A 72,089-nucleotide genomic window follows, 5' to 3' on the forward strand; every position below is an offset into this window, starting at 1 on the left:
TTTCCCTCTCTCAACTACTTGTCTTTTCTTGGAGTTTTATCAAATACTGGTCTCAAGTCTTGTTGTCATCAAGTTTTTAGAGGTAGATCTGCAAAATAAGATATGTTGGGCTTTTACTTATGAAATGTATGATGGGGTACAACTTCATGGTTTGTTCTTTGAGATACTGTGATGCCTCTAATCGACAAGGGATATATATGACCTTTCAGGTGGATATAGCTTATGCTCCTTTTATTGAAAGATTTCAACCTTTCTTGTTGGATGTGAAGAATTATGATAGCAGGCAGGCCAAAACTGACAGCATGGATTGAGGTACAACTTAAATTTTTCCTTCTCCTTTGGCCTTATCTGTATCTAGAATTCCATTCAATTCATAATAGATCTATCTCAAGTAAGTATGTGGCTCTAGCTGATTAGAGAATAATGATGAATGACTAATCTAGTAACATTTATACGATAAAGTTCATGTAATGGATGAACATGTAATGGTTGAACTGTATAACAATTCATCTGTAATTTGATTCCACATTTTGGGAGAGACTAAAGATCAACCCAAAGTTAGATAAAATGTTTGTCGTGTAAATGGGGATTACGATGTAATCTAAGAAGTACACTTCTAAGAAAGTGGTCTGACACAACACGGCACTACCCATCCTTCTATTCTGTTAATTGAAGTCCCTATGTGACCATTCGGTACATTTTCTGAGAACATCTTGATCTAAAATTTCAATTGAGATGAATTTGTCCCATTTGCATGCTTTGTTACAAGTTCACAATCTCTTGTTTTGAGGGAGATTGTGGTGCAGTACAATGCTGATGTGGCTAATGGAATGCAATGGAAGTTTGTTCCTACTCAACGCGAGGTTATCTAGTTTATAATGTGTCATATATATGCATAACATATTATATATATGAGTAAATTACACTAACCTCACCTGAGGTTTGGAGAAAATACAAGTAGCTCGATAGTTTTGGTATAATTACATTAACCTCACTTTTAGTAAGATTAAAGGTATTGAAACTAGGGGTTATAACAACTCTGTTTGAAAAATGCCGTATTCTCTTCTATAATTGTGAGACTTATAACAACTCTGTTTAAAAAATGAACAAGGCTTGTTTCCGGGCAAGTACCAACTGAACTAGTGTCATGACACCTATGAAGCACATACACCCCCCTGAGGCATGCATACGAGTGTTGGAAATCGGGCGAGGTTTTGGAGTCATTGTTGGTGTGATGTTGACATGTTGGATGTGGCCACTTACCCCAATGTGGCTTGTGCAGCTTTGAATGGGAGGCTGCGTTGTATGATTATTTGAAGTGTGATGGTGGGTGTGTGTTTTAGGATATTGATTTACAAAGGGAGTTTGATGATTGGGATTTGGGGGATTTGAGGGATTTGTTGGAGTGAGTTCACTGGGGCAGTTGTATGCTTCTTAGCTTGGGGATGGAGCGGATCGAAGGTTCTTTCGGCTGCATTAGTGTAAATTTTTATTATGAGACCCTTGTGGGCTCTAGGGAGGTCTCTCTTCCCTTCGTGAGGGGTTTGGGATACAAAGATTCCATCTAAAGGGCCGCCTTTTGTTTGATGTGCAGTGCATGGTAAAATCCTCCTATTGACAATTTGATTAGAAGAAGGCAGGTGCATGTAAATTGGTGCTATATTTGCAAGCATGATGAGAAGAATGTGAGCCACCTTCTCATTCATTGTGATGTGGCTTGGGAGCTTTAGCCCTTCTTTTTATGTTTGGTGTTGATTGGGTGTTTCCCAAGGAGGTGGAGGAGTTGCTCTGGTACTAGGGAAGAATTTGAGGAGGTCAAGTTTTGGTGCTTCGCTTCTCGCCTATTATGTGGTGGACTTGAGGTGAGCTCAATAGGAGAACCTTTGACAGTGGGGAAGAGCCAATTTTAAAGATTGTCCTTTTGTATAGTTGGATGTGGGGACGGTTAATCCTTTCTTGACTCATTTTTTTTTGATTTTGTAGATACTTTTGACTATTTTTTATGTACAGTTGAGATAGCGTTTGTACATGGGTTGCATCCTCTTGGTGCCTCTAAATCATATACTTCATGTCAGAAAAAAACGAAAGAAGAGAGGTTAAGCTCTGAATAAAATTAATTAGAGTACAGGGATGGCCAGAACAGTGTTTCAAATGTAAAAAAGTGAGTACAATTGCTTTGATAACATTGTGTACTATTGTGGGGTGTAAGATTGAGAGCAATAACAGTCAGGTTGTAATGGGAAAAATACCAGGGAGTGTATTTGTCTCACCATATGTAATTTTTACTGTTATTGTATTGCCCTATCTCACCTGCTTATGTAGGCATTTGCAGAATCACATAAATTCTGTGTAAATTTTATTTTATTGCATCCATTGCTTGGGTGGTTTTTTTTCTCAACAAATCTGTGATGCAGAGGACAAACAATTGAAGTATTTGACATAATGTGTGTCTGTATGCTTTGAAGCAGTGTTTGGATTGAAAGTGAATACGTTAGTAAGAGTTCGCTTATTCCTGTTGGTACTTAAAGGAATCTATTTTATATATATATATATATATTATCTTATGGTTCTTCCTAATGTCTTTTTGTTTACAGTGGAGGAAACGAGAAATTACAAAAAAAAATTTATCGGAATGGTGAGACATTGTGCCCTTTCCCATAGATTCAATGATGTTTGATGTGTTGCTATTCGTTCTTTTGCAGAATGCATGATACTCATGTTAACCTACGAGGCATGGATACCTCTTTGGAAGTCACATACACATGTCGGACATGTTGGGGATATGTTGGGGGACCCTTTTCATTTATTTATTTTTTACTAGAATAACATACCAAGGTTGATGAATTTGACGAGAATAAATATTTTGACATAGAATAAATATATAACATTAAGAAAATATCACATAAAAATTATATAAAATTGTATGCTTTGCAGGTGACCCCGACGTGTTGTGTCTTATAATTTAAAAAATTTGCATGTCCGAGTGATTGTGCTTTTTAGGTGTTAACCATGAGAATGTCCCAAAGCAAGGTACTCTTTCTAGCAGGACCACTCATATAACTTGCCAGACTTCCCTAAATATACATTTTTTGTATTTATTGTTCACAATCAATTATTTCCCTGCAGCTTAGCTTCCCATAACATGCTTGCAAATTTGACATAGTTTACTCATGTTTCATTGTTAATTCCTAAGTTTCCAATCTCATCCACAATTATTTTCTAGGACAGCAGAGCATGCTTCAGATGCCATCAACAGATTTATTTATCAGTTCTGATCATGAAAGTAAAATGGACCTGTTTTTCATTATTATTATTATCATCTCAAATCAAGTTACTTTCAGTCTCCCTCGCTCCCTAGAATCACCTTCAGTGGGGATAATGTCACTCTTCCTAACTGGTACATTTATCAATCTTCTTCCTACATGCTCAAACTATCGGGTTCGTTGGATGCCCTCCGGGAGATCCCATACTCTACCATCGCATGAATTTATATTCCTAATCCTATATCCCCTAGTTTTTCCACACATCCATCCCAACATTCTCATCTCGGTTACATTCCTTCTACTACAATGTTTCTTGATTGTCCAGCATTATGAAACCATAAACTATAGTTGGTCTCATAGTCTGAGTCATCTTGTAAAATGTTTCTTTAGTCTCATGGGAATTCCTCCACTGTTGCACAATAAGATACAAGTTAACTGCATAAAAGTTCTATACTATATTTCAATCTAATCAAGCCCTTGATACAACTTTTCTTTTATATCTTGAGCTATTTTCATTTTTTGTTTTCCAAGTATGCAAAGGACAGGGGATTTCATTTTAGAGTTTCAGTTGAGTTTGGTTTTGTTTAAGTAGTTTCAGTTGAGTTTGGTTTTGTTTTAGAGTTTTTAACTGATTTGAGTATATACGGATGGCAGGAATTTCTGTTGTGTTACCTTATTATTATGGTGTGTTCCCGTTGAGAGGTAAATTGCTTAATGTGAGGGAAGCAAGCCATAAACAGATCATGGAGAATGCTGAAATTCAGAGCATCAAGCAGATTCTTGGACTTCAGCATGGAAAAATAGTATGACAGAGTGAAGACTTTGACATATGGTCATTTGAGGATCATGACTGATCAGGTTTAAAACATTTAACTTCTTGTTTTGTTTTTTCTTTTGGTTTTATCTCTATGTTGATTCATTACTGAGTGTGAATGCATTTTAGTTTGTTTGCTGATGACTTGGTTAAAAGTTTCAATTTTTATGCATTCACAGGACCATGATGGATCACATATTAAAGGGCTGTTGATTAATTTTATTCATTCATTTTGGCCATCGTTGCTAAAAATTCCTTCTTTCTTAGTTGAGTTCATTACACCTATTGTGAAGGTATGTACTCCCTGTCCAATCTTACTTTCATTACACCTTCTTTCATTACACCTATTGTGAAAATTGGCTTTGCATGTTTGTTGTCTGGGTTTGAAGCAATTGTGATTAGTGTGTTATGATAGAAAAAGAGGAGACTTTCACCTACCACCTCTGTGGTTTGGCAATTAGGCAAAAAACCCCTAAGGTTTGAGAAACCTACAATTACCATGATGGAAAGCTAATGGACCAATGGCAAAATGGTAAAAATATATGAAATAAAAAGAGAATAGAAAAAATATATGGTCTACGGTTGACAATTTCTAGTTTATGGTGGCTTGTGATGTTACGTAGTTGATGGTTGACAATTTTCTAGTCTTTGGTGCATGTATGTTTGGTATCATATGGTATATTTATAAGGTGGTAAGTGTCTTCCTTTTTTTTTTTTTATAAAAATTGTTCTGTAACATTGAATAAGCATGTATGTCAAATATTACATCACAAAAATAAGAACAGAATTAGGAGAAATGGGAAATTTATATATGGTTGGTTTTGCCTCACATTTACAACAAAAAATATTCTCACCATTGGCCTTATAGGCCAAGTGGTACCTGGGTGTTCTCCCAACCTTGATGTTTCGGGGCTCGGATGCTCAAGTTTCTTTCCTGTCTTGATTAGCCTAGAAAATGGGTAGGATCCTGTATTATTGATTATTTAGTTTATTAAAATTAGAAAAAAAATTATGATAAAAGGGGCCAGAAAAATGATGCATTTGGAAATATCTGATGCATCAGGGAGTGAAACGTTGGAAGTTTCGTGACATTAGTATTAGTAATTGAAATCCGTATTGATTCATTGCTATTGTGTAATTGGAATTACAGCGTCTTGCATTGCTGAGAGTCAAGACACTGGTTCATGTACAGCATCATCATCAAAACTAGCTCAAGATTTAAATGAGTATGTTACACACTTTTTCCTTCTTTTTTAATTTTTATTTTTAGCAAGTCTGAGACACATAAGCACTGAAGCCGAGCAGTACAGATTTAAACCAGCTCACTGTAATACCTGTATATAAACCTAAATTGACCTTTTGGTAACTAGTTTTGAGCTAAACAAAGCAGCACAGATATACTGTTGTCAATACGTGGTGATGACAAGTACCTGGAATGCTTCAATTTACAGTAGCTCTGTCCCCTGCCTTTGTAATTTTTATTTATTTATTTATTTTTTAATCTGGGCAAGATGTGTTTGAATTTCATGGCACATTGTTTTTCACATAATTTGATTAATCCATGGAAGCCTTGCCCCCCAAATCCCTTATTAGATCATGAAGAAAGCTGAAGTATTTTTATTTCTTTTCAAATTTGAGTATTGTGACATTGTTTGATTGAGCAAACCAAATAGGATGTGCTGTGAATTGAACATTTGGGTTCATGCCTTGTCTTTCAGGAGGTAATGATGCTTCTCACTCAGCTGAAGCTACAGCCCGCAGAAGATCAAGTAGTTTTGCTCGCCCTGACGTTGTATTGTGTTGTGTTGTTAATGAATGTGTTTGAATGTTAATGCTTCAATTTAGAGTTGTATTGTGTCGAATGTTAATGAATTATGTGTTGTGTCGAATGTTAATGATTCAGTTAATTTGAATGACACTTTAAAATTATAGGTTTATTATAGATTGAATGAATTATTAGGAATTACAGGTGTATTGTTTTCCTACTTTGGCGACCAATTTATTAGTCGCGACAAATAAATAATTTTTTTTTGCAAAAAATGACAATTGCCGACCAAGAGTTTTGGTCGCAAAAAATACATCTATTGCCGACCAAAACAGCTCTTAGTCGTGGAAACTCACTTTTGCCGACCAAAAGTTTTGGTCGCGAAAAGTAACAAATGGCGACCAAAACCTTTTTTGGTCGTGGAATGTCACAATTGGCGACCAAACTTTTTGGTCGCGAAATGTCACGATTGGCGACCAAACAAATTTGGTCGTGGAATGTCACGATTGGCGACCAAAATTTTTGGTCGCAGAATGTCACAATTGGCGACCAAAACTCTTTGGTCGTTGAATGTGATAATTGGCGACCAAACTTTTTGGTCGGGAAAATTTCACTTTTCGCGACCAAAGTGTTTTAGCGACTAAATGAATTAGTCGCGGTAATGATATATTTCGCGACCAAAAATTTGGTCGGCAAATCCGACTTTTCCCGACCAACCAAAATTTTGGTCGCGAATTACTTTTGCCGACCCTCAATTGGCGACCAAAGTAGCGACCAAAAAAATTGGTCGCGGATAACTTTTACCGTCCAAAAATGGGCTTTTAGCGACCAATGTTTTGGTCGGTAAAAGTGTTAATTCTTGTAGTGGTATAGTATCTCCTAAAAAACTAAAATAAAAATCAATTGTTGCAACACAACTCATCAACTCAAGCAAGCAGCTCTCTAGAACCTTTTGAGTACGTCATGCAACAGTTTAGTCTTTCGGGACAGTTGGGGTTGAGTTTTTGAAATTTATTTTAGAAAATTGAAATCAAATTGATAAAGATAAACATCTAAAAAGAAAAAAAAATATTCAATCCAACAGAAAGAAAATTATATGAAAATAATGAGCACCTTTTTTTATTTTTTTATTTTTGCACCGAATGAACTTTCGAAAATTTTTCAAAACTATGGAAATTCAACCAAACAGAGCAGTTAGGCAATTCTCTAATTTGGCTTCCGTATTTGTTCAAGATCAGTGAGACACTATGTTCGATCACTTTCTATACAGTTTGCACAAATTTAAATACTATTCGACATATTTTAAATCTAATTTTATTGTTTTAAATAATTAAGTTAAGATTTTCACGATTTTATTAATGGTTAAGGGGGCTATTTGGAAAGTTAATATTTTAGTAAAAAAAACTTAAAAATTATTAAAAAAATTTGTATAAAAAAGTTAAAAATTATTTTTATTCTCTCTAATTTTTTGCGGGTAAAAAAATAAAAAAAAATTGTTTTCAAACACACTTTCTATATTTTCACTTCATATTTTAATAGTAAAAAGGTCACTAAAAAAAACCCCTTTTCAAATGATCCAAATAGAAATTTCTGCCCTTTGTTTACGTTAACAAAAAAGCAATCAACGTGAAAACTGATGGAGGAGTAATGCACAAGGAGAAAAGACAACATTTACTTTGAAAATGATGATGTGTTCATTATTTATTGGTTAACCGTAAACTATAGTATTATGGGTAAGTTGAATGGAATTTAATCTCATGGGAATCTTTGCCTGTAAAAACCCAATCCCTGCCAATTTTAGTAAGTGTGCCCATAAATAGATTCACTCACTCCATGGCTTCTACTGACCATTTCCAATGCATTTTTTTGGCGTTTCTCTTTGTCTTGGGAGTTTTGTCCTCTCAAGCTTCCTCTCGCCTTCTCAGCGAACAAACCATGCTAGAAATGCACGAGCAATGGATGGCACGTCATGAATGCATTTACAAGGATGTTGAAGAGAAGAATACACGATTTCAAGTATTCAGGACGATGTTCAACATATAAACGTCTTTAATGAAGGTGTAGACCGAGCAGACAACCTTCGTGTAAATCAATTTGCAGACTTAACCGATGAGGAGTTTCGTGCTTCTCGTACTGGTTACAAGAAACAACCAACCAAAGTGACGTCTACCTGAAAACCAACATCTTTTAGGTATGCAAATGTTACGGATGTGCCAGCTACTATCGACTAGCGAGAGAAAGGCCAATGTGGTAAGCATTACATGATATATATGTATATCACTACAAAAATTTTTACTTTTTGCGACGGCAAAATGCCGTCGCAAATACTCATTATGCCATCTCAAAAAACTTTTAGCGACGACAAATGACTTTAGCGACGGCAAACGGAGGGTCACAATAGAGGGCATTGCAAAAACTTTTTAGCGATTTTTTTGCAACGGTATATGTTACTATTTGCAACGACATTTTACTATCACCAATAATGTGTAAAAATAGAGACATTTTTGCGACGACACTGTTTTACCGTTCGCCAAAAGTATTATTTGAGATGGTAGAGATTGATGTCGCAAATTGTTTTTTTTTTTTTTTGCGACGGCATTGATTTTGTGGCAAAAAAGGTTTTTGATTTTTTGCGACGGTGTGGTGCCGTCGGAAAAATTTTTCTATTTATTAAAAGTATAAAATACCTGTTTTTTGCGACGGTTTGGTGCCGTCGCCAAAAAAAAAAAAAAAAAACCTTCTGTAAATTAATTGAAAATATTAAAATTACCTATACTCAATGAAAAACAAATTTTTTAAAAAATCAATAAATGCATAATAATATAAAAATTCCTATATAGAAAAAATAATTTCTCCATAGTAAACATATTCTTGCATTCATAACTATACATCAACAAAATTAACCCAGTACATAATGCTCCATAATACATATATAATGTTTAAATACATAATGTTATTCATAATTCAAAACAACATAAATCAAAATTAAAAGTTTTCCTCAGCATTCTTCGTGGTACTAAAATAAAAATTAGTGGCATTCTTCACAGGCATGAAATCCACAAGAAGCAAACTCCTACTCCGGAAATATCTGGAAAAAAAAATTAATGACAATATAATTATGTGTTAATATATTAATTACAAAAAAAAAAATTGAAAATGTAACTACTATACAATTACAAAGATAATAAAGTAAATAATTGTGCCTAGACTGAAATCCGACTCTAACTCCCAAACCAGGAAACCGGTTTGAGTCTCGTCTTCTCCCACAAGTCTCTCGTGCCAAGGCGGTTGTGTGTGCCAAGTTTTGTGCTAATCCGACGCCATTTGGTAATTTTGGGGCGTTAACACCTTAAATTCTAGTTTTTTAAAGAACTAGTTTACCTAAAGTGAAATCCGGCTCTAACTCCCAAATCGGGAACCCGATTCGAGTCCCGTCTTCTCCCACAAGTCTCACGTGTCGAAGCGGTCGTGTGTGCCAAGTTTCATGCTAAACTGACGCCGTTTGATGATTTTGGGGTCTCAACACCTCAAATTCTAAGTTTTTTAAAGAACTAGGTTGCCTAGAGTGAAATCCGGCTCTAACTCCCAAATCGGAAACCCGATTCGAGTCCCTTCTTCTCCCACACGTGCCAAAGCAGTCGTGTGTGCCAAGTTTCGTGCTACTCCGACGCCGTTTGGTGATTTTGGGGCATTAAAACCTCAAATTCTAAGTTTCTTAAGAACCTAGTTTGTTTCTTAAGAGTAAAATCCGACTCTAACTTCCAAACCAGGAACCCGATTCGAGTCTCGTCTTCTCGCACAAGTCTCGTGTGCCAAGGTGGTCGTGTGTGCCAAGTTTCGTGCTACTCCGACGCCGTTAGGTGATTTTGGGGCATTAACAGCTCAAATTCTAAGTTTCTTAAGAAGCTAGTTTGTTTTTTAAGAGTGAAATCCGACTCTAACTTCCAAACCGGGAACCTGATTCGAGTCTCGTCTTCCTGCACAAATCTCTCGTGCCAAGGTGGTCATGTGTGCCAAGTTTCGTTCTAATCCGATGCCATTTGGTGATTTTGGGGCGTTAACACCTCGAACTCTAAGATTTTTAAAGAACTAGTTTACCTAAAGTAAAATCCGACTCTAACTCCCAAATCGGAAACCCGATGCAAGTCCCGTCTTCACCCACAAGTCTCTCATGCCAAGGCGGTCTTGTGTACCACGTTTCGTGCTAATCTGATGCCGTTTGGTGATTTTAGGGCATTAGCACCTCGAATTCTAAGTTTTTTAAAGAACTAGTTTGCCTACAGTGAAATCTCCGGCTCTAACTCCTAAACCGGAAACTCGATTCGAGTCCCGTCTTCTTCCACAAGTCTCTCGTGCCCAGGCGGTCGTGTGTGCCAAGTTTCGTGCCAATCCGACCCCATTTGGTGATTTTGGGGCATTAACACCTCGAATTCTAAGTTTTTTAAAGAACTAATTTGCTTATAATGAAATCTGGCTCTAACTCCCTAATAAGAAATCCGATTCGAGTCTCGTCTTCTCTTACAAGTCTCTTGTGCCTAGGAGGTTGTGTGTGCCATGTTTCGTGCTACTCTGACGCCGTTTGGTGATTTTGGGGCGTTAACACCTCGAATTCAAAGTTTCTTAAGAAATTAGTTTGTCTAAAGTGAAATCAGGCTCTAACTCCCAAACCGGGAACCCGATTTGAGTTTTGTCTTCTCCCACAACTATCTCATGCCTAGGCGGTCGTGTGTACCAAGTTTCGTGCTACTCTGACACCGTTTGCTGATTTTGGGGTGTCAGCAGCTCGAATTCTAAGTTTTTGTTGAAACTAGTTTGTCTAGATGAAATCTGGCTCTAACTCCCAAACCGGGAATCCGATTTGAGTCACGTCTTCTCCCACAAGTCTATCGTGCCTAGGCAGTCGTGTGTGCCAAATTTCGTGCTACTCTGAAGCTGTTTGGTGATTTTAGACTGTTAACACCTCGAATTCTAACCTTCTCAAAAAACTAGTTTGTCTAGAGTGAAATCCGGCTCTAACTCCCAAACCGGGAACCCAATTCGAGTCTCGTCTTCTCCCACAAGTCTCTCGTGCCTAGGCAATCGTGTGTGTCAATTTTCATGCTACTCCGACGCAGTTTGGTGATTTTGGGGCGTCAACACCTCAAATTCTAGGTTTCAACTAGTTTGTTTAGAGTGAAAGCGGGCTCTAAATCCCAAACCGGGAACCCAATTCGAGTCTTGTTTTCTTCCACAAGTCTCTCGTGCTTAGGCGGTGCTAGGTTTCGTGTTACTCTGACGTTGTTTGGTGATTTTGGGGCGTCAAAACACGAATTTTAAGTTTCTTAAAGAACTAGTTTACCTAGCGTGAAATCTGACTCTAACTCTCAAACCAAGAACCCGATTCAAGTCTCGTCTTCTCCCACAAATCTCTCGTGCCTAGGCGGTCGTGTGTGCCTGTAGCAGCGCCCGCGTGGGCCTCGTGCTACAGTTCGGACTCGATTTGTAGTCACGGTTCTAAATCTGAACCAAAGAGTCCAAATCTGGCAAATCGTTTGACAAAACAGATTTTATTGAAAAAGTAGTGCCAAACATGGACTGCTTTGCCAGATATAGAGTCGCCACCTAAATATTTTAAAATGGGAGAATTTAGGAAACCCTGACTCGGTGCCGAAGGCCACATGTCCGTCATCACCGGAGTTGTCTCGGCTCGGGAGCTTGGGTACGATCGGGGAAGGTCAGCTATGAGCACCCCCTTTCGCCCGGTCCGAAGACCGGCCTCTACTAACCGTGATATCCGTTTTTGAAAACTTTACGTGTTCTTATTCCATTTATTACCCTAGAATTACTATGTTATGCGCACAGCAAACAAGTATAGACTAGATTGCCTAATTTGGAAATAAGCATTGCATATCCGTTTGGTTTGAAAATGCTTTGGAATTTGCTACTCGCAAGTAGGCTAAAATACGGATTTCAACGAGTTTTTCCAACTCAAACAACCCAACCTTCACCCACAGGCATTCAAAACAGTTTAACACATAAGCATCTAGCCACATGTTAAGCATGTTGTTATGGCAACATTCACACTCATGCGATATGCTAAAGCAGAAATACTTACATAGTACTCCGTGCCAAAACAAAGAACTTGTTAGCAAATATGCATGATCCAAGTCCATGTGAAGTGCCTAATGCATCGCATACAAAATGTTGCTAGAATATGCTCGGCTATCCTAAACATGTCATGTGAAAATGCACAATTATCACGTATTCAGTTTGAAAATTGGAGTATTGATGCAATTAGCGTGATGTACCGAGCCTAATGCATGTAATACAAATGCATGGATGCACACATGCATAGCATGAGGTATGCTGAATTAAACATGCCCTAATCTACCATCATAAGCAGGTAAATAAAAGGGAAGAAAGAAGTGAGGTTGGAAGACATACACACACCCACGCACACTTATTACAGATTTGCCCTCGCTCGGAGGGACCAAATAAATATTACAAATTAACTAACTACGCAAGCTAATTAATATTACAAATTAACTAATTTAATTAACAAATTAAATTAAATTAATTAAAGCAGGAAAGCGTCTCGGGAAACGCGCCACCATGCACAAGCTGCCTCTGTTTTCCTTCCTTTCCTCCTCTGGAGGCTGTCAAAGCCTCAGGACTGCATCCTTGGACAGAGGGGATCATCACCGGCTGAATGAAACTTCCGCCGGCAGTGTAGTATGGCTATCGGCACAAAATAGGGTCTGTCGGCAGAGAAAATTGTGCCGGTCGGCACATTAAACTGCCGGTCGGCAGAGTATTCCTGCAGAACCTGCAACTCACAGCAACAAAGGGCAAAACAAGGCATGGCAGCATATTTCAAGGTATGTATGCATCAACCATGTCTCTTATCATTGTGATGACTCAAAGGGACATGTGCCTCGGTTCTCGGACCACCAATCACGCATTTCCATGCATGATGGCCCAGAGAACCAAGTATGCAACTTTGGTTTCAAATGCAATGCACACCAATCAAACAAATTAGGCCCAATTCCTATCACCAATTCAAGGAACAAGGCATGCATGCAAGATGCAATGCAACCTAGGCATACAAGCTAAGGATGCAACATGGCATGGCAAAACACTTATGCAAGCATACAAGCATGCATATGGCGATACAAATGAGTGCAAAGATGGACTTAAACATGAATTAGGCGACTCTAAAAAGGCCTAAAACAGTAGCCATAAGTGCTAAAGAGTGAGGGCTAAATGGCATGCACACACACATGCTCATAAGGACCAACACTTAAGCATGAATCAAACAACATTCAAGCACACTTGAAAGGAGGGAACATGGACTAATTAGCATGCAACATGAGCCCTAAAATTATGTTATAAAATGATGCCAAATCAAGTTATAAATCAAGTCAAGCATGCAACAAAAAGTCCAAGTGTTCAAGGCAAGTCGATAAGGCATTGAACTACACTTATCATGACCAAACATGGCATGCATTAAACAACTAAAAACAGATTTTTAGCATGTTAAAACAAGGCCAAAGGACTCCTTAGATGGCATCTAAGTGGCCCAAATACAAAGGCATGCACCATGGCCAAAACATGGAGCATTGCAACACATGCTTTCAAAGCATTAAAGAGACATGCAAGGCAATCCAACGAGCATGGAAATGGGACTGAAATAGCATGTAGGATGATCCCAAATCACCAAAACAATGCAAAGATGGCATGCTACACATGCACATACTCAAGGCCAACAAGCCCAAATACAAAGGAGCTATATAATGCATGCAAAGATCAACCCAAACGACTATGGACAGAGCTAAAACATGGCAAAATAAGCACATAAACTTCACAAATGCAAGCCTAAAACATGCTCCAACAAAGGCTAACAACCTAGAACATGTTAAGGCACAAATAAGGCATTACATGGCAACTATGCTAAACATGCATAAGGTTCCAAAACCAACTTTAAATCATGTTATAACATGGATATATAAGCATGAAAAACAAACCAAACATGCTCAACACACACTCAAGCATAGGCTTCTTTAAGAGGCCAAAATGTGCCCTTTTCAAGGACAACAAGGAGAGGGGGTGGCCCTCTCCTTCTTGGGACTTCAAAGCATCATCTTCACCACTGAAATCCCTCAAGATTTCAGTGGTGAAGAGACCTCAACACCAAAATCCCGGAGCTAGCACAAAATGGCTCAAAATGAGGCCTTTTGAGGCCTAAGGGTGGTCAACACCCCTCAAACAACAAAACACTCTTAATAAACAATAAAGAGGGCTTAAAAATAGAACTTTTTTATGTTATACAATAATCACAAAAACAGCTCTAAGACTAGTAGGAAATTGATGCAAAAAAGGGAAAAAAAGGACTAGTTTCTCACCCTTGATGCCTTCTTCAACAAAGATGCTCCAATGGCCTCCTTGAGCTTGAATCCAAGACAAAAACTCCAAAACACACTCTTTAGAACCTCAGCTCCTAGAGGAAGGTGAAACACTAGGTGTTTGTGTGCAATAGTAAGGCACAAAACACCTAGTGAACAAAATGAGAGGGAAAGAGAGATAGATGAGTGTATCTAATCCTAACCCTAGAAAAACCAGAGCTCTCCTCTGTCTTCTCTCTCTCAAAAATGTCTAAGCCTCTTCTTCTTGCCTTAGAGGGAGCTCTCTCTATAAGCCTCTTGTAAAGCTTACAAGACAAGCTTTGCAAGAGGGAGATCCCTCCATACACGTGTATGGAGGGGAGCAAAAGTTATACAGCTGTCCAAAAATATCTGCAAAAGCAGATGAACAGCAATCGGCCGGCAAAAAATGCCATCTTGGCCAAACAAAGTGCCGACCGGCACAAAAAAGTGCTGACCGGCAACAAATAGTGCCGACCGGCAAACTAAATTGCCGGTGGCAGGAAAAACCAGCCGGTGGCATCTAGCCACTGCCGGTGAAGGGTGGGGATGGTCTACAAGCCCCACTCTGCCTCTCAAAGGCAAGATGCAAGTGTTTGGTGCAAAACCAGACACTAAACGGTCGAGTTCGGGGATCCTGAGGCGGGGCGCGCGAGCCGAGACCTCCGGGAACTCCAAACGAACACAAACATGGATAATCACCGAGTGTTCAAACGGTGACGTCCAAGTCTTGAGGACGGTCAAAAATGGGGTGTCTACAGTTGCCCCTCTTTGACAGAACTCGAAAGTCATAACAATGACGGGAGTGAATGTCAAAGCCCAGAGACGACCCATTTTTGACAAGGCCGAAGACTCAGACAATCATGCAATACAAATAAGATATGCGCCCGGAGGCAGGGGCAAAATGCAAGACAATGCACGGAGCCGAGCATAACTTATGATCATGCAAAGAAAGCTGTAATGAAGCAAACATGCAACAGTTTTAAGCTAGCATACCAAACTACACTACAATGCAGAAAGGATGTAAGAGAATTATGGAATTCTCAAAAAGTCTCACTCGGGAGATACAATACCTGTCCGGTTCGTCTGGTTGCATCAGCTTCAAATGAACCGTACATACAATATCGTGCCTGAAAAAGAAAACAAACTTAACAGGTACAATATTGTTAGCAACATGCATGACAATGCAAATGTGGATGCAAAACGAAATGCAATATATACAAAACAATGTATAAACAATGCAAATAAACATGCAATGTAATTGAAACAATGCAAGCTACATGCAAAGCAATTGAATCGTGATCCAATCACGAGCGGTTCAAAACCACACCTATGTCAAATAGATTGATGGAGGCAACAAGTCTGTCTACCATAGAACGGTCAACTGAACTATGAGTATTGTAGACAGACGCAAGAACAAGTATTGGGTGGAATGACACAAGTGGGGAAACAACCCGCTGGAGAAAGGACTACGATCCTAATGCCGGATGCAAAAATTACACTACAATGTAATAGATGGATATGGCACGCAGGCCAAACCAAATCTTGCCTAGGAAAGGCATGCATACATACAAGCCATGTGTAACACAGAAAAGGTGCCGCAACCCTCAACCAACATATCAACGTGGAATCGGCGCGATACACATACAGAACTGTGTTCTAACATGAAAAGTAAGGGCACATACCGGACCAAGCTCAACCTGGAAAGGCGCAAGCCATAGGCGAAAGGTGATGCAATGAATGCATGCAAACTACAATGCAATATCTACAAATATGCAATGGAATGGATATGGATACAATGGATATGGCACGCAAGCCAAACCAAATCTTGCCTAGGAAAGGCATGCACACGTACGAGCCATGTGTAACACAGAAAAGGTGCCGCAACCCTCAACCAACATATCAACGTGGAATCGGCGCGATACACATACAGAACTGTGTTTTAACATGAAATGTAAGGGCACATACCAGACCAAGCTCAACCTGGAAAGGCGCAAGCCATAGGCGGAAGGCGATGCAATGAATGCATGCAAACTACAATGCAAATGCATGACAATGCACTATGATGCAATGACTATGATTGCAACTTTCCCTATCTTACCAACATGGTGATATACTAGGTTGGTTCAGTATCCAGAACTGAGGCGTAGACATGCCGCCTCAACCTATGGGGCTTCCATACAGATTTCAAGCCGAGGGTAAACCTCTGGGTATTTAAACCAGACTTTAGTCTCGGAACTCCCGAACCTTTGCGTTCTAGGCATAAGCCGTTCGAACTCTAGTTTCCACCGTCCCCGTTGGTCTTCTAGGAACTCATCGCAAGCACAGACGGATGGCTTTACCAGACCATCGAAAGTCGTTCGGGCACGACAAACACCGAAGGAATTGCACCTTCAGAGGATTTAAGGTCTCCTAGACCGGAATGCAAAATGTATGCATGACAATGCATGTTTTTTGTTTGTTGTTTTTGTTTTTGAGATGCAAATGATGTATGAAATGCATGTTGCATGAAATGCGCGACAACACGCGGCTTTCGAAGTGTACGACAATGCGAACACTAAAGGTCTTACACCTTCCAAGGATTTAAGGTCTCCTAGACCGTACGTGTTTAAGGTCTCGCCAGACCATGCGTGTTTAAGGTCTCGCCAGACCATGCGTGTTTAAGGTCTCGCCAGACCATGCGTGTTTAAGGTCTCGCCAGACCATGCGGTATGATGCGCAAAATAGCGCAATGCGTTAGGCAACGCGAGTGCACAGGACAGTGCGATGGAATGCATGCAAAATGCAATGAGATGCGCAAAACAGCGCGAAATTGAAATGCACAAAACAGTGCAATGCGCAGAACAGCGCGAGGTTTGAAATGCACAAAACAGTGCGATTGTTTGAGATGCACAAAACAGTGCGATAGTTTGAAATGCACAAAACAGTGCGATGCGCAGAACAGCGCGAGCAATTTTGAAATGCACAAAACAGTGCAATGCGCAGAACAGCGCGAACAATACAATGCACAAAACAGTGCGATGCGCAAAACAGCGCGAGGTTTGAAATGCACAAAACAGTGCGATGTAATACACAGAAGTAGTGTGATGAACTTGTGCAACACACATGGGGCAACTTTTGAATTCAAAAGGATACAAAAAGGATACACCTTGCATGAATTCGAGTGCCACGCACTAGAGACACGGCCCGAAGTCAAAACGGAGGCCGGTTGAACATCGGAGATGCACTTTCTTGTACTTTCTTGAGCTATGAAGACCACAAACTTCTCATATGGCCTAACCAAGGCTGTGGGAACCCCACCGGCAGTAAGGGGAGGCCACCGGCTGGCCATCGGCACAAAAACAATTCCATCGGCACAAAAAAGTGCCGGCCGGCACAAAACATTGCCGACCGGCAAACAGTTGCTGGTGCGGGGCAGTTTTGTCTTTCCACCTCGAGTGTTATAAAATAGGGCTTCATGCCCTATTTCCTCATTTCCTACCGCCGAAAACCTTTCCTTTCTCTCTCTAGAGTGCTTCTCTCTTATTTTTCGCCCGTTTCTTCGCGTTCTACGCCCGTTTCGTCGTCGGATTCGCGATCCTCTTCGCGTTTCGGACATTTTCCACCGATCACATTCTCGTTTCGGTGCCTCGTTCGGCGTTCTCGCCTTTTCGGGGTTTGTTCCCCTCATTTTCCTCTTCATTTCCGTGCCTTTTCACTTTCCGGCCTTCCCGGCCATTTCCGACCCTCTCAAGAGTTGACTTTTCGGTTGACTCTTCGCATTCCGGCTCGGTTTTCCTTTTCCGACCATTTTCACACCACTCTCTACATGGCGGATGACATTCCACGTGGTGGGACTCCCCCGGACCACGAGATGGACCCCGGGGTCGAGCTCTTACCACTGAGCGAGCGCCCGTTCGACCCGGCGACCTACCGGCCGGCGATTCACGTTCTGCCCCCAGACGGCCTGCGTCAGTTCCGGAGCTTTGAGAGGTACGCGGCCCCTGAGCTACTGCTGCGTGAGCCTACCTCCCACCTTTCATTCGGCACTCCCGAGGTAACTCTTCATCTTCTGCTTTACTTTCTGCAATGTAGGATACAAAACTGCCATAGTTAGCTGTATTCTTTAATTGCTGAAATCTGATATGCCGTAGACCGTAGTTGACTGTAAACATACATACAACTGATATCTGCTTGAGACTGACACATGCACACACACTGCACTAGCCCTGAATCACTCAAACACACGGCACACACTGCATTCTACTGCACACACACTGGTACCCAGTATCTGCCTGAATCTGACAAACTTGCATACATGCCATATCTGTCTTTTCAAAATTGCATTTTGAATGTTGTCTTGCCATTGTCGTTTTCTGTTTGCAGGAGGGTTCCCATACCATTCACGGGTATGGGAATACCGGTGCACGGGAGTGGTATGACGAGCTCCCTGATGCGGTCCAGCGCATCGTGGATCGGGTGGGCTTCGGCACCTTCTGCCGAGGGCTCTCTAGGTTGTCCACCTGCAGACCTCTTCTTGCCGCTCTGGCGGAGAGGTGGTGGGACACCACCGATTCTTTCCACTTTTCTGCCGCAGGGGATATGACGATGACCCCTTATGACTTCTCGATGCTCACAGGCATCGGGGTAGGGGGTGATCCGATCCCCTTCGACACCGACATGGATGAGTGGACCGCCGCTCAGGTCCATCTACTGGGGGAGGCCCCACCGCTAGCTCGTCCAGGCTTCGTTCGATACTCCTGGTTCGAGGCACAGTTCAGGGTCCAGCCCATTTAGGAGGAGGTGCAGATGACTCCGGAGGATGAGGAGAGGTGTGCGCGCGGCTTCCTCATGTTCCTGTTCGGGACTACTATCTTCGCCGACCGGGCGAACACCGTGCCTCTCTGCCTTCTCAGTGCACTGGTGGACGTCCGAGACATCTTGCACTACGACTGGGGCGGCGCTGCTCTGGCCACCCTCTATGGGTACATGAGCTCGGCTTCTCGCGGCAGCGGCCAGCTGCTCGGAGGTTATTGGCGGGCTTGGGAGGTATACTTCTTCTCCGCTTTTTCATTTTTGTCCGATATTCTCTGTACTCTGTACACTGCACACACTGTAGTCTGCCTTACATTTGCTGTATACTGTACACACGGCACACACATACATTCTGTTTTACACTGACTGTACACTGCTCACACTGTACACTGCACACAATACACTGCACAAAACACGGCTCTGCCATTTCTGCTTTATTCTGTATATCCTGCTTTATCTGATGGTCATACTGACATCTGTTTTGCAGTTGTGGGTTTACGCCTACTTTCCTAGGCTTGCACCCGTGCCAGTCGCGGAGCCTCCTCCGGCTGTCCCGTTCTCGAGTCGCTTCGACGGGAGATGCACCCGGCGACCACGGGAGACATTCGGCTTCTTCCGCCGATATTTCGACACCATCACCCCGGCCGAGGTATGTTTTACTTTCAGTTCGTTTAGCTTCGCTTTCCCACTGCATGTTTCAATAACAGTAGATAACAAACTGTCTGTTACTTTCAGATCACATGGCGGCCATGGGCTTCCTTGCCGTCGGCGATGCGGGGTCAGTTCCCTGGTGCTGAGGAGACCTCGCGTTTCCGGATCTTGCTTGAGGGCCCGGTCTGTCGGGCTTGGTACCTGGGGGAGCGTTTTCTACGCCAGACCCGCGGGTTACCTGAGCAGATAGTCCCGGCCCACCCTCCTGCAGAGATGAGGGAGACCGAGGGGCTGACCCCTGAGCAGCTGGATGATTACTCCATCGGCTGGGAGGAGGCCGGCTTCCGAGGCACCGGCGACTATCAGGAGTACGTACGGACGTACCTGATGCGCCCCTTGAGCGGCCGTCGAGCAGAGGGGGCCAGGCCTGTGGCATCGGCGGCTGGGGCCGGAGCAGGAGCAGGGGCTGGATCTTCGAGGAGGGCCCGGGTCCGTGGCAGGGGCGGAGTGCGGGGAGGACGAGGAGCTGGCTGGCCTGCCCTGCCTGCTGTACTGACTTTCCAGGGGCAGGGTGGGGCGACCTATCAGATCCCCTTTGCCCCTCCACCGGCTGGGCATGAGTTCACTGACATCCCCAACCTTCCGCCGGTATGTATCACTGCACTTCGTACAGTTATTTCATTCAGTTTACTTGATATTCCACAGAATACTAATGCATCTGATACCTTTGCAGGCTTCTTCTGAGTACACCCGTCAGTCGTTGGCGATGAATGCCTCGATGATGGGGATGCTCCAGCGGACATTTAACCTCTTGGCCGTCTACAGCATACCGGTATGTCCTTCTGACACTGGCCTCAAACCATTCATACACTGATTCACATAATCTGATGCACGGCACAACACCCGACATACTGATCTCGCAGCATCTGATACACTGCATACTGCATTCTGCACTGTACTCTGTACTGATAAACTGCTCACGGCATTCATACACTATATTCACACACTGCATTCTGCACTGATAAACTGCCCACGGCATTCATACACTGTATTCAACATTGCATTCTGCACTGATAAACTGTCTACAGTATACTGATGCATTTCCTTTTCGTGTACTTTTCAGCCTCCTTTCTAGATTCCCATGGCAGGAGGTGCTCCAACTAGACCTTCTGTCCCTGCTCGGGGGAGAGATGAGGAGGGCAGGATATTTCCCCGCACTAGGGGTGGGCGTACTCACGTCGGGAGCAGTTCGCGAGCTCCAGCCCCGGACGATGATGACGACGAGGAGTCAGAGGCGGAGGCAGGGTCATCGGAGGAGGAGACCGGAGACGGCTCTAGCTCGGGCTCTGACGACGACGCTGATGATGCTCCTGGACCCTCGTCCAGGAAGAGGACCAGGACGGACTGACAGCCCTTGGAGTCGCTGGACATAGATGCAGATTTTTGCTATCTTTTCTTTCTTTCCTTGTACTTTTCTTTTTGGTTGGTAGATAGATTACCTTGTACTGCCGCAGGCAGGTTTTGTTTCCAAAGCTTGTACATTTGAAAAGATAGTGAAATGAAACAGACTTTTTATCTGAAAAAGTGTTTACATTCACACATTTCATGCATTGCATCGCATCTCATCATGTTACACCTCAATGTAAATGGAACTGATTGGTTGTCTGAAAATTGAACACTTGCACTGTAATAATCAGATAACTTAAACAGCCAACAGCAAAATAACCCAAGCAACCCACTGCCTGATTCTTGACACACGGCCCTTACTCTGTTGGGGATTGATCTGCACACAGCCCATAACACAGCATTCGATTCATTCTGCACACGGCGAATTCTCAAACAAACAGCCCAGTCTAACAGGACGGACCTCAAAGATGGAACCGGTTGGAGTCGAAATGCGTTCAAATGTAGAGAATGGCACAGCATTCTGAGCATAAGCGATTTTTGAAATCGAATGAGGGTTTTTCAAACCGGGATGTCGAGCCTACAACCGAACACAGCGGGGAGGACTCAAATATAAAGGTACACGACCTAAACACAACGAGACACGCACGGGAGAGACTCAAAACAAAAGACGAGACCGTCAGATGAAAGAGACACGACACACAGACGCGTAAACGAAGATGGGGGACCTCGGACCACGAGGAGCCAGTTCAATCTGGGTATTGTTTCCCACCCTTTCTCATTTGTGATCCTCACATCACTCGACTCTCAAGCTCGGATTTTCTCTCAAAACCCTTTTCCTCTCTTTTCTCTCAACTTACACCTCTCTATTCTTCAATCTCTCATTTTTCATCCCTCCCCGGGGTGATTTGATGGATAAATGGAAAGGTGCGGGTTCATGCTCAACACCGTTAGCTCACGGCTATTTCTTCTGGCGGGCAGAGCGCTCTTCTGGTAAGTACGTCGATGACGGGGGAAAGACAGAACGCCTGGCTCAACTGTGCCCCTAGTTCATCATTTTAACCATTCTTTCGTTTTTGCTTTCTACTAAAACGGTTTTGATCAAAATGAGAGTCAGATTAACGTACTTGTTCGACTTTTGATTTGAAAAGCATGCAAGTCAGGCAGCAAGCACTGAAAATTTTCCTTTTGGGTCCAAGACAATGGTCCGGTTTCGGAAAATGAAATAGTTTTCGAGAAAATAGTCAACCTCAGTAAAAATTTTCAAAAACTATTTTTCAAACAGCTGATGCTCAACAAGCATGGAACTTACTCTTCGAGATGCGCAACCTCGGATCGGAGGCAATGGAAAATTGCCCTTGGTTTGAAGGGGGGTGGGAGGCAACGGAAAGTTGCCCCTAGTTTGAATGGCGGCTCACGGCGGCTCGCGGCAACGGAAAGTTGCCCCTTGTTTGGATGGTGCCGCAGCAGTCCGCAGACAGTCTTCATTGGCGGTGGTCGAACTCTCAGACATAGAGATGACGAAGACGGTCACAACACATATATGGACACAGTCGCCTTGGGAGCGTTGGCCACTGGACTTTGGGATGAAATCGAAATCATTGCATGGACTGAGACGCTTATGAAAGCGTTGGGGGCTGGACTTCATGATGAAGTTGCCTACATATCCCAAACATGGGAATCAAGCCTTACGTAGTTCCGGTTAAGGTCCACTCGGGTATTTTAACCTTCACTTTGTTTGGCTCTTATTTTTGCCAAGGCGCCCAATGCAGGTTTTCGACCTTGCGAGCTTCTTTTCATTTTCTATTTCTTTTTCATTTCTTTTTCTTTTCTATTTTTTCTTTTCTTCTTTTTCAATCTTTCTTTTTGTATTTTTCTCTTTTTTGTTGTATTTTTCTCTTGCTCTAACTTTTGCCTGGGCCGCCCTTCCGGGTTTTCGGCCCAGCGAGCCTCTCAAAGGGTAAAAGTGTAGCAAGTCCATGCCAAATGTTTTTTTTTTGAAGCCTCTCTGTATCTAGGAGAACGGCTGTTGCACTGATTCGCGGAGAATCCATCTCGGTTGCTCTACGAGCTTCTTCCGACGAGATCTACTCCTTCTGATTCGGCTTTGGTGCCTCCTGCTCGAGGGCTGTTTCGAAACTGGCCACACGGGCCTCCATGGCGTTTGTCCGTTGAACTTTCTGAACATTCTGAACGGGTTCAAACTCGGAAAACAAATAGGTTGAATCTTGAGACTGAGAGCGATCCTAGGCTGCGCAATCTCAAGAGTGATTCCACACAAGTCTTCGCAGGGCCGCGTAAAACATTTGCTTTTGAAAGTTTTTAAGAAGGTGACGAATCGCTCGTGCCGAAGATAGTGTGGAACCAATCTGGATCAGGCCAGGGTCCTTCTCAGTACTCACGCCGACAAGCATGATTTCATTCATAAAATGGCTTAGCACGCCTCTCTTTCTCTCAAAATGATCAAAATTTTGCAAAACCCGAGGAATTCCTTCCTCTTCGTTTTCATCACCGCAGTGTTCAAAAGTTTGTTTTTTTTTTGAAAAATTTAGGTTAATGCAATGAGTTTGGGCACACAGGAGAGCAGGCGAGATGTACTGTCAGCCTATTCAAATTCTCTGGTCCTTATGCTGAAAGCAAGCATGAAGGTTGAGATAGCAACAGCTGTTTCGATCGGCTTTGTTGGTGCAACTGGCCCCTCGGTAGAGACAGACTCAAAACAAAAACAGATAATTACAAAACAAAACGGTGTTCGAGGCAACAACCCCAGAATCACCTGGTATTACATACAACGGGGACTGACTCGATACAACAAGACAGACCCTTAAGCAAAAAAAAACTGACTCAAGACAAAGAGACAGACTCAAAACAAAAGACTGACTCGGCATCCAAGCCGGGATTTACAAAACTCGGTCTCACCGATGCTCAAAAATGCGTGCCAGACGCTTCATCCAAAAATGTACCAAATGTTGCCCGCAGGCGGTTTACTTTACATACTCGCAGTATCTGAGCCCTCGAAATCCAGCAACTGAGTGGTGACGGGCTTGCCCGAGGTGGGTGGTAGGATAACCTTGTTATCAATCAAATCCTGCACTTCATGACGAAGGCGGGAACATCCATCGGTACTGTGACCGGACTGCTGATGGTACGCGCAGTACAAGGTAGCATCATGAGTGGCGGGGAGATTCTTCGGGAGTGGCCGGGACTCCAAAGGCTTAAGATGCCCATTCTTCGCCAATATCAGCAATGCCCTAGACAAAGGCATGTGGAGGTCGTGAAAGACCCTGCGCCCTCGGGGCAGGTACTTTGCAGTTTGAGGATTCTTGCCAGATGCGCTGGCGAAAGGATCAGCTGGCGCTGCCTTGGCTTTTTGAACCTTCCCCGGTGCAGGGGTGGGAGCTACTGGAATTGTCTGGGCATGACGGGGCCCATCCCGGTTTTCTGTCTGGCTTGAACTGCCTTTGATCGGAGCGGGGAAAGCATCATCCACAGCTTTGATCACGATCGTAGATGTTTGTTGCTTGTTCATCCCTCTGGCCTTCAGAGCCTCGACTGCCCACAGCAGTTGCTCAATGGGGTCGGCGTCTACCTTTGCCTTGTCCTTTCCTTTGGCCTCGGCCTGATCGAGGGCCTGGGTTGGTGCTGACATATCGTGGCTATAGCCGGAAGCCACCTCTGGCTGACTGAGCTCTATCACAATCCGCCCCAGTAGCGGGGGCTCCTGTGGTACAAAATTCCCGGCGTACGGCGTCGCTGGCGGTGAAGCCGACATTCCATAGGCGAGGTCTGCCACAGACCTTTGGAGATCGCCTATCATCCCCATCAATTCGAAGGTGGTGGGCTCACGAGCCTGGTATAACTGGGGAGCCCAAACCGGGTGCACAACGGGCGACCTGGGCGGGTATGACATACTGATATTGGCCTCACTCTGCGGAGCGGTCCCCTGCTCCGATACAGCTGCCATAACCACAATTTCTTCTGAACTTTGTGCCGCCATAAATCTTGCCTCAGCAAAGGGGGACACTGGCTATTCTGTTTCAACTCTGCGACTCTCTGAACTGAAAGGAAAAACAGATAGCATTTCAGCCCAAACTGATCAAGCACGGGTGTAGCTACACAACTGTTCCCTTCTACTGATCACTATTCCCAGAAATTACTGTTCCCGAAAACTGAACCGATACCCGCGGATAACTGATTCTCACAACTGATACTGATACTGGTGTTCCCAGGTTAGATACTCTGACTTGCAAACTGACATGTGCGTTCCTGTAGAGCAACACTCTAAAAGCACATAGCAAGTAAAGAGAACAAAACACCCCTATGTTGGGGTAGGGTTTCCCTGTCCTATTTTGTCAGGAACTAGGGTTTCACTACGCACACAGCGGTTTTCAAACAACCTAACATCGGGTAAACAACCTGTCCTAACTTGGAATGGTCACTATGGATTCCGAATATGCACTAGGTCGAATGGTCAAAAGGGTGCCCCGGTAAAACCGGGGTTTGTGTTCCCATGCTGTCAGAGCCCATAGCCGGTCAGCCTTATGGACATGCCTTGACAAGACAAGCCTCCGGCAAACCGTTCAGGAATGGCAGATGGCAAACACTGTGTTCCTAGGCGCATCAATGCACATGCAATGCAAAGAGACACATAAATGGAATCAAAACAGGATATCATGCGTTCGAGTCAAGCTCTCTAAATTCCCCAGCAGAGTCGCCAGAAACTGTAGCAGCGCCCGCGTGGGCCTCGTGCTACAGTTCGTACTCGATTTGTAGTCACGGTTCTAAATCTGAACCAAAGAGTCCAAATCTGGCAAATCGTTTGAGAAAACAGATTTTATTGAAAAAGTAGTGCCAAACATGGACTGCTTTGCCAGATACAGAGTCGCCACCTAAATATTTTAAAATGGGAGAATTTAGGAAACCCTGACTCGGTGCCGAAGGCCACATGTCCGTCATCACCGGAGTTGTCTCGGCTCGGGAGCTTGGGTACGATCGGGGAAGGTCAGCTATGAGCACCCCCTTTCGCCCAGTCCGAAGACCGGCCTCTACTAACCGTGATATCCGTTTTTGAAAACTTTACGTGTTCTTATTCCATTTATTACCCTAGAATTACTATGTTATGCGCACAGCAAACAAGTATAGACTAGATTGCCTAATTTGGAAATAAGCATTGCATATCCGTTTGGTTTGAAAATGCTTTGGAATTTGCTACTCGCAAGTAGGCTAAAAGACGGATTTCAACGAGTTTTTCCAACTCAAACAACCCAACCTTCACCCACAGGCATTCAAAACAGTTTAACACATAAGCATCTAGCCACATGTTAAGCATGCTGTTATGGCAACATTCACACTCATGCGATATGCTAAAGCAGAAATACTTACATAGTACTCCGTGCCAAAACAAAGAACTTGTTAGCAAATATGCATGATCCAAGTCCATGTGAAGTGCCTAATGCATCGCATACAAAATGTTGCTAGAATATGCTCGGCTATCCTAAACATGTCATGTGAAAATGCACAATTATCACGTATTCAGTTTGAAAATTGGAGTATTGATGCAATTAGCGTGATGTACCGAGCCTAATGCATGTAATACAAATGCATGGATGCACACATGCATAGCATGAGGTATGCTGAATTAAACATGCCCTAATCTACCATCATAAGCAGGTAAATAAAAGGGAAGAAAGAAGTGAGGTTGGAAGACATACACACACCCACGCACACTTATTACAGATTTGCCCTCGCTCGGAGGGACCAAATAAATATTACAAATTAACTAACTACGCAAGCTAATTAATATTACAAATTAACTAATTTAATTAACAAATTAAATTAAATTAATTAAAGCAGGAAAGCGTCTCGGGAAACGCGCCACCATGCACAAGCTGCCTCTGTTTTCCTTCCTTTCCTCCTCTGGAGGCTGTCAAAGCCTCAGGACTGCATCCTTGGACAGAGGGGATCATCACCGGCTGAATGAAACTTCCGCCGGCAGTGTAGTATGGCTATCGGCACAAAATAGGGTCTGTCGGCAGAGAAAATTGTGCCGGTCGGCACATTAAACTGCCGGTCGGCAGAGTATTCCTGCAGAACCTGCAACTCACAGCAACAAAGGGCAAAACATGGCATGGCAGCATATTTCAAGGTATGTATGCATCAACCATGTCTCTTATCATTGTGATGACTCAAAGGGACATGTGCCTCGGTTCTCGGACCACCAATCACGCATTTCCATGCATGATGGCCCAAAGAACCAAGTATGCAACTTTGGTTTCAAATGCAATGCACACCAATCAAACAAATTAGGCCCAATTCCTATCACCAATTCAAGGAACAAGGCATGCATGCAAGATGCAATGCAACCTAGGCATACAAGCTAAGGATGCAACATGGCATGGCAAAACACTTATGCAAGCATACATATGGCGATACAAATGAGTGCAAAGATGGACTTAAACATGAATTAGGCGACTCTAAAAAGGCCTAAAACAGTAGCCATAAGTGCTAAAGAGTGAGGGCTAAATGGCATGCACACACACATGCTCATAAGGACCAACACTTAAGCATGAATCAAACAACATTCAAGCACACTTGAAAGGAGGGAACATGGACTAATTAGCATGCAACATGAGCCCTAAAATTATGTTATAAAATGATGCCAAATCAAGTTATAAATCAAGTCAAGCATGCAACAAAAAGTCCAAGTGTTCAAGGCAAGTCGATAAGGCATTGAACTACACTTATCATGACCAAACATGGCATGCATTAAACAACTAAAAACAGATTTTTAGCATGTTAAAACAAGGCCAAAGGACTCCTTAGATGGCATCTAAGTGGCCCAAATACAAAGGCATGCACCATGGCCAAAACATGGAGCATTGCAACACATGCTTTCAAAGCATTAAAGAGACATGCAAGGCAATCCAACGAGCATGGAAATGGGACTGAAATAGCATGTAGGATGATCCCAAATCACCAAAACAATGCAAAGATGGCATGCTACACATGCACATACTCAAGGCCAACAAGCCCAAATACAAAGGAGCTATATAATGCATGCAAAGATCAACCCAAACGACTATGGACAGAGCTAAAACATGGCAAAATAAGCACATAAACTTCACAAATGCAAGCCTAAAACATGCTCCAACAAAGGCTAACAACCTAGAACATGTTAAGGCACAAATAAGGCATTACATGGCAACTATGCTAAACATGCATAAGGTTCCAAAACCAACTTTAAATCATGTTATAACATGGATATATAAGCATGAAAAACAAACCAAACATGCTCAACACACACTCAAGCATAGGCTTCTTTAAGAGGCCAAAATGTGCCCTTTTCAAGGACAACAAGGAGAGGGGGTGGCCCTCTCCTTCTTGGGACTTCAAAGCATCATCTTCACCACTGAAATCCCTCAAGATTTCAGTGGTGAAGAGACCTCAACACCAAAATCCCGGAGCTAGCACAAAATGGCTCAAAATGAGGCCTTTTGAGGCCTAAGGGTGGTCAACACCCCTCAAACAACAAAACACTCTTAATAAACAATAAAGAGGGCTTAAAAATAGAACTTTTTTATGTTATACAATAATCACAAAAACAGCTCTAAGACTAGTAGGAAATTGATGCAAAAAAGGGGAAAAAAAGGACTAGTTTCTCACCCTTGATGCCTTCTTCAACAAAGATGCTCCAATGGCCTCCTTGAGCTTGAATCCAAGACAAAAACTCCAAAACACACTCTTTAGAACCTCAGCTCCTAGAGGAAGGTGAAACACTAGGTGTTTGTGTGCAATAGTAAGGCACAAAACACCTAGTGAACAAAATGAGAGGGAAAGAGAGATAGATGAGTGTATCTAATCCTAACCCTAGAAAAACCAGAGCTCTTCTCTGTCTTCTCTCTCTCAAAAATGTCTAAGCCTCTTCTTCTTGCCTTAGAGGGAGCTCTCTCTATAAGCCTCTTGTAAAGCTTACAAGACAAGCTTTGCAAGAGGGAGATCCCTCCATACACGTGTATGGAGGGGAGCAAAAGTTATACAGCTGTCCAAAAATATCTGCAAAAGCAGATGAACAGCAATCGGCTGGCAAAAAATGCCATCTTGGCCAAACAAAGTGCCGACCGGCACAAAAAAGTGCTGACCGGCAACAAATAGTGCCGACCGGCAAACTAAATTGCCGGTGGCAGGAAAAACCAGCCGGTGGCATCTAGCCACTGCCGGTGAAGGGTGGGGATGGTCTACAAGCCCCACTCTGCCTCTCAAAGGCAAGATGCAAGTGTTTGGTGCAAAACCAGACACTAAACGGTCGAGTTCGGGGATCCTGAGGCGGGGCGCGCAAGCCGAGACCTCCGGGAACTCCAAACGAACACAAACATGGATAATCACCGAGTGTTCAAACGGTGACGTCCAAGTCTTGAGGACGGTCAAAAATGGGGTGTCTACAGTGCCAAGTTTCGTGCTACTCTGACTCAATTTGGTGATTTTGGGGCATCAACACCTCGAATTCGAAGTTTCTTAAGAGACTAATTTGTGTATAATGAAATCCGGCTCTAACTCCCAAACCGAGAATCTGATTTGAGTCTCGTCTTCTCCCACAAGTCTCTCATGCCTAGGCGGTCGTGTGTGCCAAGTTTCATGCTACTCCGACACCGTTTGGGGATTTTGAGGCGTCAACATCTCAAATTCTAAGTTGCCAATTGGTTATCAACAAATATCTAAATAGAACTTTTGAATTGTTATAGGGGGACTCAATTTACTTAACACATTATTATAAATAAATTTATAAATTAAATATGTAAGTTTCTAGCATTATCACAATGATATCATGGCATACTTTAAGCACCTCAATGGGTCATCATGATTAACTTCAAAGAACTTGTACACATTTCCTAACACCATAATAATAAAACTTTATGGCAAATGCTAGAAGTGATTCTTATATATTTTTTAACATTAAAAATTATATAAAAATGTCTTTAAAATATTTAAAAATATTATTTTTAATAAAAGTGTATTAAATTTACTAAAAATGTTTTGTGATTTTTAATTTTTTTTTATCTTTTACTTATTCACTAAGAGCACTTATTAATTTTTTTCTAATTTTTTTTCCCTTTCTTCTTACATCTTGAGAGAACCTTCAATAGAAAAGCTAAGAGTGCGCTAGTGTTAGGTGTTACAGTGGAATTGTGCAGTTTGAAACACTCCTAAATAGGCAATTGCGGCAAAGCCCTTGACAAGAGAGAGAAGGAAAGGGATTGACATAATTGGATCTTATTTTCATACTTAACACACATTTTAACTACATCATTTGAACATCCAATAACTTTCTCAATTAACAAATATTTTTAGAAACAAAATTAAATCATACTTTTATGATTTTTTGTCAATTAACAAACACTTCAATACCCAATTTTATCCATACCACCATAACATTTCTTAACCGAATCCTATATTAATATTATATATATATATATATATATGTATATGCGCATGTAACCTTGACAAGAATATTCTCCATATGGCAAACCTTAAAAAGAAAAATAATAAACTAATGCACAAGAGGGACCTGTTGCCTACCAAAAGTAGTAAAACATTGATGCTCAAAACAAACAAAAAAAGTAGCAAAACACCCACTAAAAGAGATGCTTCCATCCACTTTCCATGACGCTCTATTAGAGTCAATTGAATGGTTCCCACTTCCCAGCAAAACCTTAAAGATGTCTTTTATTATTATTATTATTATTATTTATTTCTAGTGTCATCAACACTTCACAACCATTTCCATAATTTTGTTGTTTTCAATAAACCTAAAATGATTTCAAAATTTCAGAGCAATTTAATCATGGTTGGTTTTCACCAGAGAGCATCCACCTAACTTTCTAATAATTCTAATGTGAGCATTTATGTCAACCTTTTGTCATGTTTTAGAATTGATTCAATCCATTCCACTCCACCGATGTTCTGACCCCCAAACTCTCTCTTGATTTGATTCTCATGCTTTGAACCGTCACCTAGGTGGAAAAATTATTAGAAACCAAAGTACTTGATTGTATGAAAACACTGCAAGAATCTAATGTTTTCTTATTTTTTTGTTTGTCTTCTGGTAGAATGTTAACAAGTTAGTATGTTAAATTAGTACTCAACCCCCAGTTTCTCCATAAAAACCTAAGAGTATAACCACTTGAACTAAGCAAATTCAATTTAAAATTCACATGACCTAATGTTCTTCAAGAGACGCTACTGTGAAATATTTGAAAATAATTAGATTCCAAGTAGCAAGTGGAATTCACTAAGGGTCTGTTAAGCTTTTGAATTTAGAGAGGCATTTACGGAATGAAGAGAAAATGAATGAGAAATATGAAAAGAAAAAATAATAATTTAGTACAAAGATGCCCACAAATACTCACTCTTCAGAACCTTCAACAACCTCACAGCAATAATAGCAATAATACAAATCTATATGATCTAGTTTCATCTCATCTCATAGTAATTCACTATAAAACTACTTAACTATTCACAAAACAAAAATTTAAGACCAGACTCCTATCATTACAAGATTCTTAACTCTAGGAATGGCATCAAATAATAAAATAGGAACCGAACCGAACCGAACCTATTGGTTGTTTCTAAGGAAATCAAGGGGACCAAGTCCACCACTACCATCACCACCAGAAATTGTTTCCTGATATTTCAGTTTAAACAATATAAGAAAGATATAGAAGGAAAAGAAATGCAGGTTAAACTCAATTATAAGAATGTTGGACCTGAGGAAACAAACTCAACGGAGATGAATTAGGTGCTCCAGAGATGGGTGTAGCTGCTGCTACATGTGTTTCAGCCCCCTCAGAAGTTGCCTGATTCGCAGGCAAATGAGCCACTGGCACTGCAACTTCTGCTGCTTCTAGAATACCTTGAAAAATAGACCAAAATTTGTGGGCAGTGGCCAAATGTCACTAAAGAATGTCATTGAAAAATTTAAGAACCTACCAGATTTTAACAAAATTAATGGAAAGTGTCGAAATGCCAGAATAGAATGCCATTGAAAATTTTAAGGACATACTGAATACAAGTAATTCACACTCCGGGGACACATCAAGACCTACAACTCACCAGTTTTTTAATCCCCAAAATCAAAGTAAACCCCAAATGCACCATCAAGAATGCACAAATCACTACTAAACAAACTAGCAATTATAAATTTATATATACTAACCAAGACAAACATGGCAAGTAGGCAATTCAACGAATGCAGACAGAGGTGAACAGGCTTCTTCTATCAACTCATCACTCTCCGCTGATTGAGCAAAATATATATGACAGACCTCAGCCTAACAAATCAAGCATAAAAATCTCATATTAAAAATACTAGTAAAAGATAGCATTAAACCTTTTATATCTAACTAATATATATACTACTATATAATGCGCACAACTCATAAGGGTTTGAAGGTTTGTAACTTATTTTTTCCCCTAAAAAATGCTCAATATTGTTAACTGCTTCAAAAAATAACTGCTACGATTGGTAGTGTATATATACACATAGACAGAGAGAGAGAGAGAGAGAGAGAGAGATGACTAGGGCTCGTGAGAGATGTGGTGGAGAAGGGGGATTGGCTGCGGAAGAGGTGGTTGTTGGGTTTTGCGACGGAGCTGGTGGTGGTGGCAGAGGAGGACAAGGGGCGGCGCGTGTCGATGTAGTGGATTTGGAGGATGAACATTCTTAGGGTTACGATTAATGGCCTGCATGTAGAGATTGACATTCGTAGGGTGAATCGATCAATGAACCCTTACTGCGAAGGATCTAGAAATATAATAAAATGAATCAAATAGAGGTGAATCGATGATGAGCACTTACTGCAAAGGATTGATCGATGATATCATCGAAAGAGTTACATGGAGGAAGAGAGAGAGAGAGAGAGAGAGAGAGAGAGAGAGAGAGAGATAGGAAGGATTGATCGATGATATCGCTCGACGCCGTCGTCTGCCTTGCTCACAGTCGATCGAGAGAGAGAGAGAGAGAGAGAGAGAGAGAGAGAAAGCTGGGGATTTTTGGTTGAGGGGGAAAAATGAGCACCAATCAGATTTTGAGTGTTTTTTTTTTTTTTGCAACATCAAGTATAACCGTCACAAACGAAAATTTAAGGTAGCATTTGGTAATGTTTACGTTTTTACTTATGTTTACAAAAATTTTATAAATTGATTTTTGTTTATTTTTAGAAAAACAAAAATTACAAATGTGTTTGGTTTGAACAAAATGTTTAAAAAAATTTAAAAACATAAACTAAAAAACATGTTTGTCTAGGCCTAAAATATTTATATTTATTTTTTTATTATTTATGACGATGAGATCATACACATTATAATTAGAAAAAAAATTAATTGAAAAAATAATAATTAAAACATTAATTAAAAGAATATTTGAAAAATATATATTTGAAAAGAGATGAGAGAGATAGAGAAGAGAGATGAATGAGAGATAGAGAAGAGAGATGAGTGAAAGAGAGGGAGAGAAGAGAAATGGGTGAGAGACACAAAGTGAAAGAGAGAGAGAGAGAGACCCATTTCATTTTTTGACTTTTTTTCTCTTCAACAATAATGGGCTCAAAGAAAGAGATGAGTGTGATTGAGAGAAATGAACGATTGAGAGAGAAGAGGGATGAGTGAAAGAGAGAGAGAGAGAGACATAGAGAAAGAAAAAAAGAGAGAGAGAAACAAGATGAGCGAAAGATAGACAGAGAGAGAGAGAGAGAGAGAAAGACAGCAAAAAGAGATGAACAAGAGATATAGAGAGAGTGATAGGGAAAGAAAGATAAGCAAGAGAGATAGAGAGAGATGAGTGATAAGTGTGTGTGTGTGAGAGAGAGAGAGAGAAAGAGAGAGACAGACAGAGAGAGAGAAATAGGAGAAAAAAAAAAAGAAAAACAAGATGAGCGAGAGATAGACAGAAAGAGAGAGAAAAAGAGAAAGACAACAAAAAAAAGATGAACAAGAGATAGAGAGAGAGAAAGATATAAAAAGAGAGAGAGAGAGAAGAAAGATGAGTAATAGAAATATAGAGCAAAGAGAGATGAGAGAGCCAGAGAGAAAAGTGATGAGTGAGAGAAAGAGAAAGAGAGAAGAGAGATGAGCGAGAAACAGAGAGAGAGAGAGAGAGGCCCATTTCATTTTGTTGACTTTTTTCTCTTTCGTCAAGTGATTAAGAGAAATGAGAGATAAGCGATTGAAAGAAGAGAGAGAGAGAGAGAGAGAGAGAGAGAGAGAGAGAGAGAGAGAGAGTGAGTGAGAGAGAGAGAGAGAGAAAAAGAGATCGATAAATCAAGAGGGAGATCGTTAAATTGAGAAGAGATGAGAGAGATAGTGAGCAATGCGAGCACAGTGTGGGGGAGGGAGAGGAGAGAGAGAGAGAGAAAAAAACATAAACAGAAAGACAAAGAGTGATGAGTAAGAGAGAAAGGGAAAGAGAAGAGAGATTAGCAAAAGAGAAAGAAGAGAGAGAGAGACATGAAGATGAAAAAATGGGTGAAATTGGGACTTTACTCTAGTTGATTTTATTTTATTTGTTGTGTTACCAAATTTAATTTTTATTAGCTGATGGTGGTAGTGGTAGTGATGGTGAAGGAGATTAGTGGTGAAATTGTGGTAGCGGTAGAGGAGATGGAGTGGCGGTGATGGAGAAGTGGTGATAGTAGTAGTAGTGGCAGTAGTAATGGTGATGGTAGTAGAGTGGTGGCGATGGTGGTAGTAATAGTAGTTGTAGAGGTGGAGTGGCAACAGTGGGAGCAGTGGTGGTAGTGGAATGACATTTGCAGTAGTGGTGAAGGTGGTAGAGAAGATGGGTGGTGAGAGAGAGAGATGAGTAAGAGATAGATAGAAAAGAGAGATAAAGAGACAAAGTGATGAACGAAAGAGAGACAAAGTGGTCGCTAAAAGTGCATTTTCTTGCAGTGGATCGATAAATCGAGAGGAAGCTCGGTAAATAAAGAAGAGGGGGAGAAAGTGAGCAATGCGAACATAGTGGGGGAGAGAGACAGATAGACAGAGAGAGAAAGAGAGATAGAAGAGTCATGAATGTATGAGAGAGAGAGAGATGAGCGAGAGAGATAAAGAGAAGAGAGATAAGCGAGACAGAGAGAGAGAGAAGAGAGATAGAGAGTAGAGAGATGAGTGAGAGACACAGAGGGAAAGAGAGAGAGACGACAGATAGAGAGATAGAGAGTGATGAGTGAGAGAGAGACAGAGACAGACAGATAGAGAAGAGTGATGAGTAAGAGACAAAAAGAGAAGAGAGAGAGAGACAAAAAGATGAAAAAATTGGTGAAAAGAAAAATGTTATATAAAAAGAGTAAAACGACACCGTTGCATTTATTTAAACCATTTTGTGACTATATATATATGAAGCTGTCTCAAAGCCACAAAAAAAATTTTTTAACCTTTTTTTTTTTTTTTTTGCAACGGTACCTATTACAATAGCAAAAAGCTCTTTTTTTTTTTTTTTGCGACTGCAGCCCGTCGCAAATACTCTCTTTTTTTTTTTTGCCACAGTAATTTCTGTCGTAGCAAATAATCTCCTTTTTCACGACAGCATTTTCTGCCGTCGCAATTACTCTATTTTTCGCGACAGCAAGTTGTATCGCCGCAAAAACTCACATTTTTCGCGACGGCAAGTCGTGTCGTCGCAAAAAATTCCATCTTTTAAGCCCACTTTTCTTGTAGTGTACCTATATTTATATCAATCAAGAATTTGAAATAGTGTCATAGATGATTACAGTGTAGTGGTATCAGGAGTATCGATTGCTATATATAAAGAATCGGGCCATGTGGTCGTAAATATTTTAAAATGATTAGCTGCCAAAAAAATAAAAAAGAAGAGAGCCTTGTAACAGTCGAAGCACCTATGCTGACTATAATCGGGTCATGAATTGGCTCTAAATCGATATGTAACATGAACCTGTTAATACATCATGTCCTTTTGTAAAATAATCATAACCCACTTGATTGTAATTCCATTTCTATAACCTTTTATTTTTTTATTTGTTTTTTGTGTGTACGTATGTGTGTGCGTGGTGCTTATCGTATATATAGGACGTTGTTGGGCATTTTCAGCAGTGGCAGCCATGGAAGGTATTAATCAACTTAAAAATGGTAACCTAATATCACTGTCTGAGTAAGAGCTTGTTGATTGTAATGTTGATAACAATGGTTGTGGAGGTGGCTCTATGGATACAACCTTTCAATTCATCAAACAAAACAATGGCCTCACAACAGAAGATAATTACCTTTATGTTGGACAAGATGGCACTTATGATAGCACCCGAGCAACAGCCTCTGTAGCCATGATAATTGGATATGAAGATGTGTCATCTAATAATGAGCAGGCTCTTCTGCAAGCTGTGGCCAACCAACCGATTTCTGTTGCCATTGAAGGTAATGGATCTGACTTCAAGTTTTACTCGAGTGGCACCTTCACTGGGAACTGTGGCACCAATCTTGACCATGTTGTCACTATAATTGGATATGGAGCTACTAGTGATGGGACTAAGTATTGGTTGGTTAAGAATTCAAGGGGCTCTAGATGCGGTAAGAATGGATATATGAAGATCAAAAGAGATGTTGTTGCAAATGAAGGCTTGTGTGGCATTCCCATGCAAGATTCTTACCTAATTGTGTGAAATAATGAAGATACTTACGTTGCTTTAAGCTTTTATGTGCAAACCTCATGCACAAACTGACTAGCTAATAATGGTTTTCTCTATGAGGGTCTTTCCCTTTTTCTTCTACTCGTGTTTGTATTAATTTTTACAAATGTTTGAAGACGCAATGTGTTTTTTACCGTAGAAATATAATCGCTTAATATTTTATGTTATATTATGTTTCTTAAAATTAGGTTACTAAATAACAACTCATCTAAAAACTTAAATTGTTAGAGATAGGATAACATTATTATTTCTTGTATTCCCAAGACACATCATCACATGTGGTCAACCTTTTTTTCATAGCGGTCGAAACACATACCGTTATGACCTGAACTCGCCTCTATGGGTTAAGGACATAACCAACCAGTAATCACGAGATTACATACAGCCACAAATCGAACAAAACATAACTCATCAGAGTAAAGGGGCCAAACAGAAGCAAAATCAAAACTTTTGTCCATAGAGCTGTGCTTACAAGGCACATAATAACAATCCATGCATATACATGCTAATAAATCACATCAGAATATGTAATAACACAAGGTTCTGTACATACAGGATCATTCAAGTCTAAGTCAGCCAATCTAAATGATATACAACCATAATCCAAAGTTCTCGCCAACATGACAAAATATAGTAAAATAGCAAAATGGCGAAAACAAGTCTCGTGCGTGAGACGTATGGGCTGACTCTTCAAATCCTTGACTGTTTCTCACAAACTTCACTGAGGCTGGGTTTGGACCTCCCTTGGCTCACCTACAGACACATGAATGAGCATGAGCGAAAGCCCAGTGAATAATATCAAATAAAGAAGATACACGAACAGTACTTAGAACGACATGCACCAAACGGCCTTGGGCCCAATTCATATTTCTATCTAGTATATATATATATAGGTCAAGTAACTGCGGTTCCAAACACATCAGACGGCCTCAGGCCCAACCCATTAATGTCAAACGGCCCTTGGCCCATTTTTCTTTCATTAATGTCAAACGGCCTTCGGCCCATCCCTTCTTTCATTCATGTCGGACTGGCCTTTGGCCCATTCATTCTTTCATTCATATCAGACTGGCCTCTAGCCCAACCATTCTTTCATTTAGGTCAGACTGTCCTTTGGCCCAACCATTCTTTCATTCACGTCAGAGTGGCCTTTGGCCCAACCATTCTTTCATTCATGTCAGACTGGCCTCTGGCCCAACCATTCTTTCATTCATGTCAGGCTGGCCTTTGGCCCAGCCATTCTTTCATTGCAAACATTCCTCTACCATTCAAATTAACGAACTTATAAGACTTACATAGAAGTAAGCAATTGGACAAATAACATACTTCAGATATCTTTATTAAGATATTACTCACAGTGTTCTGCCGGTGGACTCACCCTTGAGCTCGACCCTACACATTACATAACATATATGGGTCACAAACGATTCAATCTGTTCATAATTCATACATCCCTCTTAGGCTTCTTTCTTATTCTTTTAATTCATTCATAATGCTCAATGCATGCCTAAGAGTACTTAGAAGTGAAAAAGAACGGAAAATGAAACACAGAACACATTTACAAAATTTCAGAAACAGGGGTCCCCGCTCGAGCAGACCCATTAGGTTTGCAAAAGTACTGGTTGCCTCATTTTTACGCTCGAGTGTGAAGTCGGGCGCTCGAGCTGAAAGTCTCACTACGTGGCTCCTCGCTCAAGCGTGAATTTCCCTACTCAAGCGTGAATCTCCCCGCTCGAGTGGACACCCATGTCTGCAAAACTTCTGGGAGCTCGTATTTCCCACTCGAGCGTTGACTTCCCCGCTCAAGCGGACATGCCAAATTCTAGAAAATCTAGAATTGTTCTTCAAGTTCAAACTCGACTTCCAAAGGTTCAAAACTCATAATTTTGGTTCCAAGGATGCAAATACATTATATATCATCAATATACAAGCAAGATGAGGTCAATTGCTGAAAATCATGGTCACATTCTCAAATTATTCAACACTTCTTTTGTATAATCAAACTCATGCCTTCAAATCTCATGTAAGCTCCATATTCCCAATAACAAAACGTGCATGTAAATTTTTGACTTCAATTCCCTTTCAAATAAAACCAATGATGCTCATAATCATGAAAATCAACAAAACTATACTTGCATGTATGCTTCAATGCTCATATTCCCATATTCAACTTAATACATGCTTGATTATGCCAAATCATGGTAATTCTATACATGCATGTACACATTAGCTTCAATTTCATCACTTATTACACAATTCTTGTTCTTGATCATCAACCAACTTTGAATTCACAAGGTTACAAACTAAAATTCATGAATTTACTCACCTAGGAGCTTCAAACACCCAAATTCTAGCCAATTCTTCAGTTAATCTTCCCATTTCCAAGCCTCTTGCTCAAATCTCCAATTGTTTCCCTCTCTCTCTCTTTCTAGCCGACCCTCACTCTCTTTCCTTAGAGTAATTTTCAGCTTTGAGCTCAAATAAAATGCATATAAGTATAATAGGGCTCCTTTTTTATAGTCTCTCACTAATCACATTTGATTAGAGTTAAATAATAAAGCTTAATTAATCGTTCTGAATCTAATTATTTTGATCCGAATCAGTTTTCAATTAAATTTCACTGTATGCTCTAAAAATTACGCTAATCACAATGGCGTAATCAATTTCGGGTTTTGGGGCCGATAAGGCCTTCAATTTTCAGTTTATAACAGTAAGTTGAACAGATATTCCTACGACGAACAGATTGAAATTCAAAACCACATATATTCACATAAATGACACACAAAATCATATCAAACGCATAATCACATTCTTAATTATGGTTAATTAGCATAATACGGACCAGGGTTATCACAGTCTTCCTCCCTTTAGGAAGTTTGGTCCTCCAAACTTATTTTACCTTCGTCGGGAAACAAATGTGGATAGCGTAGTCGCATTTCATCCTCTTTTTCCCATGTGGCATCCATCCCATAGCGTTCTTTCCATTCCATTTTCACCATTGGGATGGACTTGCTTCTCAATTGTTTCACTTGCCGGTCAATGATCTATTTCGGCCATTCGGCGTACTCCATATTTTCATCAAGAGCTACCCGGTGATAATCAATCACATGAAATGGATCTCGAAGATAACCCCTCAACATTGATACATGAAACACATTATGGATTTGTTCAAATCCCGGTGGCAAAGCGACTCGGTAAGCAACTGGACCAAGCCTTTCCAGAATTTGAAACGGCCCAATGTAACGAGGAGACAACTTGTCCTTCTTCCCAAACCTGACTTGGCCTTTCATTGGGTCACACGGATAAATACATGGTCACCCACCTCATACTCAAGAGGCCTTCTTCGAACATCTGCATAATTCTTTTGTCGGTCCTGAGCTGTTTTGAGCCTTTGCTAAATAGTTTTGATCTTCTCAGAAATGTCTTGCTCAATTTCGGGCCCAAGTAAGGCTCTATCCCCGACTTCTGTCCAACAAATTGGTGATCTAAACTTTTTACCATACAAAGCCTCGTATGGTGCCATACCGATGCTGGTGTGGAAGTTGTTATTATATGCAAACTCTGCTAGTGGCAAGTAGTCTTCCCAACTGCCCTGAAAATCTAAGGCACACATCCTCAGCATGTCTTATAATGTCTGTATGGTCCGTTTTGATTGCCCATTTGTCTGGGATGGAATGCAGTACTAAATCTTAGTTCTGTCCCCATAGCTTTCTGCAAACTCTTCCACAATCTGGATACAAATTTTGGATCTCTACCCGACACAATAGATACCGGAACTCCGTGTAAATGGACAATCTCATCAACATATATTATAGCCAATCTATAAACATTAAATGTAGTTCTAACAGGTAGAAAATGTGCAGATTTAGTTAGTCTATCAACTACAACCCAAAAAGAATCCATACCTTGAGGAGTCCGAGGTAGATCAACAACAAAATCCATACTCACATTGTCATGACCCGGAACCGCCCCTATGGGTTAAGGCCATAACCGGCTAGTAATCACGAGATTACCTACAGCCTCAAACCAAATAAGACAAAACTCATCAGAGTAAAAGGGCCAAACGGAAGCAAATTAAAAACTTTGTCCATAGAGCCGTGCTTATATGCACATCATAACATTCCAGACATACATATGTTAATAACTAACAACAGAAAGTACAGCAACATAAAATTCTGTACAAACAGGATCATTCAAAATTGAGTCAACCAAACAAAACTATGTACAGATGTACTCAAAAACTTCGCCGACATGACAACATAGAACAAAATGACATAAAGGCGAAGGCAAGTCTCGTGCGTGAGACGCAAGGGCTGACTCTCCAAAACCTTTGTTGTTCCGCACAGATTTCACTGAGGCTGGGGTTGGACTTCTCTCGGCTCACCTACAAACACATGAATGAGCGTGAGTGATAGTCGAGTGAATAATATAAAATAAAGAATATACATTGGAACAACATACATCAAACGACCTTGGGCCCAATTTGTATTTCTAACTAATACATACATACATAGACATATGTAAGTTAAGTAACTAAGGTTCCAAACACATCATACGGCCTCGGGTCCAATTCATTTGTGTCCATCGGCCTTTGGCCCAATCGTTTGTGTTAATCGGCCTTCAGCCCACATTTATATCAAACGCCCTTCGGCCCACATTTTATCAAACGGCCTTCGGCCCACATTTTATCAAACGACCTTTGGCCCACATTTTATCAAACGGCCTTCGGCCCACATTTTATCAAACGACCTTGGGCCCATATTTTATCAAAAGGCCTTCGGCCCACATTTTATCAAACGGCCTTTGGCCCATATTTTATCAAACGTTCATATCAAACTGGTCTTTCGGCCTTTCAAACTTTCGTTTCGAACTGGCATTTAAGCCTTTCGAACTTGTCATATCTAACTGGCATTTAAGCCTTTTAAACTTTCATTTCAAACTGGCATTTAAGCCTTTCAGACTTGTCATATCAGATTGGCATTTAAGCCTTTCAAACTTGTCATATCAGACTGGCATTTAAGCCTTTCAAACTTGTCATATCAGACTGGCATTTAAGCCTATCAAACTTTCATTTCAAACTTTCGTCCATACTTCAAATTAACAGAATTATAAGAAGATTAGCAATTGGACAATTAGCACATTTCAGATATCATTATTAAGATACTACTCACAGTGATCGGTTTGTGGATTTGCCCTGGAGCTTGACCCTACACATCACATAACATATATGGGTCATAATTAACTCAATCCGTTCTGTAATTCACACATTCCTCTTTAGGCTTCATTCTTATCTCTTTAATTCAATTACAATGCTTAAAGTATGCCTAAGAGTGCTTACAAGTGAAAGAGAACGGAAAACGAAATACAGAACGCATGAACAAAATTTCAAGAAACAGGGTTCCCGCTCAAGCGTGGACTTATCCACTTGAGCGGACCCAATAGGTCTGCAAAAGTACTGGTTGCATCCAAATTACGCTCAAGCGTGAAATCGGGCACTCGAGCGGAAGGTCTATCTACATAGCTTCCCGCTCGAGCGTGAATTCCCCCGCTCGAGCGGACACCTTGTCTGGAAAAAGTGCTAGGAGTACGTATTTCCTGCTCGAGCGGCCGTTCTCCCGCTCGAGCAGACATCAAAATTCTGGGTTTTTCAGAATGAGTTATTGAGCTCCAAATGACCTGCAAAGGTTCCAAACTCAAAATCTTGGTTCCCCAAACATGCAAACACATTACATACCATGAGTACACAAGTATTATGAGGCTAATTACTCAAAATCATGGTCACATTTCTTCAAAATAAACCAACATTCTTGTAAACTCATGATTCAAGCTTTCAAATCTCATATAAGTTCATTAATCAAACATGCATCCATTCTTTTAGCTCCAATTCCATTTCAAAAGATGCAAATAGTGCCTATTCTCATAAAGCTCAATAAAACCAAGCTTGCATGCATGATCAAACTTCAAATCTTGCTTAATTGGCATGTTACATGCTAGATTATGCAAACTTATGGCAATTTAAAAGCAATTCTATGCATGTATGGCCAAATCTCACCCAACCAATTTAAATCATGCTCTTGATCACAAATAAACTTTGAGCTTACAAGATTACAAGTTCAATTCATGAATTCAAGAGTCAATGGCTTACCTAGAAGCCTAATCCCTTCAATCTATGGTCTAATTTAGAGTTAGACTTCAAATTTCCAAGCCTTCAAGATCAAAAATAGATTTTTCTCCCTTCCCTCTCTCTAATAGCCGACCCTCTCCTCTCCTTAGAGTGTCTATTAGCCAAGTGAAGCAAAAAGGGAGTAATTGATTAGGTAGTGCACATATTAAAAGCCCCTCTCTTGTAGTATTACTATAATATCAAAGAATAGAGCACTAACTCGCTAATTTAATCAATTTAATCTGACCCGAATCAATTTCCAATTAAATTTCACCATAGGCTCTAAAAATTATGCCAACCACAATGGCGCAATCAATTTCGGGTTCTGTGGCCGATAAGGCCTTCAATTTAATTTCCAAAGCAGAAAAATCAAACAGATATTCCTACGGTGAATAGATAGAAATTCAAAACCACATATTTACACATAATCGTACACCAAATCATATTAAACACATCATCATACTCATATTAAGGACCAATTAGCATTCGACAGAACAGGGGTATCACAGTCTTCCCCCTTTTAGAAAGTTTGGTCCCTCAAACTTATTTCACCTTCAATTGAACACAATTCGGAACACTTTTCATTCAACGGTTCCAATCCTTTTTGCTAGCCATTTACTTACTCTCAAAATCAAGCAACACTCTGTTCTCAATTAGTCAGAGACGTACCCCTTCCGCCATACAAGGCTTGTACGATATCACACTGAAACTAGAGTGTAGGCTGTTGTCGTAAGCAAAGTCTGTCAGCGATGGATAGTTTTTTTTTTTTTTTTCCAATTCCTCGAAAATCTAAAGCATACATTTGGAGCATTTCTCCCAAAATCTAAAAAGTTCTTTCTGACTATACATCAATTTGCGGATGGAAAGTAACGCCGGATCACAATTCAGTTCCCATTGCCTCTTGAGGCTTGCCAGAATTCAAACACATTTTAGGATCCCTGTCCAAAATAATAGATACTAGGATTCCATGCAAACAAGCAGACTTAGCAATTCCATATATAATAACCCAACGAGACTTATACCTTGGGTGCTCAAGGTGGCTCCACAATGAAATTCGTAGCCACACATTCCCATTTTCATTCCAAAACAGGGGGGTTGAAGTAGTTCCGCCACTATCTGATATTCGATCCCAACCTGCTGGCACCGAAAAATATTTAAACACAGTTCAACAATTTCCTTCTTCACAATAGGCTGCCAGCACATTTATTTCAAATGCCAACTAACTTTCCCATGGAAGTTCGGTTTATTCCCTTGTCACAAAAGTTTAACTCATTCTCCAATAACTTCGCAATTCACAATTTGATTCGATATTTAGTTCAGTGGGTCGTCACAGTTATCCAAGGTCAATCAAAAGTCTTCAGGAACACAAGGTGGATCTAGTCACTGATTCTCGAGTCAACAAAGGTAACAACAAGGCAATTGACCACACAATATACACAATTCCCATATCCCCATAGCATTAATTGTAAAGTGCAATAACACTGATGCAGTCCATTTCTAACATAATACATGTTCCCTCAATCATCCTACGGTTATAATTTAGTTCAATATTCAATTCCTTGCTCCATCGAGTCTCCCCACATTATCTGATAGTTGTCAAAAGCATAAGACAATTCATGTATTAATCCCCATGACATCAAAGGTAATATCAAAATAATCAATTACATGTTAACCACAATTTACACATCTTCGGAGCCCCAATTACCGAATATAATGGCATTGAGTAGTTATTTACACAAGGCGTACTGAGTTCACACGCTTACGGATAATCAAGGTTTCTTGGATGTAAACAACATCTACATATTACCAAAGGATGACATTCCAGACAAAACAAAGGAATAATCGTCTCGGGATCAAGGCACACCCGTTCACGACCGTCGGTGGCCGACTCGAGATCGATTAGTCAAACCCACCCGTACAAAACTGTAGGTGGCAAAAGATATCTCAATCAAAGGTGCTACATAGGCTTAACGTCCCCTAGCACGAAAGGACGCCTCAAGAATGTCATCAAAACAAACATAATACCATTCACTATGACCTGATTTCCCAAAATCTGATAACATTGAAGCAACTACTCTTCCTTACAAAACATATTTTGATCAGTCAAAGACAAATGTTCAGTACTGCTTATAATCAAATCAATATGCCGTCATCGGTTCCCATAGCGTCAAACAAACAAGGATGGGACAATACTCAAGCATTATTCCCTAAGACACCCAATCACGGGATTTGTACAATTCGGCTCATTTTCAACACACATGTCCTCGATAGTTCGGGTTGGTTCTCAACGGTGTTTATGGTTAGATCAATCTGTTGATAGCCCACAAAAGGTCATTCAAATGGGTCAAGTACTCTAAGAAGATTCAAGTTTTGGGTCTATGAGTTTTTTTCTGCCAAGAATAATCTGGCTATTGATTTACAGGCAATCCTCAATCCCTTTTTACAAAATTAAATCAGATAGAGGGTCTTATCAGACCAATCCCAACACAGGTCTTGCCAAATCAAATCAAACAAAGGTTCCATCAAGACAATGTCAGGCCAAGGTTCTATTGGATTGAATCAGATAAAAGTTTTCTCAGCTGCCCTAAGTTCATTATTTAGGGTACTCAACTCGGTCACACGATCACAGAGTCATAATCCCGGTGGTTTAGTCATTGAAGATAGTAATGTATCAAATCACCTTAAGCATGGGTTCAGATGTACATGTGCATGTGCAGAGTTAATCGATATCCCAATACATATTTCACAAATTTCCCCATGGAGCACATACATTCAATGAACACAGTCTCGATCTTGTGGGACTAACCAATCTAGATACACATGCAGCAGATACGAAAGGATATGCCGATTCGAAGCAAATAATATCCCAAGCAAAGATGCACTAATTCAGAATAAATCAACACATAAGCATTCATTTGCAAACAATATAGATACCTGGGATAACGGTCATAATATTCTGAGTGCTTTCTGGGATGAGTGTAATTACTCTATCCTGAGTAGCAATTCCTACCATTGGTACGAATCTAACTGAGGCAGAACATTTATTCACATTTGCTCAGTTCGGGAACAATTCCTTACCATATGGTCCATTTACCACACCTACAACAAGCCCCCAAAATCCGACAACTACTCCTCGGCGTTTCTTACACTGGTGGTGGCAAAAGTTCCTGCCATAGCAGCAACTGACATTGTTGTCTTAAGATCTCTACCATTTCTTGTACCATTATTTCCAGTCTATCAGGTCGGGCTGTAAAAGAGTCTGCCAACTCGTATGCCCTTACTTTAACCACGTTCTACACGAACTCTTATTAAATCATGCCAAATATGGGGATGTCCAATACAAAAATAAACACATAGTCACACATAGGCACGTTTTTATATTCTCATTTCAGATATCGTACGTAATTAATCACATACGTAATAGATAATTGCATACTTATCAGATATCGCATGTTGAACATTTACCAAGTAATTATATACTCAAATCATGTTCATATTTCACATAGACACTAGGCAGAATTGAATGCACATAAACAACTTTTCATGGTTCATATATTCATGTATGTGCATTATAACAAAACAGACTTGTTGTAAACATTAGTGTAACAATTCATATCTCATATTCAAATCATGTGTGGTACTTCCTTTAGTATAGCATATCATGTTGGTCAAGCATATCAAGTTCCATAATGGAACCTCTGGTACCGGGTAACATATCTCATACATAGGCCACGATATTGTTTCCCCCGGGCGAGGGCCTGTGCCACGGTATTATTTCTTCCGGGCTAGGGCCTCATGACCATAAGCCACAATATTATGTCCCCTGGGTGAGGGCCTCCGCTAAGGATACCACAATTACGTTCAAGGAGAATTTTGAACAATTATTCATTCATACAAAACAATAACTTTACAGAGTTATTACTCACCATCTGATTGAACTTGCATTATACTATATACAAAAGAGTCACAAGTATGCATATACCAAAGAGCATACGTATCCAAATAATTTGTAATGCAAGCGAATCACAAACTTATAATACATAATCGTTCGCATTAAACATTTAAGCGTATTCTTGATGCTATCAGATTCATATTTATCACATGAATGCATCCTATATCTTTTCTAGACGCTCTCTTGGACAAGTGTGTGAGTTATTAACTCGTGCTCTGATATCACTCTGTCATGACCCGAACCTGCCCCTATGGGTTAAGGCCATAACCGGCCAGTAATCACGAGATTACCTACGACCTCAAACCAAATAAGACAAAACTCATTAGAGTAAACGGGCCAAACGGAAGCAAATTAAAAACTTTGTCCATAGAGCCGTGCTTATATGCACATCATAACATTCCAGACACACATATGTTAATAACTCACAACAGAAAGTATAGCAACATAAAATTCTATACAGACAGGATCATTCAAAACTGAGTCAACCAAACAAAACTATATACAGATGTACTCAAAAACTTCGCCGACATGACAACATAGAACAAAATGACATAAAGGCGAAGGCAAGTCTCGTGCGTGAGATGCAAGGGCTGACTCTCCAAAACCTTTGTTGTTCCACACAGATTTCACTGAGGCTGGGTTTGGACTTCTCTCGGCTGACCTACAAACACATGAATGAGCGTGAGCGATAGCCCAGTGAATAATATAAAATAAAGAATATACATTGGAACAATATACATCAAACGGCCTTGGGCCCAATTTGCATTTCTAACTAATACATACATACATAGACATATGTAAGTTAAGTAACTGAGGTCCCAAACACATCATACGGCCTCGGGTCCAATTCATTCATGTCCATCGACCTTTGGCCCAATCGTTTATGTCAATCGGCCTTCGGCCCACATTTATATCAAACAGCTTTCGGCCCACATTTTATCAAATGACCTTTGGCCCATATTTTATCAAACGGCCTTCGGCCCATATTTTATCAAACGGCCTTCGGCCCACATTTTATCAAACGGCCTTCGGCCCACATTTTATCAAACGGCCTTCGGCCCATATTTTATCAAACAGCCTTCGGCCCATATTTTACCAAATGGCCTTTGGCCCACATTTTATCAAACGGCCTTCGGCCCACATTTTATCAAACGGCCTTCGGCCCATATTTTATCAAATGGCCTTTGGCCCATATTTTACCAAACGGCCTTTGGCCCATATTTATCAAACGTTCATATCAAACCGGTCTTTCGACCTTTCAAACTTTCGTTTCGAACTGCATTTAAGCCTTTCGAGCTTGTCATATCAAACTGGCATTTAAGCTTTTCAAACTTTCGTTTCAAATTGGCATTTAAGCCTTTCAGACTTGTCATATCAGACTGCATTTAAGCCTTTCAAACTGGCATTTAAGCCTTTCAAACTTTCATTTCAAACTTTCATCCATACTTCAAATTAACAGAATTATAAAAGATTAGCAATTGGACAATTAGCACATTTCAGATATCTTTATTAAGATACTACTCACAGTGATCGGTTTATGGATTTGCCTTGGAGCTTGACCCTACACATCACATAACATATATGGGTCATAATTAACTCAATCTGTTCTGTAATTCACACATTCCTTTTTAGGCTTCATTCTTATCTCTTTAATTCAATTACAATGCTCAAAGTATGCCTAAGAGTGCTTACAAGTGAAAGAGAACGGAAAACGAAACACAGAACGCATGAACAAAATTTCAGAAAATAGGGTCCCCGCTCGAGCGTGGACTTATCCGCTCGAGCGGACCCAATAGGTCTGTAAAAGTACTGGTTGCATCCAAATTACACTCGAGCGTGAAATCGGGCGCTCGAGCGGAAGGTCTGTCTACATAGCTCCCCGCTCGAGCGTGAATTCCCCCGCTCGAGCGGACACCTTGTCTGCAAAAAGTGCTGGGAGCCCGTATTTCCTGCTCGAGCGGCCGTTCGCCCGTTCGAGCGGACATCAAAATTCTGGGTTTCTCAGAATGAGTTCTTGAGCTCCAAACGACCTCCAAAGGTTCCAAACTTAAAATCTTGGTTCCCCAAACATGCAAACACATTACATACCATGAGTACACAAGTATTAAGAGGCCAATTACTCAAAATCATGGTCACATTTCTTCAAAATAAACCAACATTCTTGTAAACTCATGGTCCAAGCTTTCAAATCTCATATAAGTTCATTAATCAAACATGCATGCAATCTTTTAGCTCCAATTCCATTTCAAAAGATGCAAATAGTGCCTATTCTCATAAAGCTCAATAAAACCAAGCTTGCATGCATGATCAAACTTGAAATCTTGCTTAATTGGCATGTTACATGCTAGATTATGCAAACTTATGGCAATTTAAAAGCAATTCTATGCATGCATGGCCAAATCTCACCAAAACTAATTTAAATCATGCTCTTGATCACAAATAAACTTTGAGCTTACAAGATTACAAGTTTTTTTTATGAATTCAAGAGTCAATGGCTTACCTAGAAGCCCAATTCCTTCAATCTATGGTCCAATTTATAGTTGGACTTCAAATTTCCAAGCCTTCAAGATCAAAAATAGATTTTTCTCCCTTCCCTCTCTCTAATAGCCGACCCTCTCCTCTCCTTAGAGTGTCTATCAGCCAAGTGAAGCAAAAAGAGAGTAATTGATTGTGTAGTGCTCATATTAAAAGCCCCTCTCTTGTAGTGTTATTATAATTTCAAAGAATAGAGCACTAACTCGCTAATTTAATCAATTTAATCTGACCCGAATCAATTTCCAATTAAATTTTACCGTAGGCTCTAAAAATTATGCCAACCACAATGGCGTAATCAATTTCGGGTTCTGTGGCCGATAAGGCCTTCAATTTAATTTCCAAAGCAGAAAAATCAAACAGATATTCCTACGGTGAACAGATAGAAATTCAAAATCACATATTTACACGTAATCGTACAACAAATCATGTTAAACACATCATCATACTCATATTAAGGACCAATTAGCATTCTACAAAACAGGGCTATCACACACATGCTCCCACTTCCATTCAGGAATAGGGAGAGGTTGAAGTAGACCGCCCGGTTTCTGATGTTCAGCTTTTACTTGCTGACATTGGAGACATTTGGACACATACTCTGCAATCTTTTTCTTATTTTAGGCCACCAATAGTTTTGTTTCAAATCCCGATACGTTTTATTGTTACCCGGATGCATAGCAAACACCGATTTTTGGGCTTCATCTAAAACTCTTTTCTTTCATTCCGGAATATCTGGGACACACATTCGGTTATGAAATCTCAACACTTCGCCTTCAAGGCTGAATTCTTCTTTCAGACTTATCTCAAATTCATCAATCACTTTCTTGAGGAATTCATCCTCTTTTTGGTTCTGTTTAATCTCATCAATGATCACCGGCTCGGCTGAAATAGCGGCTATCAATCTGCCATGTTCACACAATACCACTTCAATTTTAGACTTCTCAAAATCTTGCAAGATTCCCTTCTGGTTAGTGAGCAAACAAGCCAAATTCCCTATTGATTTTCTGCTTAAGGCATCAACAATTGTATTAGTTTTCCCGGGGTGATACTGAATTTCAAGATCATAATCCTTTCTCAATTCAAGCCATCTCCTTTGTCGCATGTTCAACTCCTTCTGCGTAAAGAAGTATTTCAGACTTTTGTGATCCGTGTAGATTTCGCACTTTGCCCCATACAAATAATCCCGCCAGATTTTCAAAGCAAAAACCACTGCGGCCAATTCTAAATTATGTGTTGGGTAGTTTTTCTCATGTGGTCTCAACTGTCGAGAGGCATAAGCAATAACCTTTCCGTTCTGTATTAATACACAACCTAAACCTTTATAAGATGCATCACTTAAAATTACAATGTTTTTCGTACCTGATAGTAGTGTCAAAACTGGTGCAGTGGTCAATCTTGTTTTCAGTTCATGAAAGGCAGATTCTCTTTCATCATTCCATTCAAATGGTTGCCCCTTGCATGTCAGTTGGGTAAGAGGTACGACTATCTTTGAGAAATCCCTCACAAATCTCCTGTAGTACCCAGCTAAGCCCATGAAACTGTGAACTTCTGCCACATTAGTCGGTGTAGGCCAATTCACAATTGCCCCTATTTTTTGTGGGTCCACTGAAATTCCTTCCTTGTTGATCACGTGCCCTAAAAAGATAACTTCATCCAACCAAAATTCACATTTCTTTAGTTTGGCAAATAATTTCTTTTCTCTAAGTGTTTGCAGGACAGTCCTCAAATGATGTTAATGTTCAAGTCTATTCTTTGAGTATATCAATATATCATCAATAAAAACCATAACAAATTCGTCAAGGTAGGTTTTAAAAATTCAGTTCATTAAGTCCATAAACGCTGCCGGAGCATTAGTCACACCAATTGGCATAACAAGAAATTCAAAATGACCATACCTCGTTCTGAATGCTGTTTTCTCAACATCTTTTGCTTTTACTTTCAACTGGTGGTACTCGGATCTCAAATCAATTTTGGAAAACACTTGGGATCCCTGCAATTGGTCAAACAGGTCATCAATACGGGGTAAGGGATATTTATTCTTTACTGTTACCTTGTTCAATTCTCGATAGTCGATACACAAGTGTAAGGTTCTGTCTTTCTTTTTCACAAATAACACCGGTGCACCCCGCAGTGAAGTACTAGGTTGGATAAACCCTTTCTCAAGCAGGTCTTGCAACTGTTCCTTCAGTTCTTTCATTTCGGCAGTAGCCATTCTGTAGGGAGTTTTAGAAATGGGTTGGGTGCTTGGCACAATTTCAATAGTAAACTCTATCTCCCTGTCCACTAATTCCCCTGGCAATTCATCTGGGAACACATCTGGAAATTCGCTAACAATAGAGATACTACTCAATTCAACATTCACAAATTTTTCAGACAACACATAACACAAATAACCCTGGCACCCTTTCCTGATTAATTTACATGCTTTCATTGCAGATATCAGATAAGGTAGAGGCACTACCCTGTTACCCACAAACATAATTTCTTCCTGTTCCAGTGGTTTAAACACAACCCGTTTTGTTACACAATCAATGGTGGCATAATATTTGGTTAACCAATCCATGCCCATAATTATATCAAAGTGCCTAAATTTCAAGGGCAACAAATCCACATACAAAATGGCATTCCCAACACGCATGTCACAAAAACGATATATAGATTCACACAACATAGATTCCCCGGATAGAGCAGATACACATAGCAGATATGGTAATAATTCTAGAGGTCTACTCAGTCTAGATGCAAAAATGCACATGTCACAAAAGAGTGTGTTGATCCGGAGTCAATTAACACAAAAGCATCCTGATTACATATAGAAATAGTACTTGGGACAACTGCGTTAGCATTTCGTGTATCACCCGGAACAAGCGCGAAAACTCTCCCTTGCCTCACAGTATCTCTGGTGGTGGTAGATCTCATAGTATTTCCCAACTTCGGGATCGATGCAGTTGAGCTGGCAGCTAGCTTTCCACTGTTTTGATTACAATCTCTGGCCATATGCCCTTGTCTACCACATTTAAAATAGGCTCCCGACACACGGTAACAAACTCCACGATGTCTTTTACTACAAATATTGCACATAGGAGACGTATCTCGGGAAGAATTCGAAGTACTTGAGGAGCCCGTGTTTTGCTTTTTCGAAAATTTCTTCTTTGAAAAGAAGCCTTGTCTTTTACTACTTTTCCAGTTTGTTGTCGACTTAGCCTACCTGGCTATGTTGGCTTCTGATATTATGGCCCAGTCTAGCACCCCAATATAGGTTTCCAGCTTCAAGATATTCAGCCTTTCTAAAATGTCGCTTCAAAGCCCACCTTCAAAATGCCTCGCTTTCTTATAGTCACTATCAATCACATGTTGTGCAAACCTGGCCAATTCAGTGAATTCAGCCACTGTCATGTTGTCGTGCTTAGTTCCATGAACTCTGATACTTTCCTATCCCGGACACATTGTAGGAAGTACTTATCATAGAAAATTTTCAGAAATTTCGTCCAGTCAACGTCCTTATGATTCTCACGCATTAACATCCACAATCTTCTTGCCTCATCTTCTAGCATAAAGGTGACTAAAAGTACTTTCTGTATCTTCGAACAAGGGAACACTTCAAACAGCTTTTCGAAGCCGAGGACCCATGCTTCGGCTTTCAACAGATCTAATCTACCATGGAACTGTGGCGGTTTCATTTTCCTAAACTCTTTGGTGAGAGCTATTATTCGGTCATCATTCTGATTATCTTGCACAGGTAGCACCAGAGGAGGAGGCGGAAGCGGAGGGTGTGGTTGTTGCCATTGTTGTTTCCACTGCTGTTGTTGCCTCAATGTCTCTGCCATTTCCTGAATCAGTCTTTCCATTCTATCCATTCTGGCAGTAGAAGAATCCTCTATTTCATCACCTCTTGTTCTCACCATCTTATTAGACTTGCATTATACTTTATACAAGAGATTCACAAGTATGCACATACTAAAGAGCATACACATTCAAATAATTTGCAATGCAAGCAAATCACAAACTTATAACACATAATCGTTCAAATTAAAACATTTAAGCATATTCTAGATGCTTTCAGATTCATACTTATCACATAAATGCATCCTAGATCTTTTCTAGACGCTTATTGCTCTTTTGGACAAGTGTGTGAGTTATTAACTCGTGCTCTGATACCACTCTGTCATGACCCGAACCCGCCCCTATGGGTTAAGAACATAACCGGCCAGTAATCACGAGATTACCTATGGCCTCAAACTGAACAAGACATAACTTATCAGAGTAAAGGAGTCAAACAGAAGCAAAATCAAAACTTTTGTCCATAGAGCTGTGCTTACATGGCACATCATAACAATCCATGCATATACATGCTAATAACTCACATCAGAATATGTAATAACAAAAAGTTCTGGACATACAGGATCATTCAAGTCTAAGTCAGCCATTCAAAACTATATACAGCCATAATCCAAAGTTCTCGCCAACATGACAAAATATAGTAAAATAGCAAAAGGGCGAAAACAAGTCTCGTGCGTGAGACGTATGGGCTGACACTTCAAATCCTTGACTGTTTCTCACAAACTTCACTGAGGCTGGGTTTGGACCTTCCTTGGCTCAGCTACAGACACATGAATGAACGTGAGCAAAAGCCCAGTGAATAATATCAAATAAAGAAGATACACGAACAGTATTTAGAATGACATGCACCAAACGGCCTTGGGCCCATATTTCTATCTAGTATATATATATATAGGTCAAGTAACTGCGGTTCCAAACACATCAGACGGCCTTAGGCCCAACCCATTCATGTCAAACGGCCCTTGGCCCATTTTTCTTTTATTCATGTCAAACGGCCTTCGGCCCATCCATTCTTTCATTCATGTCAGAATGGCCTTTGGCCCATTCATTCTTTCATTCATGTCAAACTGGCCTCTAGCCCAACCATTCTTTCATTGAGGTCAAACTGGCCTTTGGCCCAACCATTCTTTCATTCACGTCAGAGTGGCCTTTGGCCCAACCATTCTTTCATTCATGTCAGACTGGCCTATGGCCCAACCATTCTTTCGTTCATGTCAGACTGGCCTTTGGCCCAACCATTCTTTCATTGCAAACATTCGTTCACCATTCAAATTAACGAACTTGTAAGACTTACATAGAAGTAAGCAATTGGACAAATAACATACTTCAGATATCTTTATTAAGATATTACTCACAGTGTTCTGCCGGTGGATTCACCCTTGAGCTCGACCCTACACATTACATAACACATATGGGTAAAAAACGATTCAATCCGTTCTTAATTCATGCATCACTCTTAGGCTTCTTTATTATTCTTTTAATTCATTCATAATGCTCAATGCATGCCTAAGAGTACTTAGAAGCGAAAGAGAACGGAAAATGAAACACATAACACATTTACAAAATATCAGAAACATGGGTCCCTGCTCGAGCGTAGACTTACCCGCTCGAGCGGACCCATTAGGTCTGCAAAAGTACTGGTTGCCTCATTTTTACGTTCGAGCGTGAAGTCGGGCGCTCGAGCAGAATGTCTCACTACATGGCTTCCCGCTCAAGCGTGAATCTCCCCGCTCGAGCGGACATCCATGTCTGCAAAACTTCTGGGAGCTCGTATTTCCTACTCGAGCATCGATTTCCCCGCTCGAGCGGACATGCCAAATTCTGGAAAATCCAGAATTGTTCTTCAAGTTTAAACTTGACCTCCAAAGGTTCAAAACTCATAATTTTGGTTCCAAGGATGCAAATACATTATATATCATCAGTATACAAGCAAGATGAGGTCAATTGCTAAAAATCATGGTCACATTCTCAAATTATTCAACACTTCTTTTGTATAATCAAACTCATGCCTTCAAATCTCATGTAAGCTCCATATTCCCAATAACAAAACAAGCATGTAAATTTTTGACTTCAATTCCCTTTCAAATAGCACCAATGATGCTCATAATCATGAAAATCAACAAAACTATACTTGCATGTATGCTTCAATGCTCATATTCCCATATTCAACTTAATACATGCTTGATTATGCCAAATCATGGTAATTCTATACATGCATGTACACATTAGCTTCAATTTCATCACTTATACACAATTCTTGTTCTTGATCATCAACCAACTTTGAATTCACAAGGTTACAAACTAAAATTCATGAATTTACTCACCTAGGAGCTTCAAACACCCAAATTCTAGCCAATTCTTCAGTTAATCTTCACATTTCCAAGCCTCTTGCTCAAATCTCCAATTGTTTCCCTCTCTCTCTCTCTCTAGCCGACCCTCACTCTCTTTCCTTAGAGTAATTTTCAGCTTTGAGCTTAAATAAAATGCATATAAGTATAATAGGGCTCCTTTTTATAGTCTCTCACTAATCACATTTGATTAGAGTTAAATAATAAAGTTTAATTAATCGTTCCGAATCTAATTATTTTGATCCGAATCAGTTTTCAATTAAATTTCACCATAGGCTCTAAAAATTACTCTAATCACAATGGCGTAATCAATTTTGGGTTTTGGGGCCGATAAGGCCTTCAATTTTCAGTTTATAACAGTAAGCTGAATAGATATTCCTACGGCGAACAGATTGAAATTCAAAACCACATATATTCACATAAATGGCACACAAAATCATATCAGACGCATAATCACAATCATAATTAAGGTTAATTAGCATAATACGGACCAGGATTATCACACATACAAACATTTTTATTCTCCGATACCATATTGAAATCTGTTGACCACCACCGCATCTAAAAGTTTAAGTTGTTAGAGTGAGTGGCAACTTTATTATTTATATCATATTCTCAACACTTCTTTTTTTCGTGTGCCAAGTGATAGAAGAGTAATTACAAATATAAGAAATATTATATGAAATAGGTCACAAATCCAACAATAACTAGCACTACATCAAATTTAGGATTTAAAGACAAAACAAATTTGTCTCAAAATGTACACATTTCGTCCCCGAAACTTACGACAAAAAGTTTTCGTCACCCGTTTTGTCGCCAAAATGTTGTCGCTAAAAGGTCTGGGAAACTAAAAACTAAATTCGTCATTGAAAATGATAAATTTGTGACGATTTATTTATTTATTTTTATCTCCAATACACATTGCTGGGAACAAACTTGTAAGTAATTAGTGACAAAATATTTTGTCATTAAAAGTAAGAAATTAGAGACAACTATTTTGTCATAAATATAAGAAATATAGACAAATAATTTTGTTGCGTTTAATATAAACAAATACGAAAAAAATTGTCAAAGCTACCAATAGAGACAAAAACAAATTCATCATTAAAAATGATAAAATAATGTCAAAAAACATTCGTCACATATTGAGCGTAATAGTAACAAAATTATATTATTTTTCGTCATGATAAATGCATTTAGTGACAAAATAAAGAACTCATGACAAAATTAATCATCCACCTAAGCCAAATAAGGGACAAAAAAGCCTCCTTTAGAGATGAAAATTTTTGTCACTAATTTCTTTTTTTTTCCACATTATATACGTTTTTTTTTTATATTATCAAAATCTAAATTTTAATTTAGCAAATATAACTCTATTCATTTTGAAACCTGTTTAATATAACAATTCCATCACAATTTAACTTAACCTTCTATAAATCAACACATTTACGAATTAACAAAATGAAAATATTCATTTGTTACAAATAATTTCATCCTAATAACACAAATTAGTGCAATATCCACAAAATATCCAACAATTATAACTAGTGCAATTCCACAAAACATCCAACAATAACTAGTGAAACTCTACAAAGTATATGTCATTATCAAACAAAAATGAACATTCAAGCAAATTAGATCATTGTTGAAAGTAAAAAAGCCACCCCATTCCAATCTACAAAAAAATAAATTAAAATCTTTATTAACTAATCAATTATACTAAAGATTAAAAATATTAGTAACTAATCAATTCACAGTTAGATCAATTATACAATTTATCCCTCTCATGGACCTTTTTCAAGATTATGGGAACAAAAAAATAATTTTAAGGCTAATTCACAAATGGTGTATCCCATTAATGTGTCGTAACTTCATACAACTTATATTGGTCTCTCCTAAGGTGTTTTTGTTGGTTCCTATACAAATCCGTGGATGTGTGATAATTTAGCCTTTCGATGGTCTTTTTTAAAGCTTTAAGTATGGAGAAAAAAATATCTTTTAGGCTAATTGACAATTTATACATCCCATGCACGTGTCGTAAGTTTCTACAACTTATATTGGTCCCTCCCAAGGTGTTTGTATCGGTTTCTGGACACATTTGTGGTTGTTTAACAATTTAGAAATCTGAGGGGCTTTAATATATATATATATTGTTTATTTTCATACTTATATATATATATATATATATATATATTTGTGTCTAATACACAAACAGCGCATCCTGTGCATGTGTCGTAAGTTCCTGCAAGTAACATTGGTCCTTCTCGAGGCGTTTGAGCCAAATCATGAGAACGTTCGTGGCTGTTTGACGATTTGGCGTCCAATGACCTTCTTTCAAGCCTAATTATTTAAAAACCGATTTTCTAATCTATTTCACAAACGATGCATCCTGTGCATATTCCGTAAGTTTTTATGAGTTATATTGGTTACTCTTGTGGTGTGTGTGCTGGTTCTGATGACATTTGTGACTATTTGAAAATTTTGCCCGTTGTTGGGCATTTTTCAAGCCTAAGTATAGGAAAAAAGTATTTTTTAGGCTAATTCACAAATTGTGCATAGTGCCATAAGTTCCTACAAGTTAAATTGGTCCCTCATAAGGTTTTTGTGTCAATTCTCATGCACATTCGTGGTTGTTTGATAATATACTCCTCCAATGGACTTTTTCCAATATTATGGAAAAAAGGTGGTTTTTAGGCAAATTCACAAATGGTACATCTCATTCATGTTCCGTAGCTTCTTACAAGTTATATTGGTCCCTTCCTATGTGTTTGTGTTAATTCCCATGCTCATTCGTAGTTGTGTGATAATTTAGCCCTTCAATTTATCAAAAAAAAAAAAAAAACAAACAAATTAGCCCTTCAACAGCCTTTTTTGAAGCTTTAAGTATGAAAAAAAAAAATCATTTTTGTCTAATACACAAATAGTGCATCTCGTGCATGTGCCGTAAGTTCCTCTGTAAGTTCCTACCAATTATAATGGTCCCTCCCAAGTTGGTTGTTCTTGTTTTCAGTCACTTCCATATTTGTTTAATTATTTGGCCCTCCAATAGCTTTTTTTTTTTTTTTTTTCAAACTAGTTCCCAAATTTGGTGTCCTATGCATATTTCCAATACTTCCTAATTCTTCAAACATATATTCATTTATAAAAATTGTTATATTAAAGTTAATATACTTTACCAAGAAATATGTCCTCTTGGGGAATTTCCCTATAACAAAATCAATTATCTTTGTTATGAAACTTTCTATACAATAATCTCTTTATTCTGCAGATTATACTTTTCATTTCAATTTATACCTGTGGAACACTTCTTGGATATGCAAATTGTAAAGTTTTGAGATATTTATGAATTATGAATTTTGATTTTCTAATGCACTTTGATGAAAATGAGTTATACTAAGTATTTTCTGATTCTAGTATCTGTGTTGATACATATGTATTCGTCATAAAATAAATAGGATTCCATAATGAAAAGGTTATTGATCTTGAGTCCTTATGACTCGATGATGTAGAGGTTTAATTTTCTTTTTTGTGGTTCAAAATCTTAGTCAGTTAAATTTCCTAAATAGAATTATGGATTGTTAGCTTGTAATCATCAGCCCCTGTTGCTCTGCTATGTGCATCACATTAATTTCAAGTTCTAAGATTGTGATGTCTCAAGCAATCGGAGCCTATATGCATATGTGCTGCAGTCCCCCATAATTATCTAAATGAAACACGAATTTATTGTTTTAAACTTGACATTCATATTTGGATTTTTTTTATTTTTTATTTTTTAATTTTTTGTTTGATAAGTGATAATTCATGTTTTGATTTTGCTGCTAAAAGAAGATAGTTCAAATAAAAATCAAACTTACATCATCTAGAAGCATACTATTGCAATAAGAACCAATGTAAGATGGAACCTGCATCACATAATGCACATTAGCCATATGGAAAAAAAAATAAAAATAAAAAAAATAAAATTAAAAAAAAATGAAAATAAAAAGAGGACTAAAAGCAAATCAAATAAGACTTCTTCCTAAACATTAGTAGCAAGCTTAGTGAACTACATGAATCTAGATGTTCTTTAGACTCTTATGAAACAATCAATTTGAGTACTTCCCAAATTCATAAATTCACTAGTTCCATAAACAAAATTGAAAAGATTTGTATTCTGAAAGATAAATCCAAAACTGTTTACTATCCAATCCGATTATGATAGACCATGACCAGAGATTAATGAACTTGATGAGAGGACCATGCGACAAGGGTTTGTTAAAAAATAAAAATAATAAAAAGAGAAAACAAAGTTGCAATGTATATATATAATTTAATAAGTAATTAGAAACTAAGGGGGGAATAGGCACCTTTGCTAGGACATTAAAATAGAGTTGAGGCTGCAGAACTCCCAAATATATTGATTTACTAGAAATTCTATGTCAACATATCAAATAGCATTCCCGATCCATTAGAAAGAAATGCACTCATATGTGACATCATACATAATTGAGAATATTGTGTGTATGGTTCTCTGATTATAAAAATAGAAAATAAAAAATACAAAAAGAAAAAGTTCAAAACTCACAAAATACATATCTTAATGATGTATATAAATATTGGCTTGTTAGTATTTTAGTATATAGTTAAACATCTAACTTTATTTCCTCATAAATTTATAATAGATTAATTTTTCACATGTATTATGAACGAAATAGGACTAAATGAAGGTCCAACAAAATCTCACATGTCTCTAGAATGAATCATTAATAAATATATATATATATATATATATTTTAAAAGAAACTTTAACCAATCAAATGGGCCATATTGAACAGCTTAAGACCATGAAGCATTATAACATCTCCAATAAAAATTTACATCAAGATTTGTTTATAATTGTCTTAATCTATTTGCGTTGAATCATGTAGAGTGTTCATAAAAATTATTGAATTAGCTTCAAATCTCTCTCAATTTCAATTTCTTTCCAAAGTAATGGTATAAGTTATGACACTGCTATTGAACTTCCTATTGATTAAGCAAACTTCACCATGAAATGCACATATCCCCAACCATTTGAAGAAGCCAAATCTTGCACTACAAATTAGTCCATAACAAGATTAAAAAATATCCATAAAGCATCCGAAAGAAAAAAAAAAATTCTAGAAAGATGCAATCCTTTTTGTTTTGTTTTAGTTATATTTGTTGCCTTCTTCCAGTAGGCCATCTAAAGAAGAATGGACATTGAAGGGCACTTAAACCATTCCACAGATCTACATATACTAAAATTGAGAACTAATTACAACAAAGATTAAAATAGAACACATAAACCACTTAATCAGTTTATATCATTCTATCTAGAAGCAAAATTGCCAACCAGCCAGCAGTTACAAATAAAATCAGAAAACAAGACAAACAAAGTTTAAATGATTCACCAACCAAAGGATTAAAAGTCTAGAAAACAAAGGAAAAAAAAAAAAATCTGGCCTGCCAATTTTCATAAATAATCACAAAATGAAGGGCAAGATGGATCACCGATTCGAAAAACTGCTTCGTTTCTATTTAAGTTATGTTGGGTAAGTGGTTGTTGGAAACTCTCTCTCAAAATTTTTTCGGTTGTATTAGTTTCATTTCTGAGTTTTCACTCGTTTCAAAAGGTGCAAGGTCGGGTCTGGAGTGCCTGGAGTGGAGCCCAAATTTTTTCAGGCTGGGGGACCAGGGCTGCACGTGTGGGGACTTGGGCTGCACGTGCAGGGAAGTAGGGGAGAGCTGTGTGGTAGACTGCTTAAAAGGCTGGTGCGGAAGTGGAGGTGCGAGAGAGACCGCACGTGCGAGGGTGAGAGCCGCACATGTGGGAGAGGGCGCTGCACGTGCGGCTAGACACGTGATTTGTCTTAGTTTTCATGCATTTCAACTATGTTTTTATCTTTTGCTCCTTTTCATTTCATTTTATGAACGTATCTCTCTCTCTACAATCTCTTCTCTCTTTTCTCTCATCCCTCTCTATCCAAACCCTCAAGTGTTTGCATTTTCTTTTGATCTCAAGAATCCATTGGGATTTTGGTACTAGTTCCTTATATCAAAATGACGGGCATACCGAGAGCTTCATTTTGACTGGTGGAGATCGAATTCCGGAAAAGTTGATTTTTGGGCTTCTCTCCTCTTCTCTCTTGAGGTAGGGTTTTCTTTGATCTTTTCCAATGCCTCGTCTATAGATAGACATGTGGTAAGTTTTTGTTATGGATTTTCTTAAAAATCATGATAGGGATCTAAGATTTGGTAGTTGAGATTGAAATATTGTTAAATTGGTTGTTGTTTGGGTTAAATGGGGGAGTAGCTAACATGTTTATGCTGAGAAAGGGGTGAAGCCCTAAATTTTCTTTTTATATAATGCCTAATAGATAAAAAGGGTTGAAATTGTGAAATAATCATGTTATAAATTAAAGAATTTGATTAATGATTTGGTAATTCATTTGAGATTAAATTGGGTCTTATAATTTTAGCATTAACTTGTGTTGGGTTAATTATAGTTAAATATAACAAATTGATAGTTTGTTAATTGTTAAAAAGGGGATTTAACCATGAGATTAGAATTATTGGGTTACACTTTCGTTAAGTAGAAATTGAGTGAATTATGACCTTGTTATCCGTGATTGGATTCTTCTTTTTAGTTTAAATAAAGGAAATTGAGTTTTGTTGAAGGTATAGTTGATGTATTGTAAATTAGGAATTGTGGAAAATTAACCTTGGAAAGGTAGGGGTAATTATAACTTGTTTGCAAATTAAGTAAGAACCTTGGTGAAATTCGAAAACCTTGGAACAATATTGTGTTGTTGAACTTAATGCCTCATGGAAAATGGGATGATTGTATTACGTGTAGTGAATACATTTTGTTCAGAGGTTTTGTCCTTGGTCATCGATGGAGGATGACATTGTGATGATTGAAATGTTTATGTGAATGTAGTACACTCGAGTTAATTATACTTGTTGTATAAAGTGATGGTTGGAAAATGTGTATTACGCTGAGAATGAGAGATACCATTACCTTCCAGCTAGCGCTTGGAGAATTGGATGTGTTGAGAATAAGAGGTACCATTGCCTTCCAACTAGCCCCTGGAGAATTGGTAGAGGTACCATTACCTTCCAGCTGGTGTCTGGTAAATTGGCATTTCATGCTGGGTTGTAATGGTTATGTTTCGAGAAGGCCAAGTTACCTCATTTGTTGAGTAAATAGTTGTTGGTTGCTTATTGTTTCCTTTTGTACTAATGATATACACGTATAGACATGAATGTGTTGGAAACGGTCGTAAGTACTATATTGAGATAGTAAGAAATGTGAATGACACCGGATATTGTGAAAATGTTTTAAAAAGGCAAATCAGGTACGAGTCTGGAGAGTGGGAGAAAACGTAATGGGCTTAGTGAGATTTTTTTTAATAAAATTGTTATTGTCATATGAATTTTGAAAAAAAGGGTAACTAGAAGAAAGAAAGGTGAATTGCTTACATTATTGAATGAAATGAATGAGGTTGAGAAAAGCCTTATATATGTATATTTGTGAATAAATTGTCACATTAATTATGTAGTATGAGACTAAGCATTCATGATCATAGCTATCTGGAAGTTGTTTTGTTTAGGATCATGTTGAGATCGCTACAGGACTTTATGTTCATCCCATGTTGCTAATTCTTTTTCAGGTGGATATCGAGAAGTGTTTCAAGGTCATGGATCTTCTTTACCTGTTGGCCACGAGGCCTTTTATTTGTGGGCAGAATGCCATTGATGTAAAGGGGTTAAACCCTCTTTCTACTTTTTAAGATGTAAGCCTTCGGCCAATTTATTTAGATATACTCCTGTTGTATTCATTTTATATTCAGATGAGAGAATTTGATTTCATTCCTCCTCGTGATGTAAGGATATTCCATGTGTTATCTCTGAAATTGAATAATTTAATGAATTTGGTAAGGGATTCCGAGTAATAAAAAATGGGGTGTGACACAAGATAACTCTAAGATTTTTAGGATGAACTACAGTCTACTGATTAAATTAATTAGCTTAATTGTTTATACATCCCAATAAATTAATTTTTATACAGTCACATGTTTTAGATTCAACAAACACTAAAATTTTAGATTCAACAAAATAATTTCTTTTATACAATCAGAACCTAAAACTAATATTTTAGGTCCTCAATCAAAACTCTATTTTTTCTATTGAAATCCCCAAATCAAAAACTTTTTTTTTTTTTTTTCAAATCTCCAAATCCTAACCCTAGAACAAATAGTTTCCAAACTTGGTTGAAGGGAGAGAGTTTTCTTTGTCACCGAGTCTCTTAGTCGTGAGTTCATTTCTTTCGTCTCTCTCTGTCGTTCCCCTATCAGCTGGCTTCTTCTCTCTCCATCATTTCTTCTATCTGCTTCAGAGCTATCTCTCTCTCTCTCTCTCAACAAAACTTTTCATTTTATTTTTCTTTTCAAGAGTATTAAGTTTTTCGGGACAAAATAATTTTTGTCACCAATCACCAACTTTAGGCGTGTTCAATTTTCATATGGTGCCCAAATATTTGGCTTCTTTTTGTGATAAAAAATTTTCCTACTAAATTAAAAATTTTGTCTAAAAATAATCAACTTCTTTTGATTTTTATGACAAAATTAAAAGTTATATTTGGATTGATTTTTTGAAAACTTTTTTTTTTGGGAATTGTCCTTCATGTTTAGTGATTTTTTTTTATAAATATTTTCATCACTGTTTTCTACTTTTTAGTTACACTTAATCTAAATGCATCTAAAAAATATTTTAAAAAAAATTGACTAAAATATCATAAAAATTCATTATGAACAAATGAAAATTTGAATAAAAATCTATGTACAATTTTGTTCGAATTTTTGTTTGTTTTAATGAATTTTTTTTTCATATTTAGTTATTGTTATTATTATTTTTTTACATGTGTCCAATCTTAATATATTTACCAAGTAAAAAATGTTGACTAAAATATGAAAAAAAATATTTATAAAAACAAAGAAAATCTGTTTGAAAATAATTTCTGAGAATTTAAACCAACAAAATTAAAAGTTCAAAAACTAGTGAAGAATAATATTTTTATCACCAATTTGTTTGGTTTTGAGTTTTCATTTTTCGTTTGTCTTTAGAATTTTTTTTTTAAGTTGTAGTTATTATTATTTTTTAAAATACACATAATCTAAATATATACTTAAAAACAAAAGTATTTGTGAAAAAATCTAAAAGTAATTCATTAAAAACATGAAAATATACTAAATTTTTATATTTTTTGTAGTTAATTTTTGAAAGTGTTTTCATAAATTTTGTACTTTTTAAATTTATCTGAATCAAAGGGATATCAAAAGTAAATAAATATATATATTAAAATATTAAGAAAGGTTCACTTAAAAAATACCGATTAAAAATTTATTCTTTAAAACTTCAAAATAAATAAGGTGATGCTATCTTAATTTTGAAAATTGGCAACAAATTCTTCTTCTTCTTCTTCTTCTTCTTCTTCTTCTTCTTCTTTTTTTCATCTGTATTTTTGCTCACAAAAAAATAGCTACATGAATTGTCTTTTTTGTTTCCTTATTTAATTATTATTATTATTATTTTCTTTTGTGGAGAGGGGTGTTGGCCTTCAATTTCTTGAAATGAGTGTTCTAGAGGAAAAGTGAAGAGTTGGTTTAGAGAAGGAGAAAAAGTGCTTAGCGCAAGATAGGGCTTTACTATGAGAAAGGATAGTAGCTTTGCATAAGGTGTCTTCTTGGATAATAATGCTTACATGCACAAATAGCTTAAATGTGCGAAAAAATAGAGAAGCCTCAGTGCGAAAAAAAAAGAGATGGCTTATAGAGGTTGTTTTCTTGAGTCACGACTTCAATACTTGTGAGAGAGGAGGCTTAAGTGCAAGAGAGAAAGGAGGGTTTGCAGGGGGTGTCTTTTTGGGTCACCACTTTAGTATTTGTGTGCGTGATAGTAAGTGATTAAGGTGAGAGTGTCTCCTGAGGTTACAGTTGCAGTGCTTTGATGACATTTTAACAAAGAGAAATAATTAGTGATAAAAATATTTTTGTCTCTTCAAACTCATATGTTCATTGCCTAATCAATAAAAATACAAAAACAACATTGTTTGGGAATGGAGAATTTATTGGCGATGAAATATTTTTGTCTCCTTCAACTTAACTGTATGAGACAAAAATATATTTGTTGCGCAATCAATCAAAAAACAATACGACACATGGAGAATTTATTAGTGACGAAATATTTTCATCTCCCAAAACATATCTTTCCGAGACAAAAATATATATTGTTGCCCAATTAACAGAAAGATAAAACGAGCATGAAGAGTTTATTGGTGACGAAATATTTTCGTTTTTCATAACTTATCCTTCCCAGACAAAAAATATATATGTCACCAAATAAATAAGAAATTGAATTGACATCGCCTAATAGGTTTGGAATTTATTGGTGACGAATTCCTTTTGTCGCAAAAACTTTAAATTTTGTGATAAAAAATGTTCGTCTCCAGTGAGCTAAAATAATTGGCGACACTAGGAAAAAAAAATTGGCACCTCTTTTTTTTTCTGACGAATTTATTTTTTCGACTCCTATAGTTTTGAGAAAAATTAAAAGTAACAACAAAAGTAATATTTCGTCATGTTTGAGTTACGTTCTAAGAAGAAAATAAATCTTATCACCAAATTTCGTCACAATAGCCTAGATTTGTTGTAGTATAGAACATCAACAAGCCCAAATCCAACAACCATTAATTGTTGAAAACTGATGAGGATAACTAATAATTTAATTAAATCACAAATTAAATTTATGAAATAGATAAGAATCCACAAAAATTTTAAACAATAAATAATATAAAGGAACATAAATCTTATTGGTAGAGAGGCATGTAGTCACCATCCTTAATAGTAGATTTTCACCCCTTTGAATACATGACCCAATGTGGCAGGTTAATCATGTCTTACCATCCAAAATTCAACTGCCCCTTCACCATAAGTGTGCACTCGCAATGTGACGGCTCATGTGGAGACCCAACTCTTTTTACTTCTTTACGTACCTATATCGAATCATTTAACTTGTGATTTGCATATTCTTGTAGGGAATTGCTTGATTCTTTTCTCCTTCTTATATTTGAAACTTTGGAAAAGTTGAGGATATGTTCTAACCTTGTTGTGTAGTTTTTTAAGCTAGAAATCAATTGCATTTGGGAGCGATAAATCGCCCTTCACTTTATTTCTAGTTGGATTCGGCAGAACATTGCGATCAAAAGGCGATCTCTCCCTCTAGAGCGATCACTCTAGAGAGTGCTATTATAGCGATCCCGGTTGTCCCTCTACTGTTCTGTTGTATTCCGGACTCGGTTCCGTGAAGTTGGTGGTTATGTACCTTGTTGTTATCCTTTGATTCCACTAGTGTGAGTTTTGGGATGTTTTGGGCAGGTGGGTTGCAGGTTGGTTGAACATTAGTCTCAAATCTAGTTGTCCAGGTTTTTGGTGTTACGCTCGAGCGGGTCATTCTGCGCTCGAGCGGGGTTCGGTTTTTGGTTGTCCGCTCGAGTGGGTCTTTTTGCACTCGAGCGGGGTTTACACACTTCCAGTATTTCGTGGCCCAGCAAAACTTCTGTAGGTGTGTTTTCTATGCTCGAGCGGGTTTCTTGCGCTCGAGCGGGTCGCGCTCGAGCGGGATTGTTGGCGCTCGAGCGGGTAGTTCTTTTCTTGAAAAGTTCTGGGAGATAAAAATCTGCGCTCGAGCGGACTGGTTTTTCACGCTCGAGTAGTTGTGTTTTGCTTTTGTTTCTTGGCGCTCGACCGCTCATATATGCGCTCGAGCGGGACCAGATGTTTGTGTTTTACGCTCGAGCGCTCTATTCTACGCTCGAGCGGGTCGTGCGTATATGAATTATCTGCTGGGTGATTTTAAATCACTTTTTACTTTTCTTTCTCTCTTCTACTTTTTCTAAAACCCATTTTTGAGAGCCCCTCTCTTTAGAAACTCCCTTCTCTCTAGGGTTTGATCTAGTTAGAGTGTCCTTCTTCTCTTCGGCCTTTGTAATAGTTGTGTTGATCGTCGAGGGCGTCGTTTTAATCCGAAAATCTTGGTTTTTGGAGCACTTTGGTTTTGGTCTCTTCTCCATCTGAGCTCTAACTTCGAGGTAAGGATATCCTACTCCTCTTTATGAGCTTTGTCTTTAAATTTTAGCATTTCAATATGTTGGGGGTTGTTGGGTAATTTTGAGAGAGTTTGGGCCATTGTGTAATTTTACAAAAGTTGGGGTTTTTAAATATATAAAACCTAAATGCATGTTTGGCATGAACGAATGAAATTAATGTTGAAACATTGATGAAAATGAAACCGTGGGGGTTGAAATGTTAATTATGAAAAATGCCCTAATTACATTGATTGATTAATTTGTATAATTAACTGTTGGAAATGAGGGATTGAATTGAGAATGTGGAAATTGGAAAGGGAAGGGATTAGAGGGTGTAGTTGGTTCATTTATCGCTCACCTAATTGAAATGTTGATTTAATGTCCATTTTGTGCATTTATTTTCTGTTTAGAAATAACTGCTTTGGGTTATCGGTGGAGGATAGTCTTGATTGTTGTAGACAATGCATGATGATTAGGCAAACTAAAACTAATCGATTGAATGCGTCATAAAGTATGGCCGTATGCATTGATTGATTGTGTATAGAACCTTTGTGTTTATATGCATTGTGTGTGGAGGAGGAGATGGAGGATGTACTTCGCGATTTAGGGGAAGATGGGGGATGAACCTCTAAACCAGATAGTGTTGGGAGGAGATGGGGGATGAACTCCGTAGATACAGCTCATATGCTTGTCTAGAGAAGTGAAGATACAGCTCATAGGCTTATCTTTGAGAAGTGTAGATACAGCTCATATGCTTGTCTAGTGAAGTGTGGATACAGCTAATATGCTTATCTGTTGATGTGTTGATATAGCTAATATGCTTATCTATTAAATAAAGGTGGAGAATGAAAAGTGACATAGACTTGTATGTTATGAAATTGTGATGTGATATATGTGGATGTATCAGTGTTGGCCACCTATTAATTGCTAATCTTTTAGTCATTGTTCATAGTTGGTTTAGTATATTTCTGCTGGGCTGTGGCTCACCCTATATGGGAACATCATTTTCAGGTACAGGTAGCATGCCACCTCCAAGGACATAGCTTGGGAGGCTAGAGGCGGTCAGACTTTTGTTGTCTTATTTCCTTTTGATGTATTACATGTAAATTCAAGCCAAGGGCTTAATGTGTAATTGAGTTAGTACTCTCTTTTGTAACCAAGTGTTAACTTGGAAAGCTGTAAGCCCGTAGGGCATTTGCTTTTGTTGTTAACATGTAATACTTGTGTAATGAAATACTCTGATGAATTGAAGAATGTGGATCTTTCATATATAAATGCATGTTTATATTGATGGGTTTAATGTTATTATTTTGAGGGCGTTACAGCTATTAATCACTCATCATACTTATCTTGGGTCAATTTTTGGCAGAATGCTTTGATCGATCTCAGTTGAGCAATCATCGCTCTTGTAAGTGTGATCGATTGCACTGACTAAAAATCTGAATTTGAACATGTATGGGCACAAAATATTCACTGCAGACATACTCCTTGTGATCATGCTTGAACTTTTGTGAAACGATGTCGTTCTCCTGTAAAACAACTTCGATGAGCTACCCTGTAGGTGTTTACCAGAAAACCCCTCTGATGCTTAAGTTAGCACTCAAGACCAATTTAGGGAAATCTCTATAAATTCTGGGAGCAAAGATGCATTATCTCCATTAGGTGGACTTCTGAGTTGTTATTTATTGTACATAGTAGACTCCTAGTAGGACTCTAATTCATTTTTCGTAGAATCCCACTAAGAATCATCTTCTTAAAGGATAAGGCCTATCCGTTAACACCCTTATCACCAAAATTAGGTGAAACCAAGTAAAATAACATAACTCTTAGTCCTGCAATTAGGCTAAGAATGCCATTCCGGTTAGTCAAGAACCATGTAACCATGCTGAATGAACCTTGCTTTCCTTTAAGATTGTCAAGCAATATGTTAAGCCATGCTAACCTTAGGCACAAGACTTAGCTTGGTTGTTCGGCTCGGTCATATGGCCAACTCCGCCTTGTCATAACCTATCAACTGTTGTCTGATTTTCTAAAGATAGCATGGTCCCAAAGCCATTTTAGCTTAGATTAACACAGTGTGCAAAACACGATCACTTTAGCTCGACCCAAACCCGAGGTCCATGTAAACTTAGCTCAGCTTATTGCATGGCGCAAGCACAAGGCCCATGTAAACTTAGCTCGGCTCATTGCATGGCCCAAAGCCAAGATCCATACAAACTTAGCTCGGCCCATTTGCACGACACAAATTACCATCTCAATGGACCCTTAATTCTATCTGCTTTGGCATGATTGGAATTACTCTATCAAACCGAGCTAACCTTTTCTATTTAACTGAGCTAAATGCTTATTCAGTTGTAATGTTTGTTTGGTCTGAAGTGTCTATCCATCCGTACGTTACGTTTGCCAACCAACCTGACATCACGTCATTTTTGGGACACGTGGTATATGTCTAATAGATCTATGCAGCTGCTTTAGCTGTCGTGCACATTTCCTAAAAATTCAAATCATGGTGCCATTTCGTCTCCTTATATATAGAGACGATACGTACAAACCAGGCTCTTCACAATTCATCTTCGAATACACTATTAAACTGAGTGCACCAAAGCCATATCTCTATATTCTCCACTATTTCGATTGATTTTGTTCACCACTTGAAGATCGTCATCACTATTAGAGCATTTTGATCCAATTGAAGTCTTGATTTGCTCAACAAATGGTGAGTTTCTCCAAGCTTTCTCTGATTTGCCATTATTGTTCTTCGTATTCTTCGAGTTCTTGCTTCAATATCTCTGAATCAACGTTTGTTTAGCCCATAAATGATCAATTTATAGTTTTAAACTGATACAAATGAAATTAAGGCCTTACTACTCTACAATCCTGCCCTAACACACCATTTACGAAACCTAGAATTTGAATCAGAGGATGATCTCCTTCGATCTAGATTTCAACCGTGCATAATTAGGGTTTTAATCCTTTGGGGCCATGAAACCGAACAACAATCTGTTTCTTAATTTATCGAGCTACTTCGTTATTGCACAAAGGCTGAGATAAAAACATACGCTAGACACCGACTAAGCTAGTTTCCAATGACACGCTCAAAACTAAGCTGAGCTGTAATAGTTTGTTTTTGGTGACCGGTCGAGCGGTCATTCGGTCACTCGAGCGTAGATGAGCAGCTCCCAATATCTTGCCTAGTTGCAAACGAGACCGCTCGAGCGATAGAGTGGTTGCTCAAGCTTAGAATCTAGGCTCTCAGTATTTTTCACTGTAACTCTGCAAAACTTCTAAAACCTTGCGTTTACTGCTCGAGCAGTGCAAAGTTCGCTTGAGTAGTCTGGTTGGAATAGCTTACTTAAAAGTCGATCAAATAGTTCTCTTTCTCACTTTTTCCAACTCTTCTCTCTCTCTCAAACACCCATTTTCGAACCCTAACCCTAAAAGCACTTCAATTCCTTAAGTTTTACTATAGATTTACCTAAAATCCTTCAAGAAAAGTGAAGAGCAAGTTTGATTCAAGCTTCTCCCCAATTGGATTGTATTTTTTTGTCAAATTTCTTGTTGGGTCATTATCTCTTAGCTACTATTTCGAGATAAGGATACTTGTAGTTTTCTGAACTTACGATTTTGTGCTATGAATGAGCCTTCCATTTGTCTGCCTCTTAAAAGATCTATATGTATGAGTGACAAGAATAAAATTATATGATGGACCTAAGGTCATTCTGTATATTTGAAATGGACCTGAGGTCGTTCTGTTCAATTGAAATGAACCCAAGGTTGTTCTGTATATTGGATAAGATGGACCTAAGGTCGTTTTGAATATCTGATAAGTCTAATTATCTGTTATGAGTTGACCAAATGGTCATTATACAGTTGTAAATGATTGGACCCAAGGTCGTTCCATAAAGTTATGATAAGTTCTATTCTACACATCTATTATACGTTGGACCCGAGGTCGCTCTGTTATCCATTGGACCCAAGATCGTTCTTTTATGAATTGTATATGATATGGAAATATTTTGTTATCTACTATAACTCATTCATAAAACCCCTTTGCTTTGCTGTTATTCACTAGGCGTTAGCTCACTCTATTATATATATGTATGTAGGTGAACAGCGAGATGCCTAGCCTTAGTAAGTCCGATGTTTACCCAACTTTTGTACAGTCTTTCAAGGAGCGTCTCATGAGCGAGGCTTTTGTTTTCTTTTGTTCCTTTGTTTCCTTTTGATGGCCATATTTGATATTGGTTGTACATAAGCTTGTGGATTTGTACGATGATGAACTTGTGAATGATCTTCGACATGTATTATCTATTGTATATATGTATAG

The 72,089-nt window shown here is 39.0% G+C and overlaps 1 protein-coding gene and 1 pseudogene across 1 annotated transcript in view; both read left to right on the plus strand.

The window, feature by feature from the left end:
- Positions 1 to 4,072, plus strand: part of LOC114274668 (uncharacterized) — an 8,848-nt gene extending 4,776 nt beyond the window's left edge. The window contains 6 exon segments of the mRNA XM_082871805.1: positions 210 to 277; positions 279 to 312; positions 1,344 to 1,405; positions 1,772 to 1,862; positions 3,342 to 3,438; positions 3,918 to 4,072. Of these exon segments, the coding sequence (XP_082727931.1) occupies positions 210 to 277; positions 279 to 312; positions 1,344 to 1,405; positions 1,772 to 1,862; positions 3,342 to 3,438; positions 3,918 to 4,072 (507 nt within the window).
- A 3,603-nt stretch (positions 4,073 to 7,675) lies between these two features.
- Positions 7,676 to 36,755, plus strand: LOC145791453 (senescence-specific cysteine protease SAG12 pseudogene; annotated as a pseudogene).
- Positions 36,756 to 72,089: the final 35,334 nt, after the last annotated feature.

This window comes from Camellia sinensis, chromosome 5 (genome assembly GCF_055761805.1).
Source record: "Camellia sinensis isolate YWXY chromosome 5, ASM5576180v1, whole genome shotgun sequence".
In the NCBI taxonomy this organism is placed as follows: domain Eukaryota; kingdom Viridiplantae; phylum Streptophyta; class Magnoliopsida; order Ericales; family Theaceae; genus Camellia; species Camellia sinensis.